At 41.5% G+C, this 72089-nt stretch overlaps 1 protein-coding gene and 1 long non-coding RNA gene across 3 annotated transcripts; one reads left to right on the top strand and one right to left on the bottom strand.

Moving 5' to 3' along the window:
* Positions 1–28544: 28544 nt before the first annotated feature.
* RBM38 (RNA binding motif protein 38) lies at positions 28545–59009 on the bottom strand. 2 transcript variants are annotated; one of them, XM_031951677.1, is made up of 4 exons: positions 58493–59008; positions 57238–57361; positions 56400–56454; positions 28545–30031 (listed from the first exon to the last, which is right to left on the bottom strand). In XM_031951677.1, the coding sequence occupies exons 1-4, from the start codon at positions 58715–58717 to the stop codon at positions 29731–29733; spliced, it is 705 nt and encodes a 234-aa protein (XP_031807537.1). In that variant the 5' UTR covers positions 58718–59008; the 3' UTR covers positions 28545–29730. The 2 variants fall into 2 exon arrangements, with proteins under 2 accessions (XP_031807537.1, XP_031807538.1); XM_031951678.1 differs by lacking the exon at positions 28545–30031 and adding an exon at positions 44057–44760 and having other exon boundaries at positions 58493–59009.
* LOC116421518 lies at positions 44767–46720 on the top strand. Its single transcript, XR_004231906.1, has 2 exons — positions 44767–45174; positions 46286–46720. It is a non-coding gene; the product is annotated as an uncharacterized LOC116421518 (long non-coding RNA).
* Positions 59010–72089: the final 13080 nt, after the last annotated feature.

Below are 72089 nucleotides of genomic sequence, written 5' to 3'. Positions count from 1 at the left end.
TATATAGAAAATAATTTCAGAAGGAAGGTACTAGCATCTGGGGAGAATAGAACAGAGGGGGACATTAGGAAAAGCATCATGGAAAATGGTCATTGTATTGTTCAGATGTATCTGACTTTTTTTTTTTTTTTTTTTTTTGTAGTCAAACAGGAGTCCATTTATTCAAAAGTGTCTCAGTCTTATATACCCTAAAACACTTACATAATTACAGCTCTTTGCACATGCATTAACTATAGGATTCTGTGTTTGCAGGACCACATAAACAACTTGCTATTGTGTGTAGATGTTTCTTTGCCACTTTAGTATAACTTTGCTTTAACCACAACACAGGTGACAACCTCCTGACTTCTTAGGAAGACCAAGATGCTCTTCGGGAGAGGAGGAGCCTAACCAGACACGTTGTCAGCAGGGTTCCTTTGACTGGACAAAAGGATCTTATACCTTGAGGTTTCCCACTTTATGGCCCTCTAACTTTATTAAAGGATAATGTTTTATTAATCCAAGAAACTAAAACTTACCAGGTACTTTTAATATTTACAGCTAGTTTTTTTTTTACCTTTAATTTTTTTTTTATTTAAATTTTATTTACAGGATATATGGGGTAACTTTACAGCAAAAATTGCCAAACCTCTTGTTCCAATTTTTTCACCTCTTACCCCCACCCTCCCTAGATGGAAGGATGACCAGTAGGTTAAATATATTAAAATATAAATTAGATACACAATAAGTATACATGACCAAAAGTTATTTTGCTGTACAAAAAGAATCAGACTTGAAATATTGTACAATTAGCTTTGAAGGAAATCAAAAATGAGGGCATAAAATAGGGATTGGGAATTCAATGTAATGGTTTTTAGTCATCTCCCAGAGTTCTTTTTTCTGGCATAGCTGGTTCTTCATTATGCTCCATTGGAAATATTTGGTTGATTCGTTGCTGAGGATGGCCTGGTCCATCAGAACTGGTCATCATATATATTTTTTAAGTATATAATGATCTCCTGGTCCTCTCATTTCCTCAGCATCAGTTCGTTAAGTCTCCAGGCCTTTCGAAATTATCCTGTTGGTCATTTCTTACAGAAAAAATTTCCTTATTCATATAAAATTTATTAGCCATTCTCCAACTGATGGACATCCATTCAGTTTCCAGTTTTTAGCCACTACAAAAAGGGCTGCCACAAACATTCGTGCACATACAGGTCCCTTTCCCTTCTTTATAATCTCTCTGGGATATAATCCCAGTAGTAACACTGCTGGATCAAAGGGTATATTACTGATCACAAAATAGAAAATTTCGATTATACCAAACTGAAAAGTTTTTGTACAAACAAAACTAATGCAGACAAGATTAGAAGGGAAGCAATAAACTGGGAAAATATTTTTACAGTCAAAGGTTCTGATAAAGGCCTCATTTCAAAATATAGAGAATTAACTCTAATTTATAAAAATCAAGCCATTCTCAATTGAAAATGGTTAAAGGATATGAACAGACAATTCTCAGATGAAGAAATTGAAACTATTTCTAGTCATATGAAAAGATGCTCCAAGTCATTATTAATCAGAGAAATGCAAATTAAGACAACTCTAAGATACCACTACACACCTGTCAGATTGGCTAAGATGACAAGAAAAAATAATGATGATTGTTGGAGGGGATGCTGGAAATCTGGGACATTGATGCATTGTTGGTGGAGTTGTGAATGAATCCAACCACTTTGGAGAATAGTTTGGAACTATGCTCAAAAAGTTATCAAACTGTGCATACCCTTTGATCCAGCAGTGTATCTGACTCTTTGTGACTCTATTTGAGGTTTCCTTGGCAAAGATATTGGAGTGTTTTGCCATTTTCTCTCTAACTCATTTTACAGATGAAGAAACTGAGGCAAATAGGATTATATAATTTGTTAGAGTCTGAGATCAGACTTGAACTGGAATCTTCCTCACTCAGATCCAGTACTCTATCCATTGCACCATGTAGCTGTTCCAGGAAAAGGTAATAGCTAATAATTCTAATAGTAATTAGCATTTATCTGGCACCTTAAGTTTACAAAGTATTTTACATAGGTTAATATATTTAATCCTCACAATAACCCTAACAGGTAGATGCTCTTATAATCCCCATTTTACACATGAGGAAATTGAGGCAGGGAGGGATGAAGTAAATTATCCAGTGTCACACAGCTAGTAAGTATCTGAGGCTGGCTTTGATCTCCATCTTCCTGACTCCAGTCTCAAAGATCTATCTAGTTCCACTGAGCTGCCTCATAATAAATACTTGATTGATTGATATGCCAAATACATAAATATGCAGGAGAAAAGATACAAGGGATCCATCCCCAACCTCCACATGAGGAAAGATTACAGACCTATAGTCATTTAGTACTATTGAGCCTTCATTTAAGCACACCTCCCCCACCCTCACCTCTTCTTACCCATCCATCATGAAGCTTATCTTCAAGACTATTGATAGAGAGGGATTTATGTTAACCTCTTGTCCCAGGAAAACACTGAGTGACAGTGAGAAGTTTAACAGATGTTCTCACTGATAGGACAGAGAGAGGTGGGAAAGTGGAGGGGAGGTGAATGTCTTCTGATATTGTCACAATTTCCACTTACCTCTCGGCTTATCTGCCCCCTCCTTTATTGTCTGTGTTTTAACAATTTCAATTCAACACACACTTAATAATTGCCTACTTTATTCAAGGCTCTGTGCTAAGCGAGGGATCTGAAAGGATTATCTTTGCTCTAATAATCAGTGGAGTGAGCTCACTGTGAAATGACTACTTTGTGGGTAGCTGTAGAGATGGGGGGCTCAGAGCCATGGCTATCTTTTCTATGATACTTCCCCCAAGGACATTCCCTCATAGGAAGGACCCAATGACTTTGTCTCCAGGTCCCTTCCAGATCCTAGAGGGCTATTCCCAGAAACAGAATCACATTCCACTGGGAAATATTGCCTGGATTTTGGAGTGGTTATCACAACAGCTGCAGGCGTTGATCACCCCACACCTTCCTTTCCTTTCTCTCCTCTCATTCCTTTCCCCTACCCTGTGAGCACCCCTCCTCACTTCTCCTGTTCTTGTCACACATAATAAAAATAGCATTGCCCCAGCCCAGATTAAAGGTGAAGTTATAGGGCAGGAATGCGTTCACATGGTGAAGTTTTCGCAAGCAGGAGTGAAAGCCCAGATCCCCAGCAGGCCTAGAGGAAAAGAGAGCCAGAATTTCAGCTCCTTGAGGGGGAGAACAGGTGAAGAGCCCTAGGTTTCTTCTTCACGGATCCCTTGACCAGTGTGGGGGGCCCTGACAAAGGTTGGGCTGTGATTTGTATGTCTCTACCATATAAGTCAAGAGACCACTACCCCATGTGGAGTGCTAGAGGCGGCATTCACTGACACAGAAAAGGAGACCATGTTGCTGTGGCAACTGCAACTTCACCCCCACAGAAAATCAACACTAGAGCCCAAAGCCTAAGGCTAATGCACCCTACAGAGCTCCCTGGCCAACTGAACGGAGAGCTTGAGCCTAGCCTGTCCGGCACTGCCACAAAGGAATTAAATGAAGGGGATGGGAGGCAGCTTAGGGCAAGGAACAATAAATTAACTCTAAAGCAGAGGGTCTTAACCTGGGGTCTGTGGACTCCCAAGGAGGTCAGTGGATAGATTTCAAGGGGGCCCATAAATTAGGATAAGGGTAAAGGGCATTTTTTTTTCACTCTTCTCTCACTGAAATTTATTATCTCCTTCAATTACTTAAAAACACTTTTCTGAGAAGTCCACGGAATTTCTCAGTCTTCCAAAGAAGTTCAAAAGATAAAAAATGGATTCAGAGCTGGCATTATCTAATGCCAATGAGTTTGTGAGTTTGAGTTCTGGCTTCTATACTTAAGCTACAAATCCTTTGACAAATCCCTTATTGCATTGAACCCTCATATTTCCCCCATCTATAAAATTAAGGGGTGGGAGGGGGAAGCTCTGCCATCTTAGGATAGAATATCCAAGAATTTAGGATTCTTCAGGAGCACTGAACTTTGCTCTGAGAGTCTGAAATAAGAGTTTATAAAATCATGAAAGAGTTGGAGAAGGGAAATCACCAACCTGACAGCCCATTCCTAAAGTACCAGAAAGAGGGTTCTCCTTTAAACCTTGAAGAAAGATGCTAGAACAATGGGCACCCACTTGCCAAGTGTGCCTAAGCTCATCACTTCCCTTCTCTAAGCCCATGAAACCAAGATTCCCTGCTTCTTGTGAGAATCAAATGAAAGCATGAATATACAAGTGCTTCAACACTGTAAAATGTCATTTTAATGAAAGGGATTATAGACAAAAGTAAAAAGGAAATAAATATATAAATTGATATTCCAAGTGAGCCAAATCAAAAATATAAACATTTCAAAGGGGGTTAAATTAACAGATTTATAAATATAGCTGAAAAGGACTTCAAGAGATTATTATTTAATCTACCTCCTCCCCATTTTTATAGATGAGTAAACTGAGGCCCAGGTGGTCATATAACTTGCCAAAAAAAATTCATTCATATTGAGGAGTTGTTGTTCATTTGTGACCAACCCTGAGTGAACCCTTAAACTACACCATCCATGAGGTTTTCTTGGAAAAGATACTGGAGTGGATTCCCCTTTCCTTCACCAGTACATAATGAGTAGAGCCTTCTAAAGGTAGAAAGGGCTGCCTCCCATAACAACCTATCTTTAAAAGTCTTCAATCTTAAATTGGATAATCACCTGTCATGGAACCATAGTCTTAGATCTGGAAAGGAATCAAGGTCCTTGAGAGCAGCATATTACAGAGGAGGTAACTGACATTCAAAGAGATTAACTAGTGTATGAAGTGAGATTTGAACCCAGGTGTCTGACTCCAAGCCTGGTGTCTTATCCACTACATCGCACTGCCTCAATATGTCAACGATGTCCAGATCTCATTTGGATTAAAAAACCTCAGAGTTGACGCTGAGATTCAGAATCTCTGCATTCCAGGCCAAGTAGACTCCTCTCTGTTCCTTCATGATCACCCCAGCCTCTGTGCTCCCCCATAATTAGAATGGACTCTCCCTCCCTTCCACCTGATTTCTGAATACTGAAGGCTTCCTTTTCTTCAGGGCTCAGGTTAGACTCTAGCTCCCCCAGTGAAGCCTTCTCCCCACTATGGCATCCCCCCACCTAAAGTCGTCCTTCCCTCCTCAAACTTCTTATACAACTTTACCTAGATCTCCCTTCTCTTCTTGCTTTGTGTCACGTGCACTTGTGAACTTGCCCTCCTTTCCTTACTGTCCCTCAGATAATAATAGACCATGTTCCAAAGCAGGGGAAACATCGCACTCACTCATGTCTCCCACTACCCAGCAATGCCTTATTATCATTGGTACTTACTTAATAAATGACCGTTGGATTTATAAAACTGAATTGCTCCAGATCACGCAACTAGTGAGGGGTAAGGCTGTGACTCGGACCCTGGTTTCCAGACTGCTTCTAGGATGGCAGGTCCAAGACAGATTGATAAGGGAAAGAAGAAGCTCGGGGCTAAGGTTAGGTTATCGGTAACAGGCTAGGGGAGAGAACTCCACAGCTCCTCACAAATGATTCCTCAGCGTGGGCCATCAGAGACACGTGTTGGCAGGGCCATGGGTCAGCTCTGTGAGGCACTGTTTATGCTGTTAGGGAGATCACGAGGAAAGGCACAGATGTAGCTGTGCCTTGCCCTGTTACCCAGCTCTGTTCTCCTAGGCATCATCCCTGCTGTTCCTTGGGATGCAGAGTGAATATGATACTGCTATCCTGAAAATAACAGCAAACAGTACCCAGACTCCACCCAGACTTTGCTGAGTGCCGATCAGTTCCAAAGGAGGCAAGGCCTTTGCTGAACAGTCACAGGCAGCCCATGAAACCAAGGAATATATTCCCCACTTCCAGTCCCCAATACCCCCCCCCCCCATCTGCCTTCATCTTCAGACATACCCTCCCCCATAAAGGAAATTGGTCTACTGATACCGGACTCTGATTGGAGCTGAAACTAAAAGGAAAGGGGGGGGCCCTCAAATGCACTTGAAGCCCCGGTTAGGAACTCATTGTCCAAAGGGGGAGAAATGTGCATTTCAATGTAAATCTATCAACAGATCTATATGGAACACTGATTATTTGGGAGAATAATTATCTACAAAGGAAAACAGATTATCCTAGGTCTTTATCATCTTAGTGTAGATAGAACAATGAATAGATCACCTTGAGTTAAAAAGACCTGAGTTCAACCATGGTCTCAGAAACTTACTGATTGTGTGATCCAGCACAAGTCATTTCGCCTTTGTCTTCTTCAATTTCCCCATCTGTAAAATGGGGACAATAATAGCACCTATCTTTTGTGAGGTATCAAGTGAGATAATATTTGTAAAGTGTCTAGCACAGTGCCTGCCACATAGTGAGTACTCGATAAATGTTAGCTATTATTATTATGAATGGAAAGAGCTTTAGACTGGGAAATGGGAAACCTAGGTTCAGGTCCTAGCTCTGTGACTCAGAAAAGTCATTTCATTTCTCAAATCCTCAGGTCTCTGCATCTGTAAAATGAATGTAATGCCTGAGATGATCTCTGAGGCCCCTGACACTGTTGATATCCTCCAATTCTAGGAATTATTTTATCTTCACCCATTTAGCAGAATCTGGATTGACCGGAATTCTCTACTGAAATGTTATTCAAAGAAAAGGGAAGGGCAAAAAGAGAAAAATAGTCTGGGACAAGCTGGGTAGATTTTGGAGTTTCTGCCAGATTCCACTGGGCTGAGCCAGTATTTATTGTAGTACTGGTAAAGCTGAAGGCAAGTTGGATATCCAATCCAAAAGGATGGCTTTGTTATAAAGAATTCTGGAGTCAGGAGATCTGGGTTCACATGCTAGAAATGACTCAATTGTGGGACAACAGAAATGTCACGTTAGCTCTCTGAGCTTTACTTTGCTCATATGTAAAATGTGGATAATGATGTTTGGGATATCTGTAACACAGGGTTATTGGGAATAAAGTGCTTTATAAACCTTTAGTCCTATATAAATGTCAGAAGGGAGAAAGAAGAAGAAGAGAGAAGAAAAGAAAGAAAGAGGGGGGAGAAAGAGGGGGAGGGAGGGAGAGAGGTAGAGAGGGAGGAAGAGAAGAAGGAAGGAAGGAAGGAAGGAAGGAAGGAAGGAAGGAAGGAAGGAAGGAAGGAAGGAGGAGGAAGGAAGGAAGGAAGGAAGAAGGAAGGAAGGAAGGAAGGAAGGAAGGAAGGAAGGAAGGAAGGAAGGAAGGAGGGAGGGAGGGAAGGAAGGAAGGAAGGAAAGGAGGGAGGGAGGGAGGGAGGAAGAGAAAAAGAAAGAAAGAAAGAGGACGAGGAACAAGAGAAGGAGGAGAAGGAGGAGGAGGAGGAGAAGGAGGAGAAAGAGGAGGGGAGGAGGAGGAAGAAGAAGAAGAAGAATTCTGGATTAGGGAGGGAAGATTATTGGAGATATATCTTGTTTGTTCATAATTATTTGCAAGTTGTCTCACCCACTACAATGTAAGATCCTTGAGGACAGGGGCTGTTTTGTATCCCAAGCACTTAGCACAGAGCCTGGCACATAGTAAGTTCTTAACAAATGCTTGTTGGCTTGTCTTGAGTTACTGCCAATATCTGGTCAGTATTCAGGGGACAACAGCACATGACTCCTTTTGGCTGATGGGAAGAGGATGGGAAGATATTTGGGGAAGAGGGAAAAAAGTGTCTCAGCCAGAACAGACAATCTCAGTTGCATGTCGGCCCAGATACCACTAATGTCTTTCTAAGAGTGTGCTGCAGATTGGAGGACAGACCCAACAGGGACTATTTTAGTCACCAGGCTGACAACAAGCTTCTCCACCTTCAGTGGCTGTGATAAGGTGGAGCCAAGTCACAATCATCTTTCCTGAGGGCCCCTGAGGGGGTAAAGGGGTGCCTTAACCCTCTCTAATTCACTCATTGAGATATATTGTCCCAAATGCCTGTTATAGGCTCAGACCACAAGTGTACATGGCACTGAGTAACCCTGGAGTTTGCAGCACCTATTGCCTGTAAAAAGCTATTTTTACACCTCTGGACTGAAAGGAATGCCTGATTTACCAATCCGGGACCAACCACCTTTGCATTTGGTCTAATATTATGTGCCCAAAGCCCAAAAGAGGACCTTCCACATGATTACTTACTACATGTTTGTTCACTTAAATCAATCCATTGTTTTCTCAGCAACATTTTAAAGCACAAGAGAATAAGCCTAGAATAGCACCTAGAATAAGGGTCTGAGATTATGGGTGCTCAGCAAATAATTGCCACTGATTTGGGAGAGCAGACTCATATACCAGAGTTCTTTCAATATTAAAGTGCCACCTCTTCTAGGAAGTCTTCCCTTGTTCCCTCTTCCTTATTGTTCTTGTGATTGAGTTGTGCTTGACTCTTCATAACCCTGTGGGGTTTTCTTGGCAGAGATAATGGAGTATTTTTGCCATTTCCATCTCTAGCTCACTTTACAGATGAAGAAGCTGAGGTAAACTGGGTCGAATGATTTACAGCTAGTGAGTGTCTGAAGCCACATTTGACTTTCTGACTTGCCCATTCAAGTCTTTCTGACTTGACTTCAGGCTCAGCACTCAACTAGGCACCTAGCTACCTATCACATACTTCATGTGTAATAAAGGATTTAGCACATTATATTCATGTACCAGCATTTTCCCCTGTAGGTAGGGGAATCCAGACTTGAGACTTCATTAATATAGGTAACTCTTAGTGTGCAAATTTCCTCCCACAATGTAGCTCAGCAAATCATGTGCAGTTTAAAATCTTACAGAATTGCCTGGAGCTCACAGGTGCAAACACATACGACATTCATACAAGAAATATAGTCTTTAAATAAAGAAGTAGGTTCTTCCAGACCTTGTTCTGCTGATAGCGTCCAAGAGAACAACAGACAGACAAAAATACAGAATGCCTTTTATTAATCATTTGCTACGTATAAGGAGTATATGTGGGGGAGAGATACAAGCAAATAAGACCCTGGACTCAGAGATCTCACATTCTAATGGGAGGTTATACATAAAGTAAATCTGGAAGGGAGAGAGATTGGTGGAGATAACTGTCTTGGTGGAAAGGGGAGGTGATTGTAAAGTGTTGTAGAAGAGATTCAGGTCTGGGCAAGATGATCTAGGGCAATGAGAGCAGCCTATGTCCCCAGGGGTCCCTGACGTATTCTGTCTTCCTCTATCCCTTCTTATCACATAGGATCTTGGAATTTCTACAAGTCACAAGACTGATGTTAGGAGTTAGGAGTTAGGGACCTTGCAGTGTGAAATGGTACAAAGAATGCTGGATTTGGAGTCAGAGTACTTGGGTGCGAATTCTGCCCTTGGTATTAGGGTGACTTGGACCTCAATTTCCTCATCTGAAGAATAGTTTGAACCAAATGTATTCTAAGGTCCCTCCTAGCTCTAAATTTCTGATTCTAATTTAATTCCTCATTTTATACCTGAGGTTGAGAGGAATTGATTCTTCCAATGCCACCCAAGTAATATATTAGGCTGAATACATCACTCTATTCTTTTCCCTGGCTCCTTTCCTCTTCTATATTTCTTCCCCTTTTCTTTTCCTTCCTTCCCTGCTTATCCCTTGGGCCTGCCAAGGGCCTTCTTTAGTGACCCCTCCCCCAGCACCTGACTGTTGCACTTGAGGTGGCTCAGACTTGGCCCATGGCCTGGGCACAAAAGGGCTTACTTAAACACACATGCCAGAGCCCATTCTTAAGGGATTGGCTTTCCCCGGGGGCTGGATTCTCCTGGACACATTTCTTGGACACTTAACTCTCAGGCTTGGAGCAATTTGGGTCTTAAGCACTCTCCCCACAGACAAATGGCAGCTCTGCACTTAAGGGAGCTCCGATATGTGTGTGGGGGAGGGCGGGAGGGAGACAGCAAGGCTCCATGCACTTTGGGTGAAAGCAAGGCTACTTTTCTAACACTTCAAAATAAGAACCTATAAAAATCTGTCTACCCCTCTCAAAAAAAAATCCTTCCACCCCCTCCACAGCAGCCATTCCCCCTCCCCTACTGCTTATTGAGAGCTCTTCCACAGCAGCTACCCCTCTTTACTACTTGCTGAGGGCCCCTTCCAGAAGCCACCTGGTTCCCTTACTGCTTGCTGAGGGCCCCTTTCAGAAGCCACCCGGCTCCCTTACTGCATGCTCAGGGCCCCTTCCACAGCAGCTACCTCTCCTTACTGCTTGTTGAAGGACCTTCCACAACAGCAACCCCCTTCCTTAATGCTTGCTGAGGGCCCCTCTAAGTCTCCACCCACCCATGGATTGGGTAGTCTGTGCTTTGTTCAGTCTCAGGGGAATTGACTGAGTGGCTTGAGGGGAGTGGGGAAGAAGGGAGCATCTAAGGAGAGAAGAGCAGAGCTGTGACAGGAGGTGTTCCTAATGGCTAAGAGTTAGTCATTTTGCTTTAATGGACCTTACTTTTCATAATACAGAATGAGGGCACTGGACTAAAATGAGATGATCTGTGATAAGAGTGAAAAGCCATTCTGGGCTTGGGATCAAAAGACCTGATTTCGGATGTTAACTGCTACTACTAGTTATGTAACTTTGGGCACCCTGTTTCTCAGGTTCTCAGTTTCTCCATTTGTAAAGTAAGGAAACTGGAACTAGAGAGTGTCTAGCAGTATGGAAAAAAGCCTTGGCCCTGGATCTGGAGTCCCTAGAACTGGACTTGAATCTTGGACTTTGCTACTCCTTCCTAGCTGTGTAAATATGGGGTTCTCTTTCTTCCTCTGTAAAATTAGGCACCAGATGAGCTCTAAGACCAACATTAAGTCCTTTGTTCTGTAGGTTGACTCAGAGGGCAGTTCACGTTACACAGAGGATCCAAATGAGAAGAAAAATAAGGAGAAAAAGAGCTTCATAAGTTATCAATAGTCACACCCCCCACCTCCTCATACCCCACAGCACCTCTCCACTCAAAGGAAAAACAAATCAGCTGGCAGCTCATCTTGCTGGAGTTGCCACCGCAAAACAGTTATTCAAAACTCTGCAGCTGGTGACTCCAGGGCCCTCCCAGAGAGGACTAACCTCCCTTAAGGGCTTTGACCATCCTGCCTGAGAAATGTTAGTCTGGAGGGAACCTCAGTTGTGAAATCAACCATCCTCCTCCAGGCAGCTCAGAGACACAGAGAGGGCCTGTCTAACCTGTAGCCACACACTGATTGTTTTTCTTTCTTTCAGAAAGGTTACCACAACTTCTATTTTAGCTGTGGTTTCCTTGCTCAACCCATCATCCTGAGGGGTCTGTATCAATCATCTGTCCCAGCCCACTTACCTCACCTCATCTTGCCTCTACTTTAAAATAAATAATTAAATTAAAATAAAGGAAAGGAAAGAGAAAAAAATCAAATATACATGTCCATGTTCTTTCAGAAGGGACGCCTCAAGTGGACCTACTTATTTATCCTCAGACTTCTTTGCCACACAATTCTAGATTATTTCTTACAATTCTCCACCTTTCTACTGTGTCCTGGTTTTGGAGCACAGAACATAACCAACAAGTTTGAATCTGACATTATACGGGGAACAGGAGCCCTAAAGTTGGTGTCAAAAGATTTGGATATTACTTCAGAAATAGTACTCAGTAAATACTTGTTTAAAATTCAAAGACTCTTCTTTCAAATCCACTTTCTCCAGGGAGTCTTCCCAGGTTAAATTTTGTGTTCTTGCCCATTCTCCAAATAACAGCTCAGAAAGATCTAGGTTTGATCACTACCTCTCACATTTGCTATGTGATCTTGGACAAGCCAGTTGACTTCTCGGAGTCTCAGTTTACTTATTTGTAAAAATAGGGATAATAGTGTCCTAGCTATCTTGAGAAGAATCAGGGAATAGTTGAGTCAAGAACACCGGGGTGGAGTCTAGCCTATGCCCTGGAGGGATGTGGTCATGGAAAAATCACCTAACTCTAAAAATTATCTAATCATCTGAGATGAAAAACTAGCCCAGTGTTTCCAGAAACTCTCAAAGATTTATGAATTACAATCTGCCTTGGTAAAAGGAATTCCTCACCATGAGTTCCAAATACTGATGAAATCAAATGACTAGACATTTTTTTAACCTCCTAGAGTCATTATGAAGATGAAATAAAATAGTTTATATGAAGTACTTTGCAAAGTACCTTAAAATTAACATTTTTACACTAAAACTTTAAATTTAAAATTTAAAGCATTATATAAGCATGTTTATTGGGATGTGACTGGTAACAATTATGTATGTGTCTATGTTTCCATAGCATGTGTGATTTTATGGGTCTGTGTATTTTATCCCTTACCATTAGATTATAAGCTCCTGTGGTACAGGGAGCTTAAATAAAATAAATAAAATATATTTATAATGAGCTGCACAGAGTGAGTGTGGAATGGTAGTGATTCTCCCCTACCCTTCCAGGAGCCACAGATGCCTCCAAAAGTATAAAGGAAAAAGCAAGGGATTTCAAGTTGGGGAATCTAGGTTCTAAAACTTTGCTACCTTGAGTGACTTGGTTATCCAAGGAAAGGAAGTAATTTAGCTATTCTCTACTGTCAAATGTTGGGCCAGATAGTCGTTCAGGTCTCTTACAAGCTGCAACATTCTGAGAAGCAGCCTTGTGGGTTGGAGAGAACTCTAAGCTTGGAAATAAGAAATGTAGGGTTCCATTCCTAGCTTTTCTTATGACTATCTGTATGACTGGACAAGCCACTCCCCTTTTTAGATCTCAGTGTCTTCATCTGTAAAATGGGAGGGTTGGATTAGGACTAGACCATCTAGTCCTAATCCTAGTCTTTTATTCATGAGATGTAGTACCATACACTCCTGAACCTGGAGAGAAGACATGGTTTCCTGTCCTGGCTTTGATGCTTAACAACTATGTAAAACTGTAGACAACCATTCGGAGTTTTCATTTCCCCAAGATAAAAGTTTTTAAAGAGCTTACCTCATGTGGTTGTTGCTAAAAGGGTAGTTTGTAAACCATAAAGTGTTAGAGAAATATAAGTGGAATTTGGAATTGAGAGATGTAGATTCAAATCCCATTTCTTATTTATTACTTCTATGGAACTCAATTTCTACATCTGTAAAATGAGGGGATTACATTTAGCGCCCTTTGTGGCTTTAAATGCTACTGTTCTCAATGAGCTATGGATCATACTTTGGGCCTTAATACTGAAGTGTTTCTGGTCTCTTATGAGAACCCTTAGCCTGCTGGAGGCCTTCACACAACTCAGACAAGAACACTCAAGCAAGGCAAAGTCAGAACTGCCAAATCTCTTGTGGGTTCCATCCTCTAGTCAAGGATCCCACAATCTGTGTGCTGCTGGGACTCCCAGAAAAGTTGTCTTTCCCTATAACCAAGAACCCCTTTGTCATAAGAAAAGAGCTTAACAACAGCCCTAGATCATAAGAATATGTACATAATAAATGTTAGCCTGGTCCAGGCCAGCCCACACCGAGAGTTAAGGGTATTGGACCTTATCACTGTCCCACACTGGGTGGCTGGGGCTGAAGATTAGGAGGCTGTGAGCTGGCCAGTTGACAGACCCTCTTGCCAGGCCTACTGATCAGTGGCTCTGGAAACCTGAAGCCTCAGCCCTTGGTGGTCTTATTACCAAAAAAAGAAAACAAGTTATAAAATGAGTCAGGCCAGCCTTTCGTTTTCACTCACTGGCTGACTTTTTGGAGGCTGAACCTCCTGACAGGGCTCAAAAGCAAGTGAAAGGGGCAGACACTGTGTGTTTGTTTTTATTTGTTTTTCTTAAGATACATGTTTGATGGATGTTTTTTTAACTTTGCCATCACTTTCTAATGACATCTTTTCCCCCTCTTGTAAAGGCCTTCTCTTGTTTAAAAAAATAAAAGAGAGTTAAAACAAAACAGACCAGCACACTGGCCATATTTGACAATTTATGCCTCATTCCATGCCTATAATCCACAGCCTTCCTACAAAGAGAGGGAGCTGTGCTTGCCATGGTGCCTCTGAAGTCACGATTGGTGACTGTTGTGATCAAAATTCTGAAGTCTTTCAATACTGTTTTTCTTCATATATTTGTGGTCATTGTATAAATCATCAGAGGGCCTGGTCACATAGTAAGCACTTGATATTTTACCTATGACTGACTGACTTTGTTTATTACTCCTTGCATCTTTTCATACATGTCTCCCTATGTTTCTTTGAATTCTTCACATTTGAAGCAGCTAGGTGGGGCAGTGGATAGAGCACCAGCCCTGAAGTCAGGAGGACCTGAGTTCAAATCTGGTCTCAGACACTTAACGCGTCCTAACTGTGTGACCCTGGGCAAGTCATTTGACCCCAATTGCCTCAGAGAGGGAAAAAAAAAATAATTCTTCACATTCACATGAAGTGGTTTGCTCATGTTCTCTCTCTCTCTCTCTCTGCCCTGAGCTCCCTCAGTTTTGCTGGGCTGCTGATAAACAGATTCATAATTTGCATATTTTAATAGAAGCACACAGCATGGTGTATCAAGTAGAATACTGGATTTGGAGTTTTGAAAACATGGTTTCAAATCCTGTCTCTGATACCTAAAGTTACTAAGCTTTTTTGCCTTAGTTTTCTCAGATGTAAAAAGAGGGGGCTAGACTAGATGACCTCAAAAGCCCTTTGAAAATCACAATCCATGAACCTATGAAACTAATTAAAACTTTGATTTTCAAAAATATCTAACAAGTTCTCTGCAAAAAAAGAAATACTAGAATCATTATTTTGTGATTGAAAAAGACCCTAAAAATCACATAATGATTACTGCTTTTTATATTATTATTTTAAGGATGATTATTTTTATCTGTGAAATGGGACTATAAGCTGTAGTACCTAAGTCCCAGGGCTGCTCAAATGATCAAATGTAAAAACACTTTGGAAATCTTAAAAGATTATAGGATAATAGATTTAGAACTAGAACAGACCTTCAAGTCATCTGTTCTTCTTAGATCAGTCAGTCATAGCTGGAGCTTAGAAGGAAACATAAATGTCATCTAATCTAAACTCTTCACTTTTGCTGTCATTAGTTGAGATATTTAATGTGTCTGACTCTTCATGATCCCATTGGAGATTTTCTTAGTGGAGATACTGGAGTGGTTTGCCATTTCCTTCTCCAATTCATTTTACAGATGAGGAAACATAGGATTAAGTGACTTGGCAGGATCACACAGCTAATGAGTATCATTTTTACAGATGAGGAAACTGAGACCCAGAGAGAAGGGGCATGTTTAAGGTCATGCAGTGAGTCAGTGGCTATATCAGAGTTAGAATTCAGGTTTCCTGTTTCCCAGTCAAGAACTCTTTACACAATTCATCCCTCCCCATAGTTCCTTGTATCCCCTTCTATCTTCTTTTCCCTACTCTATTTCCAAAATTTTTATTGAAGCTTGAATTAGAATCACAAAATGTCAGAGCTAGAAGGAACTTTGGAAGACCTCATTTTATTGGCCAGGACAAGTGGAACCAAAAAGGGACATTTAGTGTACTTGAAAAAATTCTAGCTTTAGAGTCAAATCCCAAAGAGCCCTGCTATTTATTTACTACCTGTTAAGTATTTGGTTTCAGTTTTATCCCCTGTAAAACAGGCATGAACAAGATGATCCAGAAGGACCCATTCAATTCTAACAGTCTATAGTTATGTGACTCCCAAGTATCTTACTATTAAAGGAATGTTGTACTTACCCAACAGGGTCTGACTAGCCATCTAGGTGTTTTGAGGTTTGTGTCATTATGATAGATAGATCCAGAAAGCAGGTCAGTGGTTCAAGAACTGAAGGCAATAGAGCCTTAATACCTATTCCTCTCTCTCCTTAGGGCTTCAGCACAAAAAAGACAAAGCTAGAGGAATGTACACTAATGCTGGGATGTTAAATTGAAAGCTTCTCTGAGCACACATTTAGGGCAAAGGTATAATTCTTGTCCAGGACTTGATGACTACATCAATAAGAAAGCCCAAAGACCTACATGGAAATCTTTTTTTTTTAGTTTTAATTTTTATTTCTTTTTAACATTATTTAAAAAAAATTTTTTTTAGTTCAAAATTCTTTTCCTCTCTCTAACCCTTCCTTTACCCACTTGACAAGGGAAGCAATATAATATATCAATTATCCATGAGAAGTCATGCAAAACATATTTCCATATTAGTCATATTACCAAAAAAATGCAAGAAAATAAAGAAAGTGAAAAAAGTATGCTTCAATCTGCACTCAGAATTCATCGATTCTTTCTCTGGAGGTAGAACATTTTTCTTTATGGATTCTTTGAAATTAACTTGTATCATCATATTGATTAGTAACAAACTCCTTCAAATCTGCTCATGGTTACAATATTGCTGTCACTGTGTACAGTGTTCTTCTTGTTTTGCTCATTTCACTTTGCATCAGTTCATGTAAGTCTTCCCAAGTTTCTGTAGGGAAGTTCTATTGAGAAGTAGAAAAAAACAAACTTAGAAGACTTTTTTTGTGGCCCATTTTAGTAGAATACCTGGCATATGGCAGGTATTTAGTAAACATTATCCACTGAATGAAAGGCGGGATCATGTCTACATGAAAGCTTCCAAACAAATCTTTTAGATCCATCTGGATATCCAGATTCAGCCCCAAGATTTCCTGCCTTTGTCATTACTTCCTTCATTCATCCTTTCAATGAACACTCATTAATCACCCACTATGTATAAATGACTATACTAGATGCAAAGGGAGAACTACAAAGATGAGTATAACATATCTGTCCTCACAAAGCTAATAGTCTATAAAATTTCTTTTCTGTGCAAGATCTATGTCTCTACCTATTGATGTGATACTGGGCCTCAGTTTCCCCATTTGCACAATAAGTGGGTTGGACTAGATGATTACTAAAGGCCCTTCTAACCCTTACTTAACATTTGCTTAACATCTTGCCTCACTTGGATGACTAATACTAACTTGAACCCCAAATTCTTTTTATTTGAGGGGAGTAAAACAGTATAGACTGGGAAAGTCAGGTGGAGTTGGGGGAAAATCATAAAGAGAAAAACAAAATTCACAGTGGGGTGAGAAAGATCAAATATAGCTAAAGATCCCAAAAAATAGTTTTCAGAGACTAGAAAATAGAATACATTTATATCTTCAGCATATAAGTAGTCTTGTTCCACAGAGCATGAAACACAAATATAGAGATGGCTGCTCAATATATATTGAGTGAAACAGTCCAGTTTTTTGGCAAGTAGAAAAGACATTTCAAATAGTAGGGGTGGGGGACAAAGGCAAGTATTTTATGAAAAGTAGAATATAAGATCCTTGAGGGTAAGAAGTGTCATTTTTAATCTTTGTATAAATACCAAGGATATTACATTTAAAGTGGAAATGGATTTAATTTTCAGGCTCATGGATTTAACAGTAAGTCACTTGGAGATGACTTAACTTGAAGGAAGCTGACTTTTCCTATTCCCTTCAAACACTTTTTTTCAGACAAGATCATACTATCCAAACTGGGGAGAGGCAGCTGGTGGCTGCTTACATACTCCTAAGTCACGCTTAAATAAATAGAACCAGAAATCACACTCCCAAAGGAGGCAAGGGAACCATCAACAGCTGCCTCGGCGCCAGGAGAATGTCTTGATGGATGAATAAGAAGAGAGAATGTCATGACTGGAGTGTGAGGTTTGTAGGAACTACAGTTAACTGAGGACCAAAGCAGAGAACATTTCTCTGTCTTATGGGATCTGTATCCTCAGTAGAAATCAAGACATCTGAACTAAATCACATGAGAAGAAGAGTAATACTAAAATATTATCTAAAAAATCTTTCAGGTTATGGTCGCCTGTTTTCTGGAGAGAGAGAGAGAGAGAGAGAGAGAGAGAGAGAGAGAGAGAGAGAGAGAGAGAGAAACACAAGGAGGGAAGGGAGGGAAGGACAAAGAGGAGGAGGGCATTTTTTTCTTTCTCTTTCCCAACCTTTAAAAAATATTGACATCAATATTTCAAGAATCTGTGATTTCAGAGATATGGGTATTCCATTCCCAGAAATCATAACCTTTTTAAGATTTGATAGTCTTTGAGAGAGATTGTAATGGAAAAATATATTCCTTTGAGCCCAGACTTCTGATAATGAACTTCTCTGACTTTTTTATTCACAACAAATATGTTGGTCATGGTGCCTATAGGAACTTCTAGAGCTTATGTTCTATGGCAGAAAGACTTCTTTGGATAATAAATAAAAGTTAATATAGTCAGTGCTATTCCCAGACGTAACTAATTAGGGGGTGCTCATGAATTAAACACAGGTGGAGTTCTGTGACACAAAATGCTCTTTAAAATTTTACTGGAAAGGGTATTCTATCAGGGCAAATCTTAAATGGCATACTTAATAAATGCCTGTTGAATAATTGACTGAATATATGAACATATATCTTTGCATAAATTCTGAGGAGTGAAATCTAGTTCTTTGTTGGGTGGCATACAATGTACAGAACATCAAAATGTGAAACTGGTATAAGGAGCAATTTATTTTATTTTAGTCACTTGAACATCATGCATGGGCCACCAAATCACAGAATCTCAGCGCTTAAGAAAGAATTCAAAGCTTCTCCGATCTGATTCTTGATCTTATCTGAAGCAGGTATCTCCTGCTATATTCCTGACAAGTGTTATCTACCCTTGGCCATTTGATGGGTGACTCACTCTCTCTCCCGAGCATTCATTTCCTTCCTGGTCAAATGTAGCTGATAGGAAGCTTTGCCCTCTCCCAAATACAAATCTTCCATTCCAGGACTTTTCCTAGTCCTGACCTTTCAGACCAGGAGAAAAGACAATCTCCTCTTTGCAATACCCTTTAAGATATTTAAATATTGCAATCATGTCCTCCTTAGTCTTCTCATCAGGATAAACAGCTCTAGCTCATGGGATCCCAGGTCATGGGGTATGTTCCATTTTCTTAAAGTGTTTATTAAAGTGTATTCCCCAGAAAATGAAGATTCCTGAAGAATTCCTAAAAATTAAAATATAAAAAAATCCTACAGTTTAAAACTACACAGAACATAATTTACTTACCATTTGATGATTCAGTAAGCACTTTAGAAAGAAAAGACCTTTGGTTGCTATAAACATGAATTATTCTTGTTCAGAAAAAGTAAATGGAGAGGTCTGGTAATGTAAGCTCTACGTAGCCAAAAGCTTTTGGTAATTAGATCTCATACCTTATATCTGCTCCTCACAAACCTTACCAAAAACCAAAACTTCAGTTTCCCTAAGGATCTGAAGAGAAATGACAATTGGGTACCATCTCCATGGAACCAGCAATTGGCTATATGAACTGCATTGAGAGAATACCCCAACCCCTGCCTGGAAGCCTCCCTGTTCAAACAATGAGGGGATCCTTCAACTTACTTTGTTTCCAAACTTCAGCTTACAGTAGCATCATGGAAAATATCTAACTGCATGATAATAGCTTCTTATAATCAGAGGCCTCAGGGTTTCTTATCCTGGCCAGGGAAAGAATGAAGAGGGACAAGTCCTTTGATGTGTGATGGTATAAGTAGAACTCAGGAGTCCCAATTCCTCCCCTTGTGTCATTTCTAACTGAGATTTACATAGAGCGATCCAGGATTTTATTAGCTAACATAATTATGCCTAATGAGCAAGTGGTATAAAAAATAACCCCTAGGGGATCCTAGCAGAATCCCCAGGGATCTCTATTTTCATTGTAATCACTATAGAAGGCTTTAAATCAGCCCAGGCGTTACTGGGTATCCACTCAGGCGTGGATGAGACATGCAAATGTTTCCTGTTAACCCAGCCTGGGAAGGGGCTGGTAAGTCCCTCTGATCAGCATTCAGGTACCAAGGATCCCAGGTGACAGGAGAAATCACTTTGTCCCAGGGCCTTCTTGTTATACTTTCAGGGCTTAGGCTTTGCCCCATTAAACCTGCTGGGGAGGCCAGGGAGAAAGAAAGGAGGCTTTGGCCACCTCAAGGAATGCAATGTGCCTCTGCTTTTAATAACAAGCATTAAAATAATCATTCTAAAAATGTCATCTATCAGGCCTGGAAAGCCACTCTGTGGATGGCAGTGCCTATTTTTAGTTGTTTACGATTCAGGTCACAGAATGAACCAATTTCAATTGTTCAATGGGGGAGGGTGGATGTTGGGAATTAGGGTGGGGGGGATATAGATTTGTTTTTATTTTTCTTCTCTGCCTCCAGAGTTTTTCCACTGGCTCCATGGTTACCAGGCAGATGCCACAGCCATTTTAAGGTCAAGGGGGAGTAGATAGCAGCACAGCAGTCTATCAGTAAGAGCAGGAGGCTACCGAGGAACTATCTGGTGGGGCACGGGGTACCCAGGGGCCAGTTGGGGGCTGATGCATGAAGGCCATTCTCCACCATCAGTTGACTGTTGTTCCAATCCTTTTCAGGATGCTTCTGAATCTGGGATTAGGGCTTTTTACTTATTTATTTATTTGAGAAACAAAGAAACTCCTGCCTCAGCAGGATTCAATTGGGCCATGAAATAAAGAGAGAAAGGGCCCCAGAGTTGGGGGTGGGGGAGCCAGGGAAGAGATTGGAAAAAGGGACAATTAGCACATTCTTTAAAAAATTTTTAATGTGAAGAGAAAAAGATTAAAAATAATTTGGGTACCTCTTATCCTTCTACTTCATTGTCCCCCTGAAAGTAAATAACAAAGAGGGGAAACAGTTTGGTAGAAAGAGGACAGAATTTTGGACCTGAGTTCTGCCACTGATTGGCTTCATGATCCTGAACAAATCACTTTGCTTCCCTGGCTCTTGATATCTTCATTTATTTAGACTAAAAGACCTCCAAGTTCTCATCCAAAATCAGATCCTTTGAACCTGTGCTTACCTGGCTCATTTGAGGATATTCCTCAATATTTTCTTCTCTCTCATTCTAATCCATTCCAACAGGGAATTTTCCAAATTAGAGAAAGCTGAGAAAAAAGACACATGAAAATCCATGAAAAAGACATTTGGAGACAAGAACAGAAAATTCATCAAGAACCTTTGGTTCTGGGACAGCGAGGTAGTACAGTGGTTAGAGCACCAACCCTAAAGTCAGGAGGACCTGAATTCAAATCTGACCTCAGATAATACTTAACACTTCCTAGCTATGTGACCCTGGGCAAGTCACTTAACCCCAATTGCCTCAGCAAAAAAAAAAAAAAAAAAAAAAAAACAGCAGCAGCAGTCCTCAGCTCCTTCCCACCAGTCTAGCACTAGATCCCTAGCTGGCTAAGAGGTAAAAACAACAACAACAAAAAAAAACAAATTTCCCTCTTTTTAAGGCATAAAATTGCCTATTGACTAGCTGGGGACAGAGTTGCTCTTTTGGTATTTTTCTCTCATGTTTCTATGTGCAAGGATTTAACTGACTGGGACTGGCATTCACCCCTCTGCCCTCTTTACATCCTTATCCCAGCCTCAGGTTACCCATTTCCAATACTGACTTTCTCCTGACCTAATCATTTCCTGTAGGGTGAGAATGTTTGCCAAGGCTACATCTGCCTTCCCAGTTTTCTTCCTCCTAATTCTGCCCACTCTACCTCATTCTACCTGCTACTAACAGAAAAAGGCTTATTGTCAAAAATGAGCACTGTATCCCAGAGAATTGGAAGTTGAGTTAGGGTCAGAGTTTTTGCCTTTTTCACATCTCTTCTACTCTTCCATTCATCCTTCCTCTTTCCTTTTTCCCTCTTTTATTCCCAGGCCTTTGGTTGTGCTTATTCTTGTAAGTTGGAATTGTTATTGTTGTTCAATCATGTCAGTCATGTCTGACTCTTCATGACCCCATATGACGTTTTCTTGGCAAAGATACTGGAGCAGTTTGCCATTTCCCTCTCCATCTCATTTTACAGATTAGGAAACTGAGGCAAACAGGTTTAAATGACTTGCCCAGGGACACACAGCTAATAAGAGTCTAAGGCAGATGTGAACTCCAGTTCAGGTCTAGTGCTCAATCCATAGCATCACCTAGCCTCTTTTTTCTCCAAATTCAACTCTATTCTTCAAAGCCCAGTTAGAATCCCAACCCACTGATGAAGGCTTCTCTGAAGCATTTCAAATCATGTGTGGCTCAATCCCTTCTCTGAACTCCAATTCTACATATTATTTAAGAGGGGAATCTAAAAAACTTCTCACAAGCAGAGCTATGAAAAAGTGGAATGATGGAGTGGAGTTCTCTTCAGGAGAAGTCTTCACAAGTCAAGAATGTTGTAGACTATCAGGCAGCTCTTCTATCTCTGAAATCCTTCAAGGCTGTAGTATCTACCATTCAATTTGTCACCAGCATCATCTGCTGCTTCATTATTCTCCTATATTGTTGTTTTGTTGTTTGACATTTTTTATCCCCAGTGTGATCTCTAAGTGGGCAGAGATGGAATCTTTTAGTCCTTTGTATTCATCACAACCCCAAGCCTAGGAAGGGTCCCATAAAAGATGTTCCTCATTTCAATATTCCAAGGGTCCATGATTTCATCATTGGGTTCATCCTATATCAGTACAAAGAGTGAGCCCACCATTCCTTAGTAGAAAGCCTTCCTCAATTGCTAGAGTAGAAAAATTGATCATCCTGCTGATCAAACTGCTGATGAGTCCTTTCATAGATATTTTAGCACATTTAGGAACCTCATCATCCTGCAAGAACAAATCAGCTCTGCTACTCAAACTTCATTAGTATCCTTTGCTCCACTGATTGGAGAGTAGAGTTTAGAGTTCCTCCCTAAGTCTCCATTTAAGGAAGGTTTCTCAGCCAGCTATTGATTTGCTTCCTATCTTGTTATATTCCTTTCTACTTTTCCATCATATCCCAGAACAGGATGTCTTCCTCCCTAGCCCCTTTTTTGTATCTGTTGTCTTCCACATTAGAATATAACTTCCTTTAAGACAAGGACTGTCTTTTTTATATTTGTATACCTAGTATTTATCACAGTGTCTGGTACTTAGTAGGTTCTTACAAATATTTATTGAATAACTAAGAACTTGTTTGGGACTTGGCAGAGGATACACTTTATCAGTGTGGCCTTTGAAGAGCACAATCTCCACAACACAGTAGGCCATGAGCCATCATAGAAGGTGGTTTGGAGGCGTTCTCTAAATAAACTATGCTGGGTGGTTGGATGGCTGGTTCATTGATTGATTGGGCTAGCCTACCTTTAGGACTGGATATGGCAGCGAAAGATCTCATGGAATGGAAGTACCTTGAGAGTAGACTATTTTGTTTTTGCCTTTGCATCCTTTATAGCCTTACACTTTGTGGATATTTTAAAAAATATTCATTGGTTTAATTGGTCAACCTGTATTCATGGACATCTATCTGAAATCTATGCATCATTCTTTTTGTATGATGTACCCAGTGGTCCAGAGACTGAGTGACTATGAACAGACCACAGAACAATTAAACTAAATTCTTGATGCTTGGTGATGTCACTTGGTTGAGGGTAAAGCCAAACAAAATATGTTTTTTCTTGTCTAAAAAGGCTTGACTAAAAAGCCTAATTACTGAAGGTTTTTTTCAAAATTGCAGACAGGTGTTAACCCTCCTAAAAGTTACTGTCCAAGTTCCCCTAACTCAAAAGCAGCTGGAAAGTTTTGATTTTATTTTTTTTAGTTGACCTGCATGATCTGTTGAATACTCTTGCCTGGCATTCACTAAAACCCAAAAGTACAGAAATCTTGCTTTTGTCTCAAGGGAATTTTAAAAAGCTATTAAAGTCCTAAGAGCAAATAATTTCTCCATGTCTTCTTGTTGTTGCTAGGCTGATAGTAACACACCCTGAGGTTTCCAACAGGAAATATTCAGTCCCCACAAGTGTCTTAACAAGATAAGTCACATCAGAGTGTCTGGAGCTCATGAACAGCACCCTAAACTATCCTCCCCTCACTCACTGATACTTTATCAGGACAGTAAATGCTTTTTGAATGGCTGGGTAGGGAGCTGTAGGTGAACCTTGTTGACCCTCATCAGTGTTTTCAAATTTAGAAGCATAAAGGAATGGGATGGTAGGGATTGGCTTTCTGTTATGAGAAGTAAAGCCCTAGAGAGACTGGCGTCTAGATTCAGACCTTGGAAATCTGAAACCTCTCTCAGTCAAATGTTGGGACATTCCCTATATGTTGGAAACAAGAATTTTCCATCTATAAAAATAGAAGCAACTGGGAAAGGCTAAGGGATGAGTGATGCTGAACATACTACAGCACAAAGCCCTTAAGAGAAACTGTACAAGGTTCATCTCTTCTCTTGGATCGGTCCTAGCACATACTATGAAAGGTTAGGCGCTGGGGTCTTGCTCAAAGAATTTAGGAAGCTGGTCCTACTCAAAAAACTTAGCTCAGGTGAAAATGATGTGTTGGATATGTGTGGTGGAAACAGATTGGCCTTTGGAACAGGAAACTTGAGTTCTGGACCCAGCTCTGTCCTTCACCTGACCTAGGATCTTCAGCAAGTTCTTTTAGTTTCTGGGTAGCTCGACAGGTCCTATTCCTAAATTCTCTGTGTTGACTCATGAGGACATTTTTCTCCTGGGCATCAAGACTTAAAACACTGAAGTTTCATGAAGTCCTATCTATCCTTTCTTTGCAAAGTCTCTCCCATTGGTAACAAGTATATAGAATCAAAGCTGGAAGAGGCCATACAGATAATTTGCCTCTATTCCTGATTTTATGGCAGTATCCAAAGATAAACTGACCTTTTAATTGACTATCCCACTGCCACCATCCTAGCTCACTCCTTCATTAACCTTGTCCCTAGGCTGTTGAAATGACCTTTTTAAAAAAACAAACCTTTTATTTATTTTTAAAATGTATTCATTCATCTTATTTCAATACAACATATACTCCCAACAAACTGCCTGGAAAAAAGCACAATCTCCTAATTAATCTATTGTTAACAGAAAGGAAGGAACTTTATCTCCACCTTTCTTCTCTTAGCTATCTTACACAGCCAAGGAGGTACAGTGTAGTGTACCAGCTCTGAGGTCACAAAACTTGGCTTCCAATCCAGCCTGTGACATTTGTTCTTAGTTCTGAGCCTCGATTCCCACACCTGTAAAATGAGAGGCTTGGACAGGAAGGTCTCCAAGGTCCTTTTAAGATCTACAATCCTCCGCCATGACATATTGAGCTTCCTGGAATATACTTTTCATTCTGCTACTCTCAGGCTCAAATGCCTTCAATGTGTCCCTGTTGCCTGTAGAACAAAATCCAAATTCTTTAGCATGGAATTCTCTACAATCTGCCTCCCTGCTCCCCACCCTATTTTTTTTCCATAAAGCTTCTGCTCCAACCAGATTGATTGGCTTCTTCTTTCAGAAATAAACTTTGTGTTTTCCTGCTTCCATCATTTTGTCCCATTTGTTCCCTCTGCCTGGAATGCCTTCTCTCCCCACATTCCCCATCAAAATCCTAACCTTACTTTAAGACCACCTGTTCTGGGAAGCCCTTTCCTTACTTAACCCTGAAGGCCAAAGGTGAGTCTTTACAAATCTACGGATTTTTAATATGGTATTTGGTATCTCTAGTTGAAACCACAGGCCAGACATTTGAAACCTCATTGTCTCTTTCTTTTAGAAACTTCTCTTTGCTACCAGGTCACTTAGGTAGCATAGTAGATAGAGCCTTAGATTGAGGAAGACTGGAGTTCAAATACTTGTTAGTCTCTGCTTGCTTCTGTTTCCTCATCTGTAAGGGGACTGTAACACTACTTCCCTCCAGGGTTGTTGTAAAAATAAAATTAAATCATATTTGTAAGGTGCTTTGCAAATCTTAAAATACTGTGAAAATATTAGTCATTATTATGATCACCATCTGTCATGTTTGAGGTTTAGATCAATTAAATTAAACAAATTATTCATAGAACTGAATCCATGTCTCCTCATTATTAAATTTGTAAAATATTAAAATTGTAAAATATTTGTAAAAAAAAATACTATAGCAGGCTAGCAATATAGCAGGTGCTTTAACAAATGCTTGCTCCCTTCCTTCCCCTGCCCCTTTCCTCTGAGCACATATGGATTCCTGATTATGGGGTCCTACTATAAAAAAAATCTGGATTCCCCTGATCTAAACCTCAGTATAATGCTATACAAATATCAGGCACTTGATCTTCATAGAATAGAATAAAAATGGCATTCCACTGGGATTCTCGTTGAGGAAAACAAATGTAATTTAGAAAAACAGAGAAATGATGCACCTAATATATGATGTATGTATATGATGTTATATATAATTGTCTTACATAACACATGTATCATATATATACAGAAACTACATACATGCATCAGGTGCATGTCATATATCATTGTGTATACAAAATATGTGTATTATATGTAACCACACATCGTTATAATATATATTATGCATATAAATCCATATATTAAATAAATCCATATATTAAATAAATCCAAATATTAAAAAAATCTGATTGTGATATATAACATATGTAACATCTATTACATATGTGTAATATATAACATTATACTAGTACTGTAATTTAATTATGAGTATAATTGTCATAATTTCATTATGTAATACATATGTGCATGTTATATGCTATTATTGCTCTTTCTGCTTTTTAAACATATGACAAGTTAACGTATTTCTCCCAAATAAACTAGAATCTTTGTGTTTTGCCTTAACATATAGTAGAAGCGGCCTGAGTTTGGAAGGCTACACTGTCAGAGCCTAACCTCTAGCAGGCCCCAGCAAACCAGAAAGACATTGAGTAGAGGTGAAAGAAGCCATATTTTGTCCTCAGACCAGCCTGGCCAAGTCAAGAAAGGCTCCCCATTGGGCAGGCAGACACCATTTTGAAATAGTTTGCATTTTAAAAAATTCATATTTCTATATTGTACCTTAATACTATCTTATTTAACACCTTAACAAACAGGCGTTTGTCTGCCTTACCAGAATGTGAAGTATTTTCAGAGGAGTAAACTGAGGCTCAGATTATTTGCACTGATTAAGCACTTACCAAGTGTCAAGCACTGATAACACACAAGTAGAAAAGCAAGACAATCCCTGTTCTCAAAGATCTCATGTTCTAACTGGAGGAGTAACATGTATAAGTGAGTTCTGTAGGGCAGAGAAAGTCCTGGTGATTCCTAGGGTGAAGGTTCAGATAGCAAACTGCAGGTAAGCTGATGGCAAGTAGAATAATAACATTTATATTATACTTACTATGCCATGAACTTTACAATTATTATTTCATTTGATCCTCACAATCCTGGGAGATAGGGGCTATTATTATCCCCATTTTACAGATCAGGAATGGGAAGCAAACGGAGAGCTTGCCCAGCATCTGGGGCAGATTTGAACTTCAGGCCCAGCACTAAAATCACCCAGTTTTCTCTAATGAGGCCGGGAGCTCATGATGAGAAACAGCAGGTAGAATACAGGCTGTGGTCATCGGAGGAAGGCACTGAGCCTCCAGTGGAGGCTCCCCTAGCACAGCAGTGGGGTTTTGGATTAAAGCATTAGGAGATGAAAAGCAAAGTTATTTTCCTAAGCTCAAACAGCTAGTTATACCTGTCTGGCTCCTTGGTTCTCGTGAGTGGCTATTTTGCAAGGCTGAAACTACCAAGTTTCTTTCATCAAACTGGACCGTCTTAGAAATTCAGCTCCAATTAAAGCTCTCCACTTGTGGGTTTTTACTGGCCAAATGCAAGAAGGCACTGTTTAAAATAGCTTCTGTTACAGGTCACTGGAGATCTGACCACTCTTTACTCCAAGTTTCAAAAAAAGGAAAAAATCCACAAGCACCTCCACCGGGCCTCCCCCCTTGCAAAATGAGTTCTTGAGTAGGTTCTATGCTTATCAATAGCAACAGTTTTCTCTGGTGCTCCAACCTCCCTAATAACTGGGTATTAAAGCCCAGCGGGTCCCCTGAGGCCTGTGAAAGCCGGATCACCCACAGGTAAGCCCAGCCCTGACTGCTTTTTTGGAGGAATGAAGCAGAGGGTCAAGTATTTATATAACTTGGCTACATCTTCAGAAACAGCTCTTAAAACTCAGAAACCAAGAAAGCCAAAACTCAAAACAGTCTCAGAGGGACAACAAAAATCCAAACAGGCCTGGGCAAAAGGCACCAAATATTTTAGAGACCCTGCCGGGGCGATGGGTAATGGTCCCTCGGAATGGTAACGCTTCTGTGGGAGGATTTCGGTTTCTACCTCTGGAAATTAAGATCAGCCTAAGTGATTTTCTCTCTAGATCCCTTCCAGCTCTGAGGATTTGGGCTTTGGAAGCTCACCATAAAACTATGGGCAGTGTGGATATAAATGGACAAGATGCGGCTAGAGACTGGAGGAACAGATTAACCAATCCTAGAGAAATCACCCTAATATTAGATCCTTCCTGGCTCTCCCTTGGGGATTCCCCACTCTGATTCCAAGGTCAGAATAGATCCCATTCCATTCCGTCGTCAGCTTAGTTTTGTGTCTTAACAAATACATCTTACCTTCTGGGGAGGGTGAGAGGGGTGCACAACATACAATTATCACATAGAAGAACAATCTTAAACAATTTATTGCTTTCTTTGTAAAAATCCACTTAACTTATATAGACTGTTTTCTTTATTTAGACAGCTATCGTACCACAGGCATAAAATGTCCTTTTTTCTTTTTGTTCAGATACGTTAACATCATTGATCAGTTCTTGGGATTTTCCTTGGCTCTGCTGGTTCCCATATTACTGATTTCATTTATTTTACATAAATACTGTCATCATTTTCTTTCCTTAGGTTGCAGCAATAATAAAAGAGCTTCTAAAGTATACAATAAGTTCTGTATTCCTGGGGTGATAGGGAGGAACAAGTGGTGGTTTTTTTCCCCATTTAAAAAATATACTTAAATTTTGAGATCTGAACAGTGTAACAATTAAAATAAGAAAAATATTACAGTGCGTTGTTTACTGTAGGAATATTTTACTTTCCTCAAGAACAATATTCCCTTTTGCATGTTGAAGTGATTCAGTCATTTTCTTAGAAACTTACCTACATACAATAATTTAGTAAATGAGAATTAAACGAGGCAGATACTTACTACCAACCTTCTGTCTGCAATTCACAGCTCATGCGAGTAAAATCGCAATAAATATTCAAAAAATAGTTCTTTTTTTTCAGTAAGGCATCTGAGTATTATTACAAAGTTTTTGTACAACCAGAAGGGGAAAGGGGGGAGAGAGAAGATTGTTACGCTGGTTGGCCGAGTATCTCTGTGTACCTCATGGTAAAGAGTAGGCTTGCAGGCTGGCATGACAGGAGTGATGGGAAGGAAGAGAGAACAAAGATGTTGGAAGATGAGACATATTGGAAGAGGACCACAAAATTGTGCAAGTAATTGTATGGTTTTCAGTTAGATTCTTCCATCATTTTTAGGCCATCATCAAGACATCATTTTCTGATTAAAAAAAAAAAAAAAGAAAGAAAGAAAGAAAGAAACAGAATTCTCTCTTCTTCCATGAGCATAGTAAAGATCTGAAAGGGTTTTTGTCTACCCTCAATACTATATAAATAGCTTAGGTATTCATATGCACCTAAATAAGTTTTTCTGGTATTTTTTTTTTTGTCATTTTATGGTAGGCTATTTTTGTTGTTTTATTTTTGCTGGTTTTTTTGTGTTTTGGTTTTGTTTTGCATCATCACTGAGCGTCTTGCTGAATCCCCCAGAAGTCAGACTGTCCTTCCGTGGTCTCCTCACTGCATCCGGTCAGGCTGCAGCTGTGGGGGCTGGTACTGCACAAAGGTTGTGGTGGCGGCTGCAGGGTTGGTGGTGGCGAGGGGAGCCTGCACGGCGCTGGTGTAGCCATATCCCACGAAGCCGGCAGCGGGAGAGGAGGCGTAAGGGTACTGGTCGTAGGCGGCCGTGGTGTACTGGGTATAGGCTTGGCTCGCTGTAGTGTAGTCTATGTAGGGGGACGCAATGGACTGGACAGGAGCGGGGATCACCACACTGGGCTGAACAATCGCTTGTGGGTAAATATAGTGCGGGGTAAGCCTGCAGAGACCGATCGAGGGGGAAAAAAGGGACAAATTAAAAAAAGCTGAAAAAGGAAGAAGGGAAATCTGTCAGTTAAATTCACAGAATGATGGTGGCTGCTGTAGTCAACACTCCCCAAGACCCAGTAGCTTTCTAGATAGACAGTGTTGTTTAGTGGAAGAAGAGTGGGACTTAAGGGATCACGAGTCCCAGCTCCAACACTGCAGCCACACAACTCTGAACAAATCTCTTTATTTTTATGAGCCAAAGCTTCCTTACCTGTAACATGAGGATGATACTAACAGCAGTGGTAAAAGGGGAAGCATTTTGTAAAGCATGAGCTGTTCCCAACAGCCCACAAACGCCCATCTCCTCTGTGAAGCCTCCCCACAAACCTAAGCTGTGCTGTGATGAATTCCTCCTTTTCACTGCCTGTATCAATCATTTGGCACTTAGGGTAATCGCTTCCTTTTTCTGCCCATATCAATTGTTTGGCACTCAGATCATGCTGCCTCCTGATACCTCTTGTAGCTGCAACCCTTCCATCTGTAAAACATTTTAATTCTTCTATGACAGCCTATTTCTCCAATTCCCAAGCAGACAGTAACCTTCTTGAAGGCTAGAACTGGGTGGATATGAGTGTATAGGTCTATGTTTAACACATGGTCTTGGACGTAACAAATATTTGTTGAATAAGTGAATGCCTACAAAGTTATATATTGTGTGCATACCAATTACATGGGGAAGACAAATAATATAAAACACAACCCCTGCTCTTATGGAGCTACAGTCTAATGAGGGGTATACCTATACCATACCATACCATAAAAGAGGAAGACATACAAAATTTATGTTAGGAGCAGTTAGATGGCACAGTGGATAGAGCACAGTCAGCCCTGGAATCAGGAAGGTCTGAGTTCAAATCCAAACTCAGATAATTAATGACCCTAAGCATGTCACTTAACACCAATTGCCTCAAAAAAAAAATAAAGTAAAACCTAATGAGAAAGAAAATACGAGGAAAATGCACAGAAGAGGTCCAAGGAAAAGTATTATGAAAAAAAAAAGTGTTACATATGTGAATCAATGAATGACTGGGACACTTAGGAAAAGAGAAGCTAAGTTACATTGTTTAATTTAGAACAAAAGATGTATGATGAACTCAGATTACTTTTGGAGACTGAGCCAGCCATTCTTTTCTTCTTCATTGGTGTCTAATACTGTCAGGCCTTTCTTATAAGAGATGGGCTTTTTACTTTTCAGTCTTGTTGGAAATCAGGATAGGACTGAATGAAAAAAAGGCTAGAGAGAGGGACAGATAGACAAAAACACAGAGACCTAGATGAGAAGAGGGAGAGAGAAAGAGGAAAGGAGAAAGAGAAAGAGAGAGAAACAAAGGGAAAGGGAAGGGAGAAGAGAAAGAGAAAGGGAGGGGGAGAGAGAGAGAAAGAAAGAGACAGACAGAGAGACAGAGAGAGAGAGAAGAAGGAGGGAGAGGGAGGGAGAGGGAGAGAAAGAGGGAGGAAGAGAGAGGGAGGAGGAGGAGAAAGAGAAGAAAAAGGAGGAAGAGGAGGAGGAGGAAGAAGGAGGGAGGGAGAGACAATGGCAAAGAGAGACACAGAGACAGAGACACACAGAGAAAAAGAACCAGATCTAACAACGTAGAGAGCCTGACACAGACACTAAAGAAAAGCTTGTTAATTGGGCAGAAAGCACATCAGACTAGGCATTGGGATATCTGGATTCTGGTCTCAGTTCTGCCCCTAATTCAGTTTAACAGACCAAACTGCTGCTGTTATTCCCCACTTGTGATGTTACTGGTGCTGGCAATTATGGCAAGAAAACCCTTACCAGGGCCAAAATTGTTCTACAACTTATAGTCAACTGAGTTGCCTGAGATCTTGAGAATTAAGTACATTAAGGCCCCAACTTCCTGTGTAACTCTGGGCAAGGTGCCCTTTCAGCCTTGGTTTCTCTCTATTCTTGGCTTGCCTACCTCAAGAAGTTGTTTGATCCGGGGGAAGGAACAGGCCTTCATAGAACACCCACTATGTGCCAGACACTTTACAAATATAATCTCATTTAACCTCACAACACCAGGAGGTCAATGGTATCACTATCTCCTGTTAATACAGTTGAGGAAACTGAGGCAGGCGGCAGTGAAAGGATTTGCACTTCCAGCCAGTGTCCGAGGCTGGATCTGAACTCGGGTCCTCCTGGCCCCAAGCTCAGGATGCTGTGCAGTAAGCCCCTTGGTTCCTCACATCACAACACAATGCAAACAGCACTGGCTCTGCAGTCAGAGGGGCCTGGGTGCAATGTTTGGAGATGTCACATTGCATCTCTCTGAGCTCAGTTTCCTCACTTGGAAAACAGAGAGGTTGGGCCAGATAGTTCTAGCCCACCATGAAATAAACGATTAAAGGTACTTTGGGGGGGGAAATGCAATGCTGCATAAAGATGGCATTTATAATCAAATCCATGAAGGCACTTTGACGATTACAAAGCATGATGGGAAATCTAAAAAAAGTAATGACACTATGGGTCAAACAGGGTGAGGAGGGGAAGAAATAGATCAAAAGTTCTCTGGGCCATAAAACTCTATGGGATTCAAATTTTGGGCTAAGGTTCAAGTCAGATTTTATTTTATCCACATTTGCTTGTCTGTCCCTGGTCTGAGTTAGGGCTTCATTTAGGCTCCAGCTGGCTGCAAATCGCTCCTGGGTCCCTGATGACCACAGCCTGAATTCTTCACTTAGGGATACCTTTAAATTCCCTGCCTGCCTCCATACCTCTCCCAACGCTGGGGATGGCTGCGGTAGAACACAGCACTCATTCTGTTTACTTTCCTCAATGCGATATTCCTCCTGCAGTTACCATGTCAACACACCCAAGCCCTTTAGAAACAGGCAGTGACTTGCATTATATTCTGCAATGGTGACCTTTGAGGATGTTTGTCTTTCAGGCCCCAGAAACCCAAGCTGAGGGGGGGGGGGGGGGGGGAGAAGAGGGAGAGACTTTTTCCCTCTCTCTGGCCAGCCCTACCAGATTAAAAAAACAATGAGGGACTCTCACCTTTTGGGGGAGAAGTCCCGCTGGAAGACAGAAAAGAGCTCTAAGAACTGCATTCTTCGTGTGTGTGTGTGTGTGTGTGATTCAAAGGCTCTCCTCTGTTGGGATCATAGGAGAGATTCCAGAAGAGACTCCATAGGCCTTCTATTTTCCTTTTAGATGAAGAAAACAGGGACTGGGGAGGTTTAGGGCGCTTGCACAGATAAGGGTCGGAGTTGGGATTTGAACCCAAGCCCTCTGACTATAGTCTTACACAGTACCATCGGTCACCCCTCTAGCCCATCCAGAGAGCCCCAGTTCTGTCTCTTGGTCAGCACTAACAATCCCCCCTTTTCAGGCAGGAGTCCTACTTCTCAGGACCTCCACAAGGAGGAAACTAGAAATATAAGAGAATGAAATGCAGCCGTCATTCTCTCCATGGCAATTCCCTCAGAATTTCAAGAAGATACAGTACAATAACAAAGGGGAAGCCAAAGAGGCTATCAACTTCTCTTATGTCCCCTCCTGGCATCTCAGGAGATTAGATTAGTTGATCCCCAAGGTCCTCTTCAACTATAACAACTAAGGTTTCTTGTAAAGAGTTCAAAGAAAATCCCCCTCTGATGTGAAGAATAATGGTCCTTCTTCCCTTCCCTATAAGCCTCCTACTTTCTTTCTTTTCATTTTGTACCAGAAATATCCCCCCTCCATTGCCCTTCAGTGAATGGTGGAATCTGGACTTCCATCCACTGCTCAGAGCAGGGAAGAGCAGCTATGGTCTCCCACTACCCTCGGGCAGAGAAGGCAAGTTTTACCTTGGTCTTCCACCAAACCACAAGTTTATCCCTGCAGTGGCTAATTTCTGTCAATATTTACCACTCCAGCCTGGCCTCAAATGGGGTTTAAACAAACAAACAACAACAAGAAGATAACCCAGCCTTCCCCATGGCCTGCTGGGGCAGGGGCTCACCATATGCCTGGGTTACTTTCTAATCAGGCTATCCTCCTTTGGTTCTGAGAAGAAACTAGAAGCTTATCTGCTCCAGTCACTGCAGGGAGAGGTACTGGGTGGAGGGTAGGACTCCCTGGTAGAGAGGGCAACCCTTATGCTATATGGATTCTCTGCCCAGTTCTGCCCAATTCACCAGCATCTGATGGTGTGGGCAAGCTCCCGAAGCTGGTTAGGAAAAAGTCCATGGAACTGAATGTGGATCACAACATAATATCCTCACTCTTTTTGTTGTTTTTCATTTGCATTTTGTTTTCTTACTCATTTTCTTTTTTTTTATTTGATTTTTTTCCTTGTGCAGCAAGAGAATCCTGTAAATGTTTATACATATTGGATTTAAAATATATTTTAACATGTATAACATATATTGGATTGCTTGACATCTAGGGGAGGGGGTGGGAGGAAGGAGGAGAAAATCTGAAACACAAGGCTATTCAAGGGTCAATGTTGAAAATAAAAAGCTTTATTTAAAATAAAAAAGGAAACAAAAAAAATATTAAGTTCAGACTCAAATCCAAGTCAAGATGACTGGAGATGGCCCAAAACATACTGGATGAACTTAGGAATTTTGATTTAAAAAAAAAAAAAAAAAAAGGAAAAAGTTCCAGGGTATCAAGCCATGTACCAGACAGAGAAAGTCTCAGGAGATCCCATTATAGGTGGGAAAGAACAGCTTTCCTTAGGGAAAATGAAGTTAATAATAATAATAACATAAAAATCAATGGGCATTTAAGTACTTGCTAAGTGCCAGAATTTAAAGAGATAAAGACAAAAAAAGAAATCATCCCTCATTGGAAACAAGGAGCAGGCAGGAGAAAACAGTATGTGTATATAAGCAAAAGCAAGTTAGATGGGGGCAGTTGGATGGTGCAGCCCTGAGTTCAAATCTGGCCTCAGTCACACTTCCCAGCCTGTGACTGAGCAAATGGGTGGAGGTGGGGAGTAGAAAGTACACTAACAGCTGGGGGATCAGAAGTCTCATGGGGAAGCTGGAGTTAAAGCCGAGCTTAGAAGGAAACTAACAAGAGGATCATTGTCCAGAGCTATCTGGTCCAATCGCCCCCATTTTAGAGATGAGGAAATTGAGACTGAAAAAATGAGATGACATCCCAAGGTCACATAGTAGCAAAAAGAAGAGCTGAGACAGGGTCTGTGACTTTAAATCCGTGGCTCCTTATTGTTGCTATTAACAAGTCACATTTGTATTGTGTAAAGTGGAAGTTTTGGTCTTTCCTTTTTTCCCCCAGATGGAGAGAGATGGACAAAGGAAGGGAGAAAAAGGTTTTGTTGATTAAAAAAATATAGATAAAATTTAATTTTAAAAATGTCTTCTGATATGTATAGAACAATTGTACATATTTAACACATATTGGATTACATGTTGTCTAGAGGAGAGGGTGGGGGAGAAAATTTTGGAACACAAGGTTTTGCGAGGGTAAATGTTGAAAATTATCTTTGCATATATTTTGAAAATAAAAAGCTATTATTTAAAAAAAAAAAAAAAAAAAAGTTTCTGTTGGGTGTCCCAAAAGTCCGCAGTATAACAATGTCCTCAACAAGTGGTCAAACAGCCTCCCAAAGCAAACCATTTCACTTTTAGATGATTCTAATTGCTAGCAAGTTTTTCTTCACATACAACCAAAATCTGCCTCCTCTGAAACCTCCACCCACCGCTTTTCATCAGGGCTTAGACAACAAATTGAACAAGAGCAATCTAGGCCTGGATGGAGAACCTAGAAGAGCACTTTGCTTCCTGTGTAATCCTGAACACTTTCTCTCTCCAGAACTCAAGTTTTCTAAGTGATAAAATGGTATTTGGACCAGATTATCTCTAATGTTGTTTCTCGTTCTAAATTCTATGATCACATAAGTCTAAACCTTCTTCCACACTTTTCAGATACTCTGAACCTCTCTTTCTTCTAAGAAATGAAAATTAATAGTAACTACAATAGTAATTCAATGACCAAATGAGATATTGTAGGTAAAGCCTTTTGATGGTCTTAAAGCATTGTGGAAGAGCCAGTAGTTATTATTTCTATTATCATAATCCATCCACAGCTAACCCACTCTGGAATACCCCCAGGAGCTCTTTTGGGCTCCAAGTTAAATATTCCCACTTCCTTCTGGTGATCTCCGGGTGGCCAGCCTGGTCACCTTCCTCAGCCCACAGCAAGAACGGGCCTCAAAAGGCTAGTCTCCACCTCCCTTGTTTTACAAAGGCCTGAAGGGAAGCCCAGAACTGAAACCAAGCCCATAGCTTTCCCCACTGCACCTGGGGGTGCAGAACAAACACGACATTCTAGATAGGGTCTGCCAAAGGTGGTCTATAATAGGACTGTCGCTTTTCATCCTGTTACACTACGGGGCTCTCTCATGTAGCACCATATGACATTAGCTTTCTTGGTTGGCCATGTCAGGCTGGTGACTCATTCTGAGCTTGCTGAAACCCCCAGTCTTTTTTTTTTCCATTCACTGTTGCCCGGCCTCCAACCCTTTGTGATTGTGAGGGTGGTTTTTTTGGGAAGCCAAGTACAAAACTATACAAGGTGTTCCAAAAGTCTTGTGCACTGAAGCGTTAACAGTTGAAACTGCACTAAGACTTTGGGGACATCCTGCCTATTTCTCTCTTAAATTTCTTCCTGTTTCTTTCTACCTAATCTGTCAAGATCTTTTTGGATCTGAATTGTCATCCTATTTTTAAATATCACTCATAATTTTATCTTTGTTACTACTAACCCTTCAATGAGCTTTTGTAACAGACCCATAATCTCCAACTGAGGAAGAAAAAGCATGATATGACTCAACTGTGTCAAGATACTCAGTATTTCTGGAAGTTTTTATGATGTGAGTTTTATATTAACCCACCCCTATTTTTTCCTAAAACTTGAGAGACAAAGGAAGATGTAGGTTTTGTTCCATGGGAAATGGACATAAATCTTCATAATCCTCACCTGAGATATCATCCTAAATGCCTCAGCTGGGTTCTCCCGCACCATTTGGATCTAGCAGTTCATAAACGGCTGAGCTGATATTTACCTCTTTACTCTTTTGCAAAAACCTTTCTTAGTAATAAATTCATGTCAGAAAAATTGGAAGGGAAATGTTTATCCTACTTAAAGAAAAAGTTTTCAAGAACTAGACCTAGGCAGGACTACTCACCTGAATTTATTATACTAATTATAAACTTAAATATTGAAAGAATTCAAGATTTCCTAAGTTATGAGGTCTGCAACTCTCCTTTCAACCTTTTTGGTGATGGACTTTGACTTACTGCGCCTGAAAAATTCAGCCAGTGATTTAATGTGATGAATTCAGCAAGAGTCCTCTGACAACAGACATTTAGCTAAATTCAGAAGCCTTCCTTGAAATCTTTTCAGCCTGGAAGGACTTGTCAAAGCTTCCTCTGCTGGTGCACCCTTCACGAACCCAGAATCACTTCTGAGCCTCAATGAGGAGGAAAAGCTTAATGGAAGATTTAAAAATTGTCCTTTTCAATTGTACATGTTTAACCCAGGGACTGCTTGATAGGGGAGGAGAGGGAAAGTGGAAGGGGAAAAAATTTGGAACACAAGGTTTTGCAGGGGTAAATGTCAGAAGGAAGGAAGGAAGGAAGGAAGAGGGGAGGGATGCAAGAGAGGGAGGAAAGTAGGAAGGAAGGGAAGAAAAGAGGGAGGGAGGAAGGAATGCAAGAGAGGAAGAGATGGAAGGAAGGAAGGATAGAAAGAAAGGATAGGAGGGAGGAATGAAGGAAAGAAGGGAGAAAGGAAATTAGATATAGATACACTTAGAGTACATGGAAGGTATCAAGGTATCCTTGGAGGGAAGGCACTAACAATAGGGCAACTGAAAAAGTCCTTCTGCAGAAGGAAGGTTTTGAGCTAAGTCTTGAAGGAAGTCAGGACATCTTGGAAGTTAGGAAGGAAGAACATTCCAGGAATGGGAGAAAGTCATGGCAAGGTACAGAAATGGGAGATGGGATGCCATATGCAAGAACAGTAAAGAGATCAGTATTGCTGCACATGGAGGGGAGTGATGTGTAAGAACACTGGAAAGGTGAGAAGGGTTTTAAAAGTCAAAGTGCATTTTTTGATTCTGGAGGAAACAGGGAGCCAATGGGGTTTAACGAGTAGGGAAGTGATGTGATAGTTTAAGAAGATCTCTTTGACATCTGAATGAAAGATGAACTGGAGTGGGGAGAAGCTTGTGGCAGGAAGACCAATCAGGCAGCTATTTAACAGCACAGACACAAGGGAATGAAAGCCTGAACCATGCTAGTGGCTGTGTGACTGAAGAGAAGATATATCAGAACGTTTGTGAAGGTAGAAATAACATTTGGTAACAGGTTGGGCTATGTCATGTAAGTGGGAATGAGGAGCTGAGAATAACAGAGCTACAAGCCTGAGTGACTAGGATGATGGTGATCCTTCCAGCATTTAGAACATAGGGAAGCACTTGGAAGAAAAGATAGATATTCTCTGACTTCAGACATCATGGACTGGTCTCATCTACATCTGGATAAGGGAAGAGAAGACTATCGGATTGGGACATTGGGAAGCTCATTGTGGACCTTTTGATAAAGAGAAATAAAATGTGTCTTCTTTTCAGCTTAAAAAAAGGGAGAAAAGACAGAGTTCTGTTTTGGATACGCTGAGTTTGAGATGTCTACACAACACACAGTCTGAGATGTTCTAGAGGCAATTGGTGATGCCCAAGAGAAAAGGGCTGGATAGAGAGAGATCTGGGAAGAATCTTGATAATTGAATCCATGGGAGGAGATGAGGTCACCATGTGAAATAACATTGGAGGAAAGGAGAGGAGGGCCCAGAACAGAATCTTGGGTACCCACAGTTAGTGGATGTCACCCGAATGAAGATCCAGCAAAGAGTGAGAAGTCATATTGAAGGAGAACCAGGAGAGAAAAGTGTCACAAAAACCTAGAGAGCACAGACAATACCAAACAAGAGGAGATGACAAAGTCAAAACACTGTGGAGAGACTAACAAGAAGGAGCGCTGAAAAAATGCTATTATGTCTGGTGAGACAGCCTAACAAAACAGGAGGGGCTCATCACTAGACCATTAGCCTCCATGTGATGATTTATTTTCACCATGGCAAGTCATGAAATCATGCAAGAAAAGCTACAATGGGCAAGGAGAGAGGTAGCACTGAAATCATGGACCTCTGGAAGTTAATGAAATCATTTGTTAAAGCAGGTCCTATAAATCTACATTCAATAACACTTTATTTTTATTTAATATTTTTATTTTTACCCAGTTACATTTAAAACAATTTTTTACATTTCTTTTTAAAAAATTTTTGCATTCCAGATTCTCTTCCTTATCCCCACCCCCATCTTCATTAAGAAAGCACATGTGAAGCTATTCAAAACATTTCCATAAAAGTTATGTAGTGAAAAGAAATAGATCTCCCCACAAAAAAATAAAGTAAAAAAAAAAAAAAAAAAGAGGGAGAAAGGATATGCTCCAATCTGTATTCAGATACAATCAATCCTTCTCTGGATATGGATAGGATTTTTTATAAATTCTCAAAGCAGTTGTGGATCAATGTATTGCTGAGAATAGAAAAGTCAGTCACAGCTGATCATCCCAGAACATTACTATTATTTTATATACAGTACATTTCACTTCCCTCAAGTTCATGGAAGATTGTCCAGGTTCTTCTGATAGCATTCTGCTCATCATTTTTCATAGAATAATAAACCATAATAACATACCACAATTTGTTCATCCATTCCCCAGCTGAGGGGGCATCCTCTCAGTTTCCTTTTTTTTTTTTTTTTTTTGCCCTCAGAAGAGAGCTGCTATAAATACTTTTGTATATAAAGGTCTTTTCTTTTTTTAGAAATCTTTTTTGGGATTCATACCTATTAGTGATATAGTTAGGTCAAAGGACATGCGTGATTTTATATCCTTTTGGGCACAGATCATATCTTCTGATCATTTATCAATTGGGGCAGTGCTCTTATTTTTTTTTTATAAATTTGACTCAAAATTCTTTTTACAATTACTTCTAACTGTATTCCCCCAATTTGTTCTATTATCTTTCCTTTTGCCTTGTTCCTCCTCAAAAGTGTTTGCTACTGACCACTCCTCCCAAAATGCCCTCTCTTCTATCACCTCCCCCCTTCTCCTCCTACTTTCCTGCAGGCTAAGAGAGATTTCTATGCTCATATGGATGAATAACACTTAGTTTAACCTTCAGCTTAGATGTTATCTATGTATTTGAAAGTAATCTAGAATCATTTATTTTTAAATACCGCTTTAATTCTCCACTGGTTTGGCATCAGTCACTTTGAACTGAGCTCTGTATGGCTCTTGTGTAGCTATGGCCTACCCAACACGCAGTGATGGACAGTTCCTAATTCAGAGCTGCAGGCTACTAAGCTCTTACTCAAATGTCAGAGAATGAGCACATCAAAGTGAAAGCTATTCTCTGCTAGAATGAAGTAAAAGTAACTAAGAAAATGATATATACATAAAAAAAACGTTTGGACCTGTAATTTCAATAGTTCAAGGAATTCCCAGTAAGGAAAACAACCTCTACAAATGTTCAGCAGGCTGGTCTATCTACACTATCTCCTTTTGGGGGGAAGCAATTGGGATTAAGTGACTTATTCAGGGTCACAAAGCTAGTACTTGTAAGAGGCTGGATTTGAACTCACGTCATCCTGACTCCAGGGCCATTGCTCTGGAGTTAACACCTCCCTTCCCCCACAAAATATCTCAAATACATCTTTTGCATCTACCTTCTCAGTGCCCCTGTTCACATAACTAATTTCCTCTACACATGTTCTCTCTATCTAAATCCTATCCATTCTTGAAGGTATAACATTCAATTCCTGACTCTTCCTTCCAAATCTTCCTTGAATTCCTGAGCTCACAGGAATCTCTTCCCACCTCTGAATTTGCTTCCACTCTAAGTCTGTAACTTACTTGGTTTTTAGCATATTCTTCATTGATGACAGTCCTGGATCTATTTATAATGTTGTGGGAAAAGTCCCAAGAACAGTTCAAATCTTTCATCTATCATAATACTAGCTATATGGTCTTGAGCACATCATTTGCCTTTAGAGCATTAATCTGCAGAATTTTTCTTACAGTGTGTTGTGAAAAGTCAAAGGAGCACCTTGTCAATTAAAAAGTACTAGTTAAAAAAAAAATCTTGGCCAAACTATCTAATCTCGCTGAATTTCCCTAAATTTCTGCATCTATTAAATATAATAATTTACACTTAAGGAAGTAATAATTTATATTTCCTGATTTAGAGTTGCTGTAAGAAAACTCCATTTTATAAATCTTTAAAAAATACTATATAAGTAGGGAGTATTATTATTAATTTCTATATTATCTGTTGTATAAGCTAGCTCTCTTTCTCCAATTAGACTACAATCCATGAGGGTGAAGTTTATCTTGGACTTCTATGTATCACCAGGATTCACCAAAGCAGACAATTCAATATTTGCAGATTTGATTAAAAGCCAAAAGATTGCTCTGTCAGGGGAAAGAAGAGTAATTAAGCAATGTGAGTTTCTGTGTGAAAAACAGTGGGGGATTCCCAGTGACTAAACTCCGGGTGAGACATACATCAAACCTGAGAGGAGCTCAACAGGCTCCCACTGGGGACCAAGAACAAAAAATGTCCGATCCGACTCCCCCCACCGAGCCTGAGTAACAGAACTGAAGCTACCCGAATCACCAAGATTAGAAATAGAAAGCACAAGGTTGTACAAATCTTATCATAAAAGTAATAAAGAACAACTAAGCGCCAGATATAGGGCTTACAGTTTACAAAGGATTGTCCAAGAAGCAGCCCTGTAAAGCAGGAAGTACATGTTTAGCATTGGTTTCCTCCTCTGGGAAAGGGGGGATAAGAAAGGTTAAGACTTGCCCCAAGATAGGGCTTGAATCTACATCTCACTGGTCAAAGCCCTGCCCTCTTTTCCACTGAATATGGGGGTTTTCCTTTCCATTTTGAACAGTGGGAACAAGGAGTCCAAAGACCTAGGTTTTAGCTTTGGTTCCACCTCTAATTCATCCATATCTTAATTAATAGCCACCCCTTTCTGGACTTCAGTTTCCTCATACATTAAATGACTAAGTCAGAAATTCTATGGTTCTATATCCAATATGCCTTTCCCTTTTCGGGTAAATTCTTAATGAGTAACTATATAATTAATTTCTTATGGATAACAATTAAAAAGAGCTCTGCTGCCTTTTTTCACAGGCTTGAAGGTCATAGCAGATATCTCCTGGTCTGATTAAGATTGTAGTTAGCTCCTCCCAGTCAGTTGTACTGTTGTCTAAAATTAAGAAGCTTTTTTTCCAAAAAGGGGAAAGGGGAGAGGATGGGATTAATATAATAGACTGTCATCTACAGTTGCTGGGCATTTGAGGGATGCTATTTTGAATCAGAAGTCGGCAAGGTCAGTTAAAAAGGAGAAAGATGACTTGGAATAATGTTCTTTCACACAAAACTAAGACAGCTTTTTGGAGGACAGATTTAGCCAAAGAATGGAAGAAGCTGGAACTAGCACTGAGGTGGAAGGGGTCACTCGTTTATTTTATTTGTATCCCCAATGTCTTAACATATAGTAGATGCTTAATATGACTGATTAAATATAAGACAATGAGGAGGAAGAGATCACTTAGTATTAGGGAGCTGAGAAAAGGTTTCCCATAGAGATTCTTTGCAAAAAACATGGAAAGAAGAAAAGTCAAATTTAGAGAACATCAAGCAGACCTTTTTTTGCTGGATGTCAAATATATACAAGAAAATAAGATGAAATAGACAGGTAAGAGTCATCCCATGGGGGGCTTTGTTGCCAAAGTGAGACACTTGTACTGTAGTCAAGAAGCAGGAAACCCCCATAAGTTCAAGAGCACAATAATGATATATTCATGGCTAATGCTTCAAGATTTTTTTTAGCAGTTATATGGAAGATGGAGGAGAGAAAGGAGGCATTTTAGATACCAAGAGTTCTATCAGGAGACTTGTAGCAGCTCAGGTGAGGGGGAAGGAAGATTCAAGTAGAGAGAAGGGAGCACATTTTAAAAATGTTATAAAGACAGAATAGATGAGGTTTGGCAAGAAACTGAATCTTGGGAAGGGGTCACGAGAAAGAGAAAAGAATCAAGAATGACTCTAAGGGTTCTGAATCTGAATGATTAGAATAATTGTGGTGCCCTCAATTGAAATAAAGCTGTCTGAAGGAAGGGTAGATTTCAGAAATATTAAATAATGAGATTTTTTTCAAGTATCATTGAATTTTAAAAACTGAAAGGGATCTCAGCAATCAACTTGTTCAACGTATACTGTAAGTAATTTCCAATATGACAATATAAGCTTTATAACTCATCTCTGCTAAAAGGCCTCCAATGAAAGGGAATTCGCCATCTCCCACAGGGACCCATGCCATTTTGGAAAGGCTTCACTTTTGAGAAAGTTTTTCCTGACATTAAGATCAAATTATGCCCTTTGCAATCTCCATTCCACTTGTTTTGTTTTCTGAAGCTAAAAAGAACAACATGACAACCTTTCAAATTCTTGAATCTATCTTTGCCCCATTCCCAAGTCCCTAACATGACCGGCTTTCTCTCTCTCCACTCCCCCCAGGTTAAACATCCCTAGTTCTTCTGGCTTGATCTTCAAGAGTTTGAGATGCCTACAAAACATTCATCTGGAAATATCCAACAGGCAGCTATTGATGGGGGTTTGGAACTTAGGAGAGAAGTTAGAGCTGGATAGATCTGAGTCATCTGCAGAGAGATGACTAAATCGTTGAACCCATGTTAGAAAGGGAGAGAGAGTGAAAGGAGAAAGGAGGGAGAGAAGGAGTGAGAGTATGAGAGAAAGAGAGAGGGAGAGATAAGGGAGAAAGGGAGAGAGAAAGACAGGAGGAAAGGAAGAAGGAAAAGGAAAGAGAAAGAGAGGGTCAAGAGAGAGAACAAGAACAGAATCACACAATGGTGATAAAAATGACATTTATTTGAAAGGTTGAAGGAAAATTGCCACCACATGAATTCAATAGGCTCAAAGAAAAAAGAAACCCTAATCCACTTGGATTTGAAACTTCTGGATACTTGGATACTCTTATAATAAATTAATAAAAACCCTCCCCAAGTAATGGGAATGACTGGCATTTGGGAAATGGGGAGCATGAGATGAGGTTTGGTAGCTCTGTATCCCGCCTACTCAAGAGATGTTGAGCCCAGAAACGTCCATTTTCCTATCTTTCAAACACTTGGGTGCAAAGGCCTCTGAGAACTGACTGCACACCCAGCAGACAAATGCCACCCTCTGGCAGTGACCTCCATTCGGGAGAGAGAAACAAAGTCCCTTATGTTCACTGGCAAAGGCATGCACACCCAGGCCGCCCGGCAGGAACTTGGCTCCCAGAGGCTGCTCCAAGGGATGGCTTTAAGTAAATAAGCGCGATTCCAAATACTTTGCATTTTCCCCGGAGGAACGTGTCGGCGTTTGGCACATCGCGCCTCCGGTGACATGGAGGCTGCTGCGTCACAGCCCGGATATGATGACAGGCCTTCACCGCGCCTGAACGACACTCCCTGCCGTCAGTCCTGGGCTGCAGAACGGGACTTCTCTCTTCTACAGGCAGAGGCAGCTGGGTGGATGGAAAGCCCCCATTGGGAGCCAAACTCTCCTAAAACCTGAGCATTCCAGCATTAGAAGCTAGCAGATGTCCAGGAAGGCATGAGGTTAGAGGGGAAAATTCTACCACCAGAGAACTCCATTTTCCCTATCTATACAACAAAAAATGTATAGGGACAGACCCTTCCTGGGAAGTCAATTCATCAAGGCCGTTGATGGAGAGCAAAGGGAACGTCACTTTCCTTTCCTGACTGTCAGATACTTACTCAATTCAGAGGCACATTGGACTTGATCACAGGTTTTGTAAAAAGGGGATTATATCTAACCCTTCATTTTTATAAATAAAGACCCCTTCGGCCAAAAGAGGAAATGACTAAATCCCAAGGATCTTCTACAATAGAGGAGATTTGAAGCCAGGTTTTCTGCTTCTGAATGCTGGACCTGGATCTTCACTTCACCAGGATCTTCCTAAGGTACCCTCTAACAGTGATAATCCACATTTGATTCCACAAAGTGGTTTAAGGAAATCTAAGGAGTTAACCATGAAGCTCCCCTTTAGGACCCACTCAGCATGAGTCATTCAGGTCATGACTAGGGGATTGAACATGAGGGTCACAGGATTTAGAGCTGAAAAGGACCTTAGAAGTCATTTAATACAACACGCCTCATGATGAAGAAACCGAAGCTTGGAAAAATTAAATAGACCGGTATGAGGCTACTGGCAATAAGCAACAGGGCCAGGGTGGGAACCCAGCTCAGATCCTGACTCCTACTGTAGAACTACCATAGCTGTCTATCTGTTCTCTGGGCACTAAAAAAGAATGGACAAATCCAAGCAAATCATTCTCTTAATGTCATTGCTTTAGGCTCCCAAAAGGGTCAAGGATAACTTAGAAAGCAATCCCACAATTCAGCAAAATTAATTTTCCTAATGAGTCCCCCATTCCCTAAACTAAGTTACCTTTAAATACAACCTCCTCAACCTAGTATCTAACCTGCTGGGAAGTTTTGGTTGAGAACTTATTTGCCAATTAGAAGATTTCTCTGTGTTCTTGGTCACTCCCTAGAGAAAACTTTTTTATTTCTCCTTTGCCAAGTTAAGGGCAGGCTTAAGGAATGTGTTGATCTGGGTCCAAACAGAGTCTGCAGATTGCTCTACAACAGTACTTATTAGAAGGAAGTCATCCCCCTTAGGGGAGAAACCAACGCAGATGGGCAGAGGACAGATGTTTAAGTGGGCAGATGGTGCTGTAAATTAACAGGGAGAAGGGCCCAGCATCAATAATCCTCAGAAGCTACTCAGACTCTGACAAGTAGAAAAAAATAAGCCCTGTGTACTTGACTGTCTTTTGTTGAACCTTGGGAAAGCACTGGGGGGTTTTGAAAGGAATCTTCTGCATTCCTCTGCTCATGAGGATCACTTAAGAAAATATAGGAAGCCACACCAAACTACAGGGAGGCTATGGTGTTATCTTGCTAACAGTGGGACCTGAACAATGCCAGGAGAAGGGGTGTGATCCTGTGAGCCACATAGTCCAAACACAAACAGAGCTAACCCTGCCCTCCTCCCTTGTTCTCCTCCAGGCAACAAGAGAGCCACATTGTCCATCACCCTGGAAACCCTGAGCACAATACAACGGAAAAGATGTTGGAGGTTCAAATCCACACGCCTTCCTGAATATGTAGGTTCAGACCCTTCTTGGGAAGTCGATTCATCAAGGGCACTGATGGAGAGCAAAGGAACGTCATTTTCCTTTTGTGACCATAAGTCACAAACTGGTTGCTCAGTTCAAACAAATAGCAGAGAAAAGCATCTTGGATCTGGTCTATCCCCCCACCCCCCAAATTAAAACAAAAAAATAAATAAAGCCAACATCTGTGTACTTCCTTCCTCCCCTTCCGTGTTCCCCTTTCCTCCCACTAATCCACACTAAAGACAGATGTAGAAACCTGATCTTTTAAAGGCTAAAAAAAAAAAAGCCTGATAATATGACTGGGACCAAAGTAGTATCATATGGTGGAAAGAGCAATGCCTTAGTGATTAGAAACCCCAACTAATTGTGTGACGGCAGGCAAGTCACAAACTCTCTGAGTCTGAGTTTCCTCTCGCCATATGAGAATGACATTGTTGCAAAGGAATAAATAGGCTAATAATACACCTTGACTGAGTTTATAAAGCTTAAGATTCTAGACAAATTTGAGTGATCATTGCTGTTAAGTCAGAGAAATCAGATCCCTGAGACTTCAGCTAGGACCCCAGAGGAAGAACCCACAACAGTATCACAATGACCAAGAAGCTCAACACTGAGCAAAAAATAGTTCAGTCAAGGCAAGAACAATATTCATCTCTTAAAATGCAAAACAGCCTTAAACACATGTACACAGTCATATGAACTCATTTCACTTTTCAAAAGCCCCTGGGGACCTGAGCTGCTGGGTGATTGTCTGGGCTTTGGAAGACCAAAGAACAGCAGAATTAAGGTCCCAGAATTAGTGGGAATCCAAGGGTCAAGTCAGGGCTGCATACCTGATCTGGGTTCCATCAGTAACGTTCTATGTTAAGTTGTCCCCCTCATTAATATGTGAGCCCTTTAAGAAAAGACTTTTGCCTTTCTTTGTATTCCTAGTTCTTGATACAGAAAGTACCTATTAAATTTGTGGTTGTTAACCATGACCTTTCAGTGCCTCAATTTTCTCATTACCCCTTCTCTGAATACAAAGAATAAATAAATGCAAAGAAGAATGACACCCCCCCCCCCCCCCCCAGGGATGCCCAGAGCTTCCTGGGTCAGTTCTACCCCATCCCCCACTCCCTCTCCTAAGCCTAGATATGGAGGCAGTGGTCACTAAAAGTCAACATAACTTGATTAACAAGATTACTTGACCGGTCCATCTGGGAAAACTCTATTAGGAATTTTCTAAGTCTCATCTGAACAAAGCTATTGTTGTAGAAAATGGGAAGATAGGAGTCAGATTATAGTAAAGTTACATAAATTTCAATGGTCTTATTTCAGGACCCCTCTAGAGCAATCATTCATGGTGTGATAGAAATCTAAAAAAAAAAAAAAAAAAAAAAGGGCAGTGTGGTGTAGTAGATAGTCAGCTGGCCTCAGAGACAGAAAGATTTGGGTTAAAATTCTACTTCATGATTATGAATCTCTCTGTTCTCTAGGCAACTGAAAACTAAATCACAAAATAAGTGCTTATTAGATTGTTAAAGAGCAGCCAGGTGTTACAGTGGATAGAGCACACCATGTCTAAAGTCAAGAGAACTGCTCTTCCTGAATTCAAATCTGGCCTAGGCAAGTCACTTAATCCTATTTTCCTCAGTTTCCTCATTTGTAAAATGAGCTGGAGAAGGAAATAAGAAATCACTTTAGTATTTCACAAAGAAACTCCCCAATGGGATCACAGAGGAGTTAGACACAATTGAAATGACTGAACAACAACCAAAAAGCATCATTAAAGAAAATTTCTTCACTGGGAGGCTCCTGATACCATTAAAAATAATCCAAAGAAAAAGTCAACCTTGAAGGAAGTTTCTACTGTTATATCCCAGAAATCTGTGAATTTTAACATTGATTATCTATGACTTTGATTAAGCCATAAATGACACGTTTATATACTTATCAGAACATTAACTTAAAATGGTATTATATTACACAGTGAATGCCAGAAGTCACAAAGTCTTGATAAGCTTGATTCTAGGTTGAAATTTAATAGACAGATATAAAGTCGTACTTGGGTTCCAAAATCAATGTCCCGGACAGGATAGGGGGACAAGTATAGCTAAATGGTTCAGATAAAACTACCTTGGGGTTGAGTGACCTGTAAAGTTTTACATGAGTCAAAGTGAGCTATGGCATCAGCAAAGCTAATTCGACATTGAGCTGCAATTAGAAGGGGATCAGGGCTAGGATGAGGGAAATGATGGTTCTGCTATAACATGGCCTGCTCAGACCCCACTGGGAGTACTGAACTCCATTTTAGAGAAGACAATGGATGAAATGAAGGGAGAGGATGGTGAAAGGTCCCAAGATCATGTCTGGAGAAGGGAAGACAGGGAGATGGAAGAGGAGGAGGAGGGGGCTTTTTAAATGCTTGAAGAAGCTGCCCCATGGAAGGTAAAGTAACAAATTCCCTTCTTAAATCTACTGAGAGACTTTAGGTCAAGATATTTTAACCTCTCTGTTCTCCCATTTCTCAGTAACCTCCACTGAACGCCTACTGCTCTGATAGATGGATGATAGATATAGCGGGAGGATTTAGTAACCCTCACAGCTAGCATTTATACAGCCCTTTGATGTCTGCAAAATGCTTTACAGGCTCAGCACAGTGCCTGGCACATAGATGGCACTTGATACATGCTTGCTGATTTGACATTCCTTATTTTGTACTGTTTGATATTGTGTCATGAGTGACAGAACCTTAGAACTGAAACGAATGTTAAGAGTCCATGAAGTCCGGCCTCCAAACAAATGTGCCCTATGGTCATCTAGTTTCACCACTTTCCTAGGCAGCCCTCCTTGCCTTTCACACTGAATTTTAACTTCCTACTAGTCAAAACTTAGGAAGGAAATTTGGAATCATAGGAAAAAAATCCTGGACCTAGTTTGAATCTCAGCTGCAATAATTACTAACATCACAACTCTGGGCAAAGGCCCTTTAAGGTCTCTGAGATTCAAACACCTCATCTGTGAAACATATCCTTCCTGGACTTAGACTATCTCTCAGAATTGAAATAAGGAAAATTGCTTTGTCAACTTTTGAAAAGTGTGAGATAGTATAATGGTTTTTCCCCTCTACAGTTCTCAACTCACCTCCAGCATTAAACAAGAACAAATAAATTATACCATTCAATAATAATAATGGCACCCCGACCATGCCTCAGGTCACACTTGAACCCAGGTCCTTTCACTCCAACTCTAGTGCTTTCCCTGCTACATCCTGTTTCCCAACAACAAAACTTGTTGGTTTTTAGAAGAGGAGAGAATAAACATTTATATAATGTTTTGTATGTATTGGATACTATGCTAAGCATTTTACAACAATTATTTCATTTGAGACTCATAACAATCCTGAGAAAAAGGTGCTCTAATTATTGTTGAGAAAACTGACACAGACATAGATCCAATGACTTTCCCAGAATCACAAAGCTAGTAAACTCAGGTCTTCTTGACTCAAAGTACAGTGTTCTTTCTATTCATTGTACCACTTAGCTGCCTCAGTGCTTAACAGTAATGCTTTTTCATTCATCCATTAAACAAACGTTTAATTTAAACAAAATGTTTAATACATATGAATGCATGTTTACCCAAGTGGATCTAGACTGGAGGGTAGAGATGACTGGTTAAGCCATTAAGGGTCTGATTCTGCCAAGGCCTGGCTAGTTCCTCCTATCTCATGGCAGAGATGCGGCTGTAGAAAGTACAGCCAAGGAAAGGACCTACATCCCACTGGGTACCAGCCATCATCCCAGAGGCAATAAAATGGACAAGCTACAACACATTATGGTGATATTGTAGTTTAACACACACACAGATACACATACACACACACAAAATTCCAAAAAAACATTAGATTTGGAACCAGAAGCCTGCAGCTAACAGATCTCTAAGATCTAGCTCAAAATTCCAGGTTATCTTCCCAATGACCTATTTCCTAATTACCTGGGTTAGCTTCCCCATGATCTCTGTACCTGTCACTAACCCTTAACCCCAATTCCAATGGTTGCCTGCTGGCTCTAAAATGCCCATTTTCAGATGCTCAGAGCCCCTCTGCCTCTCGTCCCTTCACTCCTCCCTGTGTTCTACTATAACCTCCACCATGATGAGTGAGTTCCAAGTGGCCTTTGCCAAGTCTTTACTCTCTGGGGTCTGGTGGGAACAAGGCGGCAGGCCTGACAGGTTTTCCATCTGTTGCCGATGCCCAATGGTGCCTGAACGCCAAGCAACTCCTCCACCACCCTGTGTGCAGGATTTCTAAATAAAACTCCCCACTTTGCGTGTCTAGGGCCAAGCTGGAAAGGCAGTCTCCTGAAGTTTCAGGCCTGGGTGTTCTTTCACACCCAGCACAAGAGGAAATATTTCTAAAGTGCAAGCGTGTAGGCCAGTAGGGGATGGGGAGGGGCCTGGGCTTGGGAACAAGCCCTTGGAAAATACTGCTGAAAATAACTGCAAAAGAAAGGGGAAAAAACCACCCTCTTTTCTGTTACTGGGCCTGGCAAACAGCAGGTGCAGGGTGAGGCTGCCCCCAAGGGTGGCTCCTGATGGAGAAGGGCTGTACCCCTGGCCCCCCACCTTTGCTTCGGATAAGCTGTAAAACAGGAAACTGGGGGACAGAGTTGGGAGGAGGAGGAGAGGCGGGGAAAAAGGGTACAAGGACACGGCTTGTCAAAGGCATCCTGAAAGTAAAAACAACCCATGTGACTGTTTTGAGAGTGTCACCACAGAAGAGAGATAAAAGTTGATTTCCTTCCATCTTTATTTTTCTCCTTTCTGCTCCAAGGGAGCAGCTTCTACAGAGAAGAGGAAGGAAAGACCCTGAGCTTTTGAGAGGAGCTCCATATCCTGCTTCTTCCCCGCAGCCCTTCAGAACAAAACCCAGGGGGATTCACTGCTGGCTTCAGAGCTGGGAAAGGCTTCCTGGACCCTCATGAACAGAACTCTACTTTCTGGAGAAAACACCTACAAATATGTTTCTAAGCGCTTCCAGGCCAAAAATACACCTTATGCTCCTGAGGCTCCCTTTGTCTCTGACTGCTGATGCACCTGGGAGAACTTTGAAGGACTAAGCCTATGCCAAGTACAGCCTCCACCTGGATGATTACCCCATTCACGGCACTTTGGGCTTCTTTCATTTTATGTTTTTACTGCATGGCAAAAGAGACTCTGTGGGCCAGTATTCTATACTCTCTGTGGTCTTAAAATCAATTCCAGCCTCAGTTCAGTTATTCTGCTCAGGGCTGTTCAAAACTCCTGGGTTTTTACCCCAGAAATACCTGTGACTAAGTTTCACACCCTATAGAACTCTTTTTAAAAGTGTTAAAAAAAAAAAAAAAAAAGCCAACTTAGAGCTTAATAAATTAATAAATTGGGGCAAGACATTAGCTCTCTGGGATTCATCTCCAGGTCAGTAAAAATGAAGGAGCCTGATAAGATACTTAATCTCTAAAGGCCCCTTCTTTTAGCTTTATAAACAAACCAAAACTTAACCATAACTTCATCTCTTGTGATCACAGAATCACAGATCTAGAACTGAAAAGGACTCCATCACCTTTCATTAATGTCAGAAGTTTTGAAAGCAAAACCTTGCCGGCAAAGCCAGTGCATTTTCCACTGTACCACCTTTGTGTTGATCAAAAGGATTATGATTTACATATTAACAGTTTTTCTCTGTTGTAAAAAGATCACCTATCCTACTAATTCCTACCCAAGTTAAATGCCACCTTCTACAGTACTCCTTTCTTGATGCCCTTAGGAGAGGAAAGTACCTTCTAGAGGGTAGGGGAAAGGAAGGAGGCATCTGGTAAAACTAATGGATAATACATTATTTTTTAAAAATTCATACTGGAAGGAACTTTTTTTCTGCTTTCCTGCAGCCCCTTTCTCCCACTGGTGAGTTCTCCTCAGGCCTCTTTTTAGAGGAAGAGGCCACGGATGGCTAGTCTTCATCGCCTTCCCCGCTGTATGACTTTCTGGAGATCAAGCTTCATCCATAATCTCATCCTATCCATCTGACCCTGGAGCCTCTTCAGCCCTGCCAGCCCCCTTCTCCCCTTGGTGAGTCCATTCAGGAGCATCTGTTTGGGAGAGGGGCCTGTGTCAGCCAACCTTCATTCTGGCTTTCCTTGCTTCAACACTTACTGCCTCAGCACCTACCCCTTTCCAGCTCCCTTTTGTGTGTTGCCTTACCCTATTAGATAATAAGCTCCTTGAAGGCAGGGCTTGCCTTCATTTTTGCTTGAACATACCTCAATGCCTGGCACGTAGTGAGTGCTTAATAAATGGGTGTTGCCTTGGTTTCCATTTCAGTTAGAGATCAGTGAAAATAAAGATGCTTTTCCTACCCATTCAAGTTCATGGACCCTACCCTAATAATAACACTTTCCCATTTGGATCCCAAATTTGTAATGTATTTATGTATATTTTGTATTATAACCACCTTATAAGCATAATACAGTGACTTATGTGCAAGAAATGATATAGGAGAGATCATTGAGAAAATATGAACACAAAAGACGGATTGGTCATGAAGTGAGATTAAAAGATAACAGACAGCTTGTGCACTTACATATGGAGTTAAAGCATTTCCTATTAGAGGGGATGGACTCAGAAGGCAAGGAAAGGCAGGTCTACTTTTTAATACAGGATAGTAAAGGAATGGGTATTGCTTTACCATATATATCCATTCTGAGTTTTGTTTTTCTTTCTTTTTCAGTAGAGGAAGACAGGGAAGAGAAAGAGGAAAGGAGATGGATTCTAGTTAATTGGGAAAAATTTATTTTTTAAAATGACCTGCAGAATCAATCAATTAACAAGCACCTATGCCAACCATAAGACCTATAAAAACAAAAACGAAACTGTTCTTGTCTCCATGGAACTAGTATGTTTTGGGAATAAGGCAGCATGTATATGCCTAAAATATAAACTTTTACCTGGCTCCAAACCTTATTTCACATTCTTTCCTTTCATGGACTCTCAGGCAAACTAGACTAACTAGTCACTGAACTCAATATATCTTCTCCTGCCTCCACAGCTTGACAAAAGTTGTCCCCAGCACCTACAATGTATTTTCATTTCCAACTTGTAGAAATATATTTTCCTTGAGTTTTGCTCAAACACCACTTTCTTCCAAGAAGCCTTCTCTGATTTCCCTAGTTGTCACTGCTGCCTCTTTCCGCAAATGTTCTTATGTTACCTTGACTCCATTGATTCCCAGCTCCTCTGACACTGAAGTCACTATCATTTCCATTGTATCATATGGACTCTGTAAAGTTACATCTTTTTATTGGAGGGATCTAGTGGCTCCTCAATGGATTAAGGGTAAGAAAGACCCGAGTTCAAATCCAGCCTCAGAGCCTCACTAGCAGTGTGAACCTGAGCAAATCCCTTAACGTTTGTCTCAATTTCTTCAACTGTAAGATGGGGGAAATAATAGCATTTATTATCCTGAGTTGTTGGGAGGATGAAATGAGATGTCTGTAAAAAGCCTGGAACATAGTAGGCTCCATATAGGTGCTTATTCACTTCCCCCATAAGTGTAGTTCATTGAGAGCAGAATCTCTTTGTTGTTTTTTTTTCTTTGTCCTTGCACCCTAATGTATTCATACACACACACATCTATACACACGATCTAAAAATGTACACATAGACCCTATACACACATATAATAGGTACTTAATAAATGTTAATGGAACAAACTGACCCAGACTCATACAACAAAAGAAAGAGCACTGAAGTCTTAAAAAAAAAATTCCAGGATTCTCTCAAATATATTATTGACATGTTCTACTTAACTCAGGGTAGAGACTGAGAAGTTATCTGAGAGGCGCCCAGCACAAGGGGCAGCCGGAGCAGTTTATTCACTTGCCCGCGGGTCGGCCCAGACTGACCCAGTGCCAAGCTACCCCTCACCCCCACACCCATCATCAAATTATCAGACCTTTTCGTTCAGCGTGTAGCTTTTCCAGGCAGACAAAAGCAAAGCTGAGTCAGACTGCTTTCCTTTCCCCAATTGTTTGGGGAAAGACAAAAAGGGCGCTGACTCTTCGGGCTCATCGAGCAAACACCTGATTGCTTGCCTAGGAAACCAGGCATGGGGTTATTAGCAGCTCAGGGTCACACGGACAGACACACGCACTCTTCCTCCCCCCCCACCCCTCTGTAACTGTACTTTCAGTGACTGAAAAAAACCACCAGAGCAGAAGGCAGCACAGTTCCTGATTTACTGATCCTTGCAAATAAAGAGCCAGCTGATTCTCCATCCACCTACTCAGTGCTCAAGCCTCCTCTTCAAATTCACTCCTCCCCTTATTGTCCCTTGGCAACTAATATATAATTTAGAGTCCACGTTGTCATATGCAGCAAAAGGCAAGTGCCTATGAATTAGTAACAAAATGTTGGTGCCGGAGGACAGGGACAAAAAAACATATCAACAGTCACTTGCACAATTATGCAAAGTTAAATCCCTAACCTACTTTTTCCCCCCTTGGTTACCTAAGGACAGAACACTATGAGATCAGAAACCCAAAGGAGAAGGGAAAGGGCTTTCTGCCTGAATTACATGTAATGAAAACCATTTGGTGGCTTCCTCAGTCTCCCCTCCATTTCATAATAACCATCCTTCACCTCATTTGAACCTTATAATAGCCGGGGGAGATATGCAGGGAAGGAATTGTTGCCTCCTACTTTACAGATGAGGAAACTAAGGTTTAGAGATTAAGTGGCTCACCAGTTGAGCCTGGGCTGAAATCCTGATTGAAGGCCTAGGGCTTTTTCCATGACATAGCATTATCTCAACTCCTACTCTCCACCATTCAGCCTGTTTCCCTTCTAGATCAATTTAAGTCTTATATGCTAGGAGTGCTATATAATATATGGCATCTATGGGGGAGGGCAGCATATAACACTATGGTCTAGAAGGCAGATGTCATGAGCTCCCTATTACAAAAAGTCTTTAAATAGAAATTATATGAGTGCTTATCAAGAAGGTTATGAAAGAGCTCTCAGTTTAGATATCGGCTGAATTGGATGAACTCTTCCCAATATGAGTAACCATGATTCATTGGAACTGAAATGACAACTCTTTTTTCCAAGGACATGATACGTGGACTCAGTTGGGGAAAGGTAGCCTGGTGCTCATTAAAAAAAAATAAAAAAAAAGCCTATTTTGCTCTGTAAGCCTTGACACACACACTCCACCCCCGACGAATGTCCCTCAAAAAAGAAAACCCCTATCAATATTCTCTTTCTGCAATGCTACAAAGAGACCTACATCAATCATTAGGCACTTGAATGAAAGTGGTATGACAGGGTCTATTATTCTCTTGAAGTACACTCGTCCTTTTTCCGAACAGCTGCCAGACCCTATTAGATGTACAGAATGAGGGCTGAGCAGGGATGGGATCTGCTATTGAAAGGGGGCAGACAAAAGGCCCCTTTACATAGGAGATTCAGTCTCTGTATAACATCTGGCCAAAATCAATTTTTGACCTAATGTTACTTTCATTTACTATCAGACTTGGTTTCATATGTAGCCTGTCATCTCACTGAGCATTAGAACCTGGGCTGAGGCTGCCCTGAAAAGGCTTTGGGGGTGTGGTCAGCCTGCAGTCACACATGGAAGAAGCACTTCTGATCAAGGAGTCTATTTTCATAGTCTTGGGCTCTGCCTGGATTTTTTCCTTCCTAGTTCTCATAGTTTCAAGTTTCTGAATCCTTGAGAAAGTGGTCTTAATTTGTTAGCAGAGGGAGTTGGGCAGTTTGTGAATAAAATGAGAGTAAATAGCATTTAAATCACAGTAAAACCAGAGTATAAATGCACCATTTAAACTGGAGAATTTTAGGATGAATGCATTGCTACCTTCTTTAAAAAAAAAAAACAAAACCAGAAAACAAATGGATTTGCTCCTACCCTATAAGAATTATTCTGTCTTCCTACCCCCTCCATTCCCATAAAAAAAGTTATATTCACTTACCCATAAGATCTCTGGATAAAAGCAGGGTGTAACTGCTGAACACCAATTGTAAAACCTAGAAAAAAATAATATTGGAAGTATAAGAGGAAATATTGACAGTGATTCTTAGGTTGCTTTGAACATATGTGTATATACTCACTAGATTTAAGCACAAGCTGTCTTACACAAGTCCTTTATCAACATGCATTTCTCAACTCAAAAGAGAGATCTAGACAACGTCCCAACCCAGCCACAGATCTCCCCTAGGTAGAGCTGGTCACACTACTTAGCTTCGGAAGTAGGTATAAAAACTCTCTCTTCTTTCTCTTTTCATTTTCTGGAGGAAGTGACACAGCTCTGGAGGACAATTAACAGCAACCACTCACATTTCTACACTACATTCTCCCCGACAACCCCAGCAGCAGGCGGGGGAATTATTTTCCTCCTTTTAATTCTTAAGGATACTTAAGGCTCAGAGTTGACCTCTAGGCACAAGTCTCCTAAATGGAATATAGGGATTTCTCTCTGGATTTCTGGACTTCTCATTCAGCCTTCTTTCACATGCTCCGCTAAAAGTTCCAGTTTTTGGTTCAAGTTCTGTTTTGGCTTTTCCTAATGTAGGGCTTACTTTTTTCAAAAGGAGTTTCTGACTCTGACCCGAGTACAAGTGCCAAAGTGACGACTGGGCTCTCTGACTTTGGGGAACGTAAAAGAACCAACAACAGCTTGCTCAATGACAACATGAGGCAGAGCCCATGAACGTGCATTTTATGCTCCGCCGTCGATAAGTATGCTGAATATAGTAAGGTGAGTAGAGAAAAATGGAGGCAGAAAAACAAATCAAGGTTGTTCCTCTCACCGGTGTGAATACTCCTTGGCTTGGCTCCCAGGTATGCCAAATTAACGTTTGCTTTCCGGCCATCTATGATGGGGTTGGGGTCTTTACAAGCTCTCTCTGCCGCAGCTCGGTCCGCCATTGTAACCTGGAAGGAAGCGCATGAGTTCACAAAGGTCCTCCCCACACAGGGTCTTCTCTGCCCTGCAAAATCTTTCCATTTTAAGGCTCACTCTCAAGTGGGATGAGTAAGCAAAGGAGGAAGCTCACTCCGAAGGGAGCTCCAGGTGTTTTTCCTTTCCACCTCAGCTTTACCCAATGCCCACTGGGACAGTTCCTCAGGCTTTGCTACCTGCCGCGGAGCATTGTCCACAGTGCAAAAAAAACCCCAAACCCCACCCCAGAACTTAGTTTGGGGAGAACGGGGGCAAAAAAAAGCACCTTTGTTGGTCACATCTAACAAGGCACCACTGGGATGAGGTGTCTGGGTAATTCTGAAACTTTCAGAAGCATCACAAATAGGGAGAGGAAAGAAACCAGAGCCAGCGGGTCTCCGAATTCAAGCGAGAGCCAGGCTCCCAACTTCTCCCACCGGGAGGGAGAGGCTTGCCGGCAAAACACGGTGTCACACAACGCTTAGGGGGTCGGCTCGGGAATAAAGCTTGGACAGGGTCTTCTCGGGGAGGGAACACCGGGGCGGGGACCGCAGAGGCGAACTCTTCCCCTCCCTCCAAGGGCCTCTAGGAGAACTAGGGACGGGGGCGGCATATAAACTTAAAAACAACCACTTTCTCCGCAAGTCTCGAGTTTGCTCTGAAATGCGCCGCGAGCTACTCGCAGGTGCAGGGGACCCCGGCGCCGCTCCCGCGCCCGGAGTCACGGGGAGGGTCCGCGCGGCCGGGCTGCTCGGGGTGGGGAGGGGAGGGGGCGGTGGAGAAGGGGGGTCGGAGCCGGGCTCGGGGGCGGAACTAGTTTACCCAGACGCCAACAGCAGCTCGGGCTGAGAGGCTGCAGATAAGCAGGTGGGGGAGGGAAGCGAGGGGGGGAGGGGAGATGGAGACTGGGAGGCCCGGCCCCGATGACAGGTACCGCCCGGAGGAGGCCAGTGCCCCGGGGCACCCGGCGGAGCCTATAAGCGCATTTGTTTAAAGCTCCCCGGGCTCAGTCCCCAAGGAAAGGCGCGGGGCCCGGGAGAAGCCGCACGCAGCCCGATCACTCGGCTTCCGAGGGGGGCCGGGGAGGGAAGGAGCTGGGACCCAGCCGGGCGCGGGTCACTTACAAAGCCGTAGCCCCGGGACTTGCCCGTCTGGCGGTCGGTGATGACCACCGCCTCCTCGATGTCCCCGAAGCCCTCGAAGTACTTCCTCAAGGAGGAGTCCGTGGTGTGGTAGGGCAGCCCCCCCACGAAGATCTTGGTGAACGTGGTGTCCTTCTGCAGGGTGTGCATGGTGCCGGCCGGGGGCCGCCCGCCGCTCAGCGCGCACGGCGCCTGCTGGAGGAGCATCCGCGCCGGGGCCGCGGCCAGACGGAGCCCGGGGCCCCGGGGAAGCCGCGCGCACCCGCACCCCCGCCGCCCCCAAAAAGTCTTCCTCCAAAGCGTCGCCTGCCTCTCCAGGCGTCAGAGGAGCCCGCCGCGTTCTCCCAGCTCAGAGCATCGGCGGCGGGAGAGCAGGTGGTGCGAGGGCCCCGGGCACGCGCTGCCGGGAGAAGTCCGGCCACCGGCGCGACTCGCAAGCGCTGCCCCGGCGCCGCAGGGGTATCGCCACCCCGGTGGCCGTCCCGGCTCTTTGTAGGCAGCACCGCCCCGCTCCCGCCCTCGCCCCGCCCTCGCCCCGCCTCCGGGCCGCCCCGGGCCCGGCGGCCGCTGGGAAACGTAGTCCCTGGCCCGGCCCGGCCCCGTCCGTTCCGTCGCGTCCCACCCAGGCCGGCCCAAAGAGCCCCGCTTTCCGGAGGGCGCCGGGGAAATGACGGGGTCTGGGACACGTGGGGAGCGAAAAAGGAAAGACTGCGGGGAAGTGGGAGGACCCCCGGGATTCCAAAGGGAGGCGTTCCCCAAATTTGGAGTCATCGAATTTTCCGTGGTAAGGGGCGGCAAGGATCGTCTCCTGTCTGACACTGTGCCCCGAAGTTTTAGTGCCTTCTGGGAAAATCTCGTGTACCTAGTGTGTTCCGAGAAGCAGAAACAGGCCCGGAACTCGGGTCTTCTGGTACGCTAGAGATGGAGACACAGGCAGAGATGGAGACACAGGAAGAGAAAGAAGGAAGGGGGAGGGAGGGAGGGAGGGAGGAAGGAAGGAAGGAAGGAAGGAAGGAAGGAAGGAAGAAGGAAGGAAGGAAGGAAGGAGGGAAGGAGGGAGGAAGGAAGGGAAGAGAAGGGAAGGGAAGGGAAGGAAGGGAAGGAAGGGAAGGAAGGGAAGGAAGGGAAGGAAGGGAAGGGGAGGGAAGGGAAGGAAGGAAAGGAAGGAAGGAAGGAAGGTATAAGAAGAAAAGAAAAAGAAGCTACACCCACAGCTCTAATGAAGAAAGAAAGGTACATGGCACACATAGTACCACTACCCAGCATAAAGAAAGGAAGAAAAAGAAAGGTGATGCACATACATCGACAGCTTTAACTCAATATAAGAAAAAAGGAAAGAACGAAAGAGTTCGCGCTGCCCACGTCACTGTAAGGACTCAGCAAACCTTACGCTGCTTTTTGAAAGGCCCGTTGTGATGAGCATAACCGCGCCCCACTTTCTGCGGCGGGACCCTAGCGAGGTAATTTGCAGACGCTTGGCCTGCTCCTGCCGGCGCGGGGCCCGGGCGTAGGCGCCGGGCTCCCGAAGGGAGGGGGAGATTTCCGGGACCCCCACTCTCCCTAATCCCCGCTTGGCTACACCAGCCCGAGGGCAGCTGACGGCCCGGAGCCGAGCTCGGGGAGCGCCGACGGCTTCCCGGACACGCCGACTCTAGCAGTCGACTACAAGTCCCAGGCGCCCCGGCGGACGCCCGGGCCCTCGCCAGCTTCCAGACATGCAAAAGAGCTTCGGGCCGGTGACTGGCGGGCTCGGAGTTGATTTGCTCCGGGCAGTCGGGGTTATTTGCCTAAGAAATGAACGTTTGCAAAACAAAACAAAACAACAGAGTTTGTGCTTGTGGAGCCCGCTGGGGAAGGGGCTGTAATCCGAGGCTGGGGGGGGGGGGGGGGGGGGGGGGGGGGAATACTCTGTAATTCGTCTCTTGGGTCTCCCTTTAATTCTGATGTTTGGATTCTGAGAGCCCGTACCCGGGGAAATAGGGTTGAGAGAAAGAAAGCGCGGGGAGGGGTCCGGGAGAAAGTAGCCCCCTTTGTAGATACCGGCGAGGCGGAGATGGGGGGAGGGGAGGGGGTGTGAGGGAGTTCGGGGTGAGGGGGGATGGGGACCTCTGAGGAGTTTCCATCCCGGGTTCATTTCCCATTTCTGAAAGTGACCAAAAAAAAAAAAAAAAAAAAATGAAGCCCACGGAAGGCAGGAAATGAGCGTTTGTTTATTAGGTGTTTACTGTGCGTCAGGCATTTGGTCCTCATAACAACCTGGGAGTTGGTGTTATACCCCTTTCACAGTTGAGGAAACTGAGGCAAAGGTTAAAAGGTTCCCACAAATCGGATTTGAGGTCAGATTTGGAGTTTTCCTGACTCCAGGCTCAGCCCTCCACCTGCTCTGAGGCCCGCTGACTTGCCCAACATCCCAGTCTGCTCAATTTCCACAGGCACCTCCTCTAATTTACACAGCCCATCTAAATTGAAAACTGGCTAATGGCCACATCGGTTTGATAATCCTTTAACCACAACGATTTGCTTTGATCAGAAATGCTGCAGGATACATTCAATCTAGAGATTCGCCAGCCAGGGTAATTATAAATTACCACAATAGTCACCTCAAGGAGGAGAAAGCTCCCTAAAGAAAAATGAGTGAGTTACCTGACCATGTTTTGAACAATATCCATCCCAAACAATTGGCAAAGAAACTCTATAGTTATCATGACATTGGCTACAGCCCAGATTTAAACATACTAAAATAGTCAACAGCTGGCTCTGCAGAATCTTGAACAACTGCTAGGAAGTTCAAATAATCTCGATTTTTATGTGCAGACATATATCTCTCCTGAAGGGTCACTGGAAAACCAAGAAAAATCCAAGTATGTTTAGTGATGTGTGTTTTTTATTTTTATTATCTTTGCATTTTATTATCTTTGCAAATTCATTAACTTGGGTATGGTACAAATGTTACTGATGATGCTTTGATCCTCTTAGGATCTCTGAGAATTCTGGGCCACCTTTGTACCAAAATGAGTCTTAAAAAAAGGAGAGTTTTGAAGAAGGAACTCTTACTTAATTGGACCGTGTCTAACCTGTGCTTGTACCCTGCTTTACATCTGTGCAGTGCATCATCCATTGTCAAGAAAATTCAAATCAGTCTAAATAGTAGGTATGAAGAAGCCCAAGAATGTTACCAGGAAGGAATTGCACTACATAAGCAACATGAAAGGTGTCACTAAACAGATGTATAACCAGCAAAGGACATGGATCAGTCATGTCAAGAAAAAGTGGTAATAGCTACTGGGCATACCACATGTCAACACATCTGGAAGAAGATCCCCAAACACTGGACCCTCAGTAGATAATTTTGGAGACAATATGGACAAGAGTCACAAAATGAGGACTGAACGGTTTGCAGCTGACTCAGTGACTCTTATCAGTGGGATCCTAGAGCCATGGAGTATTATCAGAATGCAAAGTACTCAGTGGGTATGCAGGAAATACTACTCTTCTGTGATGTGGATAAAAAGAAGAGCTGGTTTTAAGTCTTGTCTCTAATACAGACAGATATTTAACCCCTCAGTTCTCTAAGCACTTCTCTCTGACTTTAAATTGCAGAGAAAGGGAGGAGCTGCACTGGTAGGCAGAATTCTCTTACTGGGGAATTTTCACTATACCATTTAAATCAAAGGTCTAGTGCCTTCCCTCTATTTATTAATCAACTGCAGTTTGTCCTGTATATTTCTTATTTGTACCCAGCTGTTGGCAGTTGTCTTCCCTATTAAATTGAGCTCCTTGAGAGCATAGACTGTATTTTGCTAATTTTTTTATATCTTCAGAACTTAGCATAGTGTTGGGCACATAGTAGGCATTTAATAAAAGCTTATTGACTAACTGATATTCTTCTCTTTTACAACTAAGTCTTCTAGAAGGTAGGGAGTAAAGAATAACAGGAAAACATATATTATATACAAAATATTTATATATCCCTTAGATTCTCAAAGCATTTTCATGTAAATGATGATGATAATAATAATATGTATCTATATAACAGCATTTAGGGGTTTTTTTTGGGGGGGGGCAAAGTTACAGGAATGGTTCGCCATTTCCTTCTCCAGCTCATTTTACAGATGATGAACTAAAGCAAACAGGGTTAAGCGGCTTGCCCTAGATCACACAGTTTGTAAGTGTCTTAGGCTAGATTTGCACTCATAAAGAAGACTTTTCTTAATTCCAAGCCCAATACGGTATCTATTGTGCCACTGCCATTAGCGACCTATAATGTGCATATAACACTTTGAAGTTTGCATAGGGTAAAGGGCCTTAACGGGGCAGAGGGCAGGGCGGAGAGAGAGGGGTAGGGTCTGGGATGAGAAGGCTGGTCTCCGGACGACAAGTTCAATTCTTTGCAAGTAGCAAAGTACTTACTATAGAGCATGCATTTGGTGAGTACTCAGTTGGGGACAAACTAAGACGGAGAGTAGTCCCAGTATTTAAAAAATAATACTGTAGTATGGGAAAGGGCCTTTGAGTTAAGCTAAAATTAAGCATGATTCCACATGTCAATAATTCCACAAGTCAATAAGCATTTGTTAAGTACCTACTGTCACTGCATCAGACACTGCTAAGTACTGAGGATACAAGAAAGCCAAAAGACAGCATCTGCGTTCCCATAGTTAATAGTCTAACAAGAAAGACAAAGAGCAGACAAGATACCTCTTGGGTAAATTGGAGATAATCAGCAGAGAGATTAATATTTTGTTAAATTTAGTATTAGTATCAAAGTGGGATCAGGAAAAGGTTTTGGAAGGCAACGTTGCTGTTGGAACCTGAAGCCAGGGAAGCCTGGAGGTGTTGATGAGGAGAAAGAGAATTCCAGGCTCCGGGCATCGACGGCCAATGAAAATGAGGGAAGATTGAAATTGACCTGAGTTAAAAATGGTCAGTCAGGAAAAGGAATGTCTTTTGCCAGATAAAGCCAGGAGATCAATGTCATTGCATCTTTTTGTGTATTTGGGAGGAAGAAAGGTGTAGGAAGACTGGAAAGCTAGTTTACTTTGGGCTGTAGGGCATAATTTCTTAGAATAATTGCTCTATCTTCAGATCTTGACTGGAATGTTACTGGGGGCCTGCTGAGAAAGGTAATGAGGGCCAAACAAAACCAGTCAGGCCAAATTAGTGTCCTGCGGGCTGCCAGGCCTGGGCGTGCCCTGCCTCTCCTTGCCAGGCTGAAGCTTCTGTTCCTCCCCTTTGCGCTGTCCAGACTCTTATTCAGTTCATCCACCAACCTTTTCCTAGCAACAGGAAAAGAAAGAAAACTAGCTTAGGTTGCTCCTTATTGGAACACTGACCTCCACTCTGTGAAACCCTAAGGTAAAGCATCTTTTGGGTGAAACAGTGTGGAGTCCATTAAAAGGTTCACTCCAAAATTTCTCCTGAAGAGTAACAATTAAGTACCCTTCCCCCCATACTACAACCCTGGACCTTTGCAGAAGAAATGTTGCTGTCAAAGAGAAGCTCTAACTCAGTTCCAATTGATCAGTGATGGACAGAAGCAGTGTCTTCCTGTGCAACAAGAGAACTGTTCAGTTCTGCGCACATATATTGTATCTAGGATATACTATAACATATTCAACATGTATAGGACTGCTTGCCATCTAGGGGAGGGGTGGGGGAGGGAAGGGAAAAGTCGGAACAGAAGTGACTGCAAGGGATAATGTTATAAAAAATTACCCAGGCATGAGCTCTGTCAATAAAAAGTTATAATAAATAAATAAATAAAAGTTAAAAAAGAAAAAAAAAAAAGAAATATTACTGTCATTTTTTTTTTGGCGAGGGGGAGGTTGTTGGGTTTGGAGTTTGTTTGGTTTTTTAACACTCTCAGATTTGGGAAAGTTGACATAAATGTACAAGAGGCAAAGTCCTTCCAACCTTTGGATCCTATGAATTACTTTTTTGCATTTTTTCTTTTCTGAGGCAGTTGTGACTAAGTGATTTGCTCACATCTAACTGTCCCTACTGGATCTTTTCTAATTTGACAGCTAGGTGAGAGCAGTTTTGATTGTTTGGGGGGAAAAGCAGAATTGGAAGAAAGATGAAGAAACAAGATGTCCTGAGCTGGAGAAGAGGAAGGGAAGTAGATGATCTTGTAACTTTGAGCAAATCACTGTAAGTGATAATAGGAATAATATAAAGGAGAAACTGTAAGGAGAATCTTCATAATGCTGATCAATGCAGTGACCAACCATTCTTGAAGAGAACTGATCACAGAAGCATCTCATAAATGTTTGACAACCAACCAGCACTCCAGAAAGAAAAGAGGGGAGAAAAAGCAGTCTGGCACACATTTAAGTTCAATTTGCATTCTTAACATTTCTCCATTACTTTCTTAAGTCTAGACAATCAACAAAGCAATAAATCAAGACTTGGTTTGCAGCCATTGTCAGGTTCTGAGGTATAAATGCTTGCCTCCTTTCCAGCGGGCTCAGGCTGACTAATGGTGCAGCAGCACACCGACTTCTATGCTGGGGAGAAGTGGACTGTAGCTGTAGGCAGAAACATACATTTTCAAAATACAACCATTGTGGATCTGCTTTGTTGGACTGTATTTGTCTGAGGAGAGAATTCTATGGAGGAGGCAAGAAGGGAGATTTATTGGAGACTGTGATCTTTAAAAAAAAAAAAAGAAAATCAATAAATGTTTTAAAAAGAAGAACAATCTTTACTTAATTATGTATATAAATGCGTATTTCCACCTCCTCAACTGTAGAATGTAAACTTCTTGAGGGCAGAATCTGTTCTCTTTTATCCTCAGGGCCTAGTAACATACCTAGCTTACTATATAGTAAGCACTGAATATATTGCTTGTTGAATGAATGAATGAGTTTCTAGAGTCTTTTCTGCCTCTCAAATTCTGATTTTAGGGAATTCTAGTTTCTTCCTACTAAGGTGAACTGGAGGACAGTGTTATTTTCCCTTTTCACATTCCTAATTCTTCCTTCTCTCTCTTTCTCCCTTCCCAACCAAAGCCACAGAAGAGCAGAAAAATGGGTTCCACCCCTGTGATTCCTGTTCCTACACAGCTCACCCCTGCCTTTGCACCATCTGTTAGGGGTGACTGGCATTTTAGGGTTTCTAAGCTGAGTTCCTTCTACTTTACTGTTTGGGCAGAATATTGATCAAGAGTTGATGATCATGTTTTGGTTTATTTTTTCCCTCAATAGTATTTTCTTTTTCCAATTACATATAAACATCATTTTCAACATTCATTTTTGTAAGATTTTGAGTTCCATATTTTTTCTCCTTCTCTCTCTTACCTTTCCCTTCCTCAAGAGAGCCAGCAATCTGATATAGGTTATATAGATATAATCATTTTCAACATATTTCCATATGAGTCATATTATAAAAGAAAAACCAGAATAAAAAGGGGAAAAAACATGAGAAAGAAAAAGCAAGAACCCACAAAAAAGGTGAAAATAGAATACTTCTATCCTCATTCAGTTTCCATAGTTCTCCCTCTGGACACATATAGCATTTTCTTTTCTTTTTAAATTTTTTTTTTTAATATTAGCTTTTCAGTGTTACTACTGGGCTTATATCCCAAAGAGATCTTAGAGGAGGGAAGGGGACCCACATGTGCGAAAATGTTTGTGGCAGCCCTTTTCATAGTGGCTAGAAAGTAGAAACTGCGTGGATGCTCATCAATTGGAAAATGACTGAATAAATTGTGGTATGTGAATGTTATGGAATATTATTGTTCTGTAAGAAATAACCAACCGCACGATTTCAGAGAGGCCTGGAGCGACTTACATAAACTGATGGGAAGTGAAATGAGCAGAACCAGAGATCATTATACACAGCAACAACAAGACGATAGGATGATCAATTCTTATGGACATGGATCTTGTCAACAATGAGAAGATTCAAGCCAGTTCCAATTGTTCAGGGATGAAGAGAGCCATCTACACCAACAGAGAGGACCATGGGAACTGAGTGTGGACCCAACATAGCATTTTCATTCTTTCTGTTATTGTTTGCTTGCATTTTTGTTTTCCTTCTCAGGTTTTTTTTTCTTTCTAGATCCGATTTTTCTTGTGCAGCAAGATAACTGTATAGATATATGTATATATATTGGATTTAACATTGATTTATCATATTTAAAATGTATTGGACTACCTGCCATCTGGGAGGGGGTGGGAGAAAGGAGGGGAAAATTTGGAACAGAAGGTTTTGCAAGGGTCAATGTTGAAAAAAATTACCCATGCATATGTTTTGTAAATAAAAAGATATAATTAATAATAAAAAAAATTTTAAAGGATATCCACAATAAAAAAATAGCTTTTTATTTTCAAAATATATGGAAAGATAAGTTTCAGCATTTATCTTTGCAAAACCTTGTGGTCCAAATATTTCCCCCCCTTCCTCCCACTCCCTTCCCCAGACACCAAGTAATCCAGTATATGTTAAACATGTACAATTCTTCTATATATATTTTCACAATTATCATTGTGGAGAAAAATCAGATCAAAAAGAAAAAAATGAGAAAGAAAACAAAGAGCATGCAAACAACAAACAAGAACAAAAAAAGGTGAAAATACTATGTTGCGATTCACATTCAGTCCCCATAGTGCTCTTTCTGATTCAGATGCCACTTTCCATGACAAGTTTGTTGGAATTGACCTGAATCACCTTATTGCTGGAAAGAGCAGCATCCATCGGAGTTAATCATCACATAATCTTATTGCATTTCTGTACAATGATCTCTTAGTTCTACTCAGTTCACTTACCATCGGTTCATGTAAGACCTTTCTGAAATCCTCTTGCTGGTCATTTCTTATAAAACAATAATATTCTATAACATTCATATACCATAATTTATTCAGCCATTCTCCTACTGATGAGCATCCACTCAGTTTCCAGGTCCTTAGTCACTACAAAAAGTCCTGCTGTAAACATTTTTGCACATGTAGGTGTTTTTTCCTTTTTATGATCTTTTTGGGATACAGATCCAGATCCACTGCTGGATCAAAGTTTGATAGCCCTTTGAGCATAGTTCCAAATTGCTCTCCAGCGTGAGTGGATCAATTCACAATTCCACCAACAATGTATCAGTGTCCCCTCCAACATTTGTCATTATCTTTTCCTGTCATCTCAGCCAATCTGGTACTTCAGAGTTGTCTTAATTTGTATTTCTCTGATCAATGGTGATATTTTTTCATGTGACATTTTAATTTTTTCAGTGGATGGTATTTTCCATCCCAAGTCTATTGGCATTGTCTTGGATCACTGTGTTATTAAGGATCATTTTGATTTTCTGAGATTCTTGACTGCTACCAGGATACTCTTCATAACCTGTCATTCCCAACACATATTTGGGCATACATGATCCTCTGAGCACTGTAATTGTAATCCAATTTTAGTATCCCTATTTGTTCCACTATCTCCTGTGTTATGACTTCTCCTGTGTTATATTCCCTGTCTGACAACTGTTTTCACTCCAGATGAAAAAATTCCTAGCTATGACTCTGGCAAATGCCATGGCCTTTAGATGAATTTGTGGGTCAGCTTGATCACAAAATCTCATTGTTATGTTATATAGTCCAACCCATTTCTGACCCAGAATCCCCACAGAACCCTATTAAACTGGATTCCTGAGATTCAAGCAAGCATCTCTAGGAATAGGCTTCTAAAGAAAAGGAGATTTTTCCATTGCAAATAAGTTTGATTTTCAAGTGTAGTCCTGAGAAAAGAAACTAAGACTTCTGTGTACAAAATTACAACAGGGCATGTAGGAGGGGCTCTTGATAAATGTTTATTGGATGAACTAAATGCTTCCTGAAAATCCATTTCCCCATGATGCCAAGGTTAGAATGGTTCTGTGCAGGTAGATAAGTTTGTGTAGAAATGAGGGACAAAGTTTCTTCCAGCTGCCTCCATCTGCAAGAATTACATTGACAAATATGATCTTGTCTGAGATAACAGATGAATCAGATGAATGCCAAGTGCAGAAACATCAAGAGCTAATAAAGAAGAAAACTGACTCAAATGTATATTCAAATAGTAAAGAAATCTGCATTGTTCATATTTTTTTAAACTTTGTCAATTAATTTTTTAAAAGTTCCATTATAAAAAGGAGTCATAGCCCAGCCATTCTTCCTACCCATTCCATTCTTTTCTACCATGACCTTGGTGCTTTTTCTATGCTTACATAGTACATTATAACTCAGAACTGGAAGGGACCTTAGACATCTTCTTATTCAATTTCTCGAGTTTTACAGGTGGAAAAATGAGGCTCAAAAAAAAATTTATCTTAGATCCCAGAGGTACTAAGTAGAAAAGTGGATTTTAGATCCTTTCCTGGAATCAAGAAGACCTGAGTTCAAATGTGACCTTAGACATTTATTAGTTGTGTAACCCTGGGCAAGTCATTTAACTCTGATTATCTCAATTTCCTCATCTGTAAAACAAGCTGGAGAAGAAAATGATAAACCATTTCTTTGCCAAGAAAACCCCAAATAGGATCACGACAGATAAGACTAAAACTGGACAAGAACAGTTGCTCACTCAGCATCAATGACCAATTCCATGTAAATGATCCTTAGCAAGGTTGCTCTTTAAAGTCCACTTTCTAAGCACAATCATCAATCCAAGCTTTACTAAATCTCTTGTGTCCATCTCCTTTCCATTCATTTGGAAATTAGAGGATTCTAAGGGCACTGTGGATAGGATGTTGGACCTGAAGTCAGGAAAACCAGAGTTCAAATCCAGCCTCAGAGATTTAACTGTATGATGCCTAGGCAAAACACTTACCCTCTGTTTACCTCAATTTCCTGAACTGTAAGTTGAGGGTAATAATAGCGTGTATCTTCTAGGGATGAATGAGAAACATTTGTAGAATTATTAGCTCAGTGCTTGGTACATAGCACTGATAAATTCTTATTTTCATTCCCCTTCCCTATTGGTCATCTATGCAAGTTCAAGCTGTCATAATCACCTTTCACCTGGACTTTTGGATTCCAGCCTTCTAATTTCTTTCCTCTCCAGTCCATCTTTCACATAGCTACCAAAATAAAACACAAACTAATGGAATCACTCCTTGACTCAAGAACCTTCTTTTAGCAGTTTCCTATTGCCTCTAGGATAAATACAAATGTCACAGCATGGAATTTAAAACTCCTCACATCTGCCTTGGCAGGTTATTTTTTTTAACATTACTCTCTCTCACAAGCTTTATATTCTGGCCAAACTAGACACATTTTCTCTATACAAGAAAGGTGGGGTGCCCAGAGAGGACTAGCATCTTTGGCAGGAGAGCTTGCCAAGCTCCTTTCAGGGCTGTTTATACACAGTTGATGTCTACCTGGCTGTAACATATGCAAGGTTACACTCTTGTGCATGAACTAAACCAGATTGAGGGTCACCAACAGGCTTCTGGGAGCTCACATTAAGCAAAAGACACCACAGGCAAATAACTCTGTCCATACTAGATATATAAGTATAAATGGCAGGTGATCTCCAAGGGAAGGAACCAGCACCCTTTCCCTACAATTTGTCTGTCCTGGAGCACTCAAGGACATCAAGACAGGAGTTAGAACTAGGAGAGACTTTAGAGATGATTTCGTTTGCAATCCTCATTTTAGAGAGCAGCAATCTAAGGCCTAGAGAGGACAAGGTGCGGGTACAGAAATGAGAACCTTAGTGTTCTACCTCTGAATCCCAGGCTCTTTCCTCTACCCATTAGAATTGCTAGTTAGTTTTAAATGTCCTCATATCCTAACTAGATAGAATATTTTTTGCCCTCCCCTAATACTACTGTAACCTACACATGGTCAGTGCTCAATAAGTACATGTTGGTGGTGATTTTGACCATTTGGGCAACCTCAATTACCTGTTTGTTTTAACCCCATTTTTGACATCCTCTAAATTAGATCTGGGCAATAGTGTTATGGAGGAAGACGGTCACTTCTCTTTCTTTTGCATCTGGGAATTCCACATGCCCACTGTCCTGCCGTTGAAGAAGTCCTCACACTGGAAGGACAGCTAAGGCTGGACCAGAGCACCTTGGTAGGAGAGTCAGCCAGAAAGTTGTTCTTGTCTCTGGGCCAGGGCCAGGGCCAGGGCAAGAGAAGGAATGCCCTACCTGGGCAGAAGGGTTCTCCCAGGCCCTTCTAAGCAGTCATGGAACTTCATCAAAGAGGCAGGTCACAGGAAAATGTTTCCAAATGGAGCCAGCCTATTCTTATTAAACAACTCAGTTGGCAAGAACATCTGCCTTTGGCTGGTTCCCCAGGATCTTCATGGAGAAAGCCAACAAGACAGGGAGAGCTTCCAAATGCTTGCTGTTTTCTATTCAGCACCTTAAGTGTCCCAGCTATGTAACCTTGCAAGGGACAGCTGTTCTGCAGGAAGGTTCTCCTTTATGTTGGAGCTTGTGCTACCCCCTAACCCCTAGGTTCCTTCTTATATTTCATGACACCTATGTGCTTACTGAGAGGAGAGAGGACAGGGATCACACAGTCTCAGGAGGTACCCTTATATGGTCAAAAATGCACTGTATATATCCTGAGGCATTTGTAAGCAGCCAATTTTCCGGCATTAAGAGACAATATATATATATAGATATATATAGATATATATATATATATATAACACCTCAAACAAATAGATGTGCCCATGTCAAATGCTAAGTTCCCATTTCCAGAGGAAAGAACCACAATCCAAACTGGCCACAGGGAACAAAAAGTTTGAGAGCATTGATTCAGTTTTCAACTATCTTTTGATAACCAGATTATATCACCTGGTTCCTATCTCCAAATCAGTCCCATACCCCAAGACACTTATAAAATGAGGGGGTGATAGTCATGAGGGTTGTGAAATTTAGAAATCCTTGATTGCAGGTGGTGAAGGGTGAGCTACCACAGGGAAAAGATGAGTCAGTCACATCATTTTCACACCTTGTTGTCACATTTCTGTTTGAAGGACACAGCCCAGACACTCTTTGTCAGTCAACTTGCATTTATTAAGAACTTACTAAATTGGGGTGCTGTGCTAGGATTTGTGGGTTTAAAAAAAGACAAAAAATACACCGAACCTTTCCTCAAGGAGCTTACCATTTAATGAAAGGGACAACATAAACAACATGTAGAGAGTAAATGGAAGGTAATCTTTAAAAGAAAGAATTTGCACTGGGAGAGACCAGGAAAGGCCATCTGTGGGGGAAAAAAATGGAATTTGAAAGTTCCTTAAAGAAAGTGAGGGGTAGAGTTGAGCCAGCAGAGAATTTCAGACTTGAGGAAAGCCAGTTGAGGGTAGGAGTGGGGAGAACCAGAGCCAGGAGATGCAGTGTTGTGTATAAGGAAAAAACAAGCCCAGTATAGATGGGGTGTTAAGTCTAAAAGACTAGAAAAGTAGGAGAAGGATGGGCTGGGCATGTCAAATAGAAGATTTTTTTTATTTGTTCCTGGAAGTAACAGGGAGCCACTATGGAGTATGTATATGTGGTGAAAGAAAGAAGCAAGAGATGAGGAAGCAATTACCATGAGAAATTTAGGAAAATCACTTGTATTTGATAGCGTTCTCTCTCTCTCTCTCTCTCTCT

The sequence above is a fragment of the Sarcophilus harrisii genome, chromosome 2 (assembly GCF_902635505.1).
Source record: "Sarcophilus harrisii chromosome 2, mSarHar1.11, whole genome shotgun sequence".
Taxonomy (NCBI): Eukaryota; Metazoa; Chordata; class Mammalia; order Dasyuromorphia; family Dasyuridae; genus Sarcophilus; species Sarcophilus harrisii.
Note: the sequence above shows the minus strand (reverse complement) of the source record. Positions and strands in the feature narration are given on the sequence as shown.

What these genes read in the sequence shown, in the direction of transcription:
- RBM38 (XM_031951677.1), bottom strand. Translation starts at nt 58,717, where the DNA reads ATGCTCCTCCAGCAGGCGCCGTGCGCGCTGAGCGGCGGGCGGCCCCCG. An exon ending in AGTCCCGGGGCTACGGCTTT is followed by an intron (nt 57,362 to 58,492) that starts GTAAGTGACCCG and finishes GCTTCCTTCCAG; the next exon opens with GTTACAATGGCGGACCGAGC. An exon ending in TTTATCCAGAGATCTTATGG is followed by an intron (nt 30,032 to 56,399) that starts GTAAGTGAATAT and finishes CGGTCTCTGCAG; the next exon opens with GCTTACCCCGCACTATATTT.